Genomic DNA, 72089 nt, shown 5'->3' on the forward strand with positions numbered 1-72089 from the left:
TTCTAAACCAAGAAGTCCAAGCACAACCAAGAGAAAAATCAGCAAGTCTTACTCATAGAGCCCCCAGGGCAAGAGTCACTCAGAGTTATAAGTTACTTCACTCTATTTTGTTTTTACACAGAACATTTCAGGATATGCCTCCAAACAAGGCAGCACAAATTCAATACAGTGTCTCCCATATCATATCTCCAGCAGTCTTAACTCTCATCCTTGAAATCTGACCTAGCCTGTCCTGAGCCTCTTTAGGAGTTAAGAATATGCACAAGTCAAATCCTTAATTTTATCATCTTTCTACAGAGTGGAAAACAATACTAAAAATATACTAAAAAACCCCTCAACCTGACAGTAGGAGCACTGAAATCACCTATACACTTTAAGAACTAGTAACGATACTCTTGTGTTTCTGCAGAAGAATTTCAAAATTGAAATATCTGGAGCCTCAGCACCTGGTAACTCTGCAGCCTGCCTTACTGGATTTTAAATCAACCCAATTTTGCTTTTACAGTTCAGCAGGTATTATACCCAGAGGAACACCACAACAACATGCATCCTTGAACTTTCATTTAATTCACTTCTGAAATGCAACGTGGCACTACTGCAGCCATCAGCAGACAGTCTAACGTTATGTAAACAATTTCAAAAGCCAAATGGATGTAGAATAGATTAAGCATTAGTTTGAAAGAATAAGGAGTTTGCAATTTCACTAAGTAAGGAAAAAACCAACAAAATATACAGGGTTTTAGAAGAAGCTGGCTGCTTTATATTAACACTAGCAAGTTTTTACAAGCAGCCCCTACACCATCAAGATGTCTTACTGCCTTTGTTGAGCACAGGCAACAAGGAGTCAAGAGCAATCAGAAATTTTAAATCACCAAATGATTTCTATCTATAAGCAAGTTGTGAGGTTGTTCATTCCACCATGAAAACTGGTTAGTCCCATGTGCCAGGATAGTTGGAATATAAGCTGTGTATTACCCAGCATTTCTTAACCCTCTTACAAGCATAAAAAAATTAATGTAAAAATAATCAATCACTTCCTCCCTCACACACACACCTTTGCTCCTCACACACCAACTGCAAATGATAAGAGCTAAAAAGACCTTTAATAAATCAGTTTAAAGAGAGACTGCCTATCATATAGAATAACTACATGTTATTTTTCAGTCAAAATAATCAAGCTACATAATTAATTTTTCATCAGTCTACTGTAGAACCCATGAATGGTTTATAAAAATAATTATGTGCAAGTAATTACATTAAACACAATTATCCATCATTAACCATCTCACAACCACAGGACAATGAGTGTTAGTTTGTTATTGAGTGACCAGATATCAAGTTTTACTCTTTCTGCAGAGAGAGGCACTTCAGTGACACATTTGTGTCATGCAAGCTACTCACTTGTGGCTGTCAGTACCAGTGCTGGATCATAGTTCACCTCCAGACACTTATATATTCCTTTGATAAGCAGGTACACTCTTCTCAAAGCCAGAGCTCACTGACACAGAGCGCCTCAGTGGTGGTGTATTCACCAGGAACCCATCCGTGTGCAGTTTCATTGAACTGAAACACCATTTGTTCTTTGACTTTTATTAAGTTCACTTAGGTTGACCAAATGAGCTTCCCTAAAGCAAACAGGGTTATAAAATATCAGGATGATTCTATCTTTAGGTGCTCCATAGAAACAAATACTTAGTTCAACTAGAAAACTTTAAAAATGACTTTAGATACAAAAGTGTAACAATTATACTGCGCGATACATCTTTATATATCACTAAACTCATGAAATTAAAATTTAAAAAGTTTTTGCACCATCAAGAACAGCCACAAGTCCTGAACCTCCATTCTTTACGCATCCTTTATCAGAGTAAACTGAAACTTGGGAATGCTTGGGATTCAAAATACCCTGAGCACATACTAGTGCAACACCACAAAGCATACATAATCCATCGGAAAAGGGGAAGGGGGGAAAGGAAAAAAAAAATAGCAAGAATCAGATGGTGCTTTATTATACAAGCATGAAAGTAAGTTCCTTTGGAAAACAACTTCTTGGGTGGACTTCTGGACCAGTGAGGTAGCCCAATGGGAGAGAAAAAAAAGTGGAAGTGGAACTTGGTCCCCACGCGTGATACCTGTCAGGCGGTCCCACCCCGGGGCGAGGCCGGGGCCCGGCAGGTTGCCCCCCGTGCGGCGGGGGGCCCGGCGCCGCCCGAGCGGCCCATAAAGTGCAGCAGCAGAACACGATCCAGACAAAAGCAATGTAAACAGGTGACTGATACCGGTCTCTTTGTCCGCACCGCGGCCAAGGTGAGGCGCGGGGAGCGGAGCCCCCGCAGGCTCAGGACGGTGCCACGGGGAAGCGGCGCACCCGCACCACGGGGGACAGGTCCACGCCGAGGATCCGCTGCGCCCGCCGCCGCGCCGCCGCCAGGCTCCGCCGGCTCCACATGCTGCCCCGCACACGGATGGTGGGGAACGTGGTGAGGCGAGGGGTGGCCGCCTTCCAGATCTCCTCCAGCGACTTGCCGCCGAACGGCTCCCAGGCGGCCGCCGCCGGGCTGCCCTGCTCGCTGTCCGCCCGCCGGCCCGGCGGCTCAGGCGCCTCCGCCGCCTCCTCCTGGGCGCGGGGGCCGCCGGCCGCGAGCCGCTGCCGGCCCCGCTCCCTCCTGCGGCGCCGCCGCCGCCGCCGCCGCTTGGCGCTGCCGCCCGCCGCCCCGGCCCGGCGCTTGGCGTCGGCGGCCGCGAGGCGCCGCTTGCCGGCGCGGCGGCGGGGCCGCTCCGAGGGCGGCGGCGGGTCGGGGACGACGGCGCGGCAGGAGGAGTATCCGTAGACGTCCTTACTGCGGAGGATGACCGGGGAGAACTCGTGCTTGAGGCTGCAGAGGAAGTTCCACAGCTCCGAGTCGGAGCTCATGAACTCCGTGGACTTGGGCATGAAGAGCCTGAGGGCGTCGCCCAGCGCCTTGGTGCCGGCGAAGGAGACCTGCGAGCGCGAGTACACAACTTTCTCCGCCTCCCCCTCCAGCCCCCAGGCGGCGGCCGCCGGTTCGCCGCCGGCTGCCCCTGCCCCTGCTGCCGTCGCCGCCCGGGCTCCCGCGGCCGCCGCCGCGGCGCTCCCCGCCTCTGTGTTCATCTTCCCGGCTCCTCTCTCCAGCGCCGCCTGCTTCCTACTGCGGGTCATGGAGGCAGCGGGACGGGGTGGCGGGACAGACACCGAGAAGGCAGAGCGGAGGCAGCGCCCAAGGCAGGCTCCGGCCGCCGCCGGGCGCCCGCCGGGTGTGAGCAGCGATCGATGTCCTGCGCCCAGCACAAAATGGCGCTTTAAAGTCCCGGGCGGGGCCTGCGCGCGCCCGCCCCCCCTGCGCCGCCCGTTGGCCCGTTCGAAACGCGTCGGGCGAGCCCAGCCCGGCCCCGCCCCGCCGGGGGCCGTGGCCGTGAGGGCGGGCGGGCCGGAGCCCCCTGCCTCCGGAGCCCCGTGCTCCCAGTGCCCCCCACTCCCGGAACGCCCCGTGCTCGCAGTGCCCCCCGCCCCCGGAGCCCCCCGCCCCCGGAGCGTGGTCCGGCGGGGTCCGGCAGCCCGGCCCCCGGCGCGGCACCGAGCCGCGATGCCCGCGTCTGCAGAGGGTGGCCCCTTCCCTCAGGGCGAGGCCCCCGCATGGCGGGGTGAGCGCGTGTCCGCATCGCGCCTCGCTGAGAGGTGAGGATCCTCACACGGCGGCGCACAAAGGTGGCTTGCAGTATACATCCATCCTGTTGGAGAGGGGTTTTTTAGCACGAACCTGTAGGTTGGTCAGTCAACAACATCGTAAGTTATGGAATCGCAGAACAGTTGGAGTTAGAAGGAACCTCTGTAGGCGTCTGGTCCAACCTCTGTGCTCAATCATAGCCACCTAAGCCAGGTTACCCAGGACTGGATCTGAATGGATTTTGAATATCTCCGAGGATGGAGGCTCCTCTCTCAGCTGATCACTGATAGGACATGACGAATCAGAATGAAGCTGGGTGAGGGGAAGCTCAGATGTGATACTACGAAAAAGTTCTCTGAGAGGGCGGTCAGCCACTGAACAGGATCCCCACTGAAATGGTCACAGCACCAACCCTGTCAGAGTTCAAGGAGCATCTCAACGACTCTTTGTTATATGGTTTAGTTTTAGTTATTCCTGTGAGGAGCACAGTTGGACTTCGTGATCTTTATGGATGCTTCCAACCTCTCTGGGCAGCCTGTGCCAGTGCTCAGTTGCCTTCAGAGTGAAAAGGTGTTTCCTGGTGTTTGGAGGGAGCCTCCTGTGTTTCAGTTTGTGCCCATTGCCTCTGACTCTGTCAGTGGGCACTGCTGAGAAGAGCCCAGCTCCATCTTCTTTGCGCCCTCCCTTCAGGTATCTGTATAACCTGATGAGATCCCCCCTGAGCCTTCTCTTCTCCAGGCTGAAGAATCCCAGCTCGCTCAGCCTTTACTTACAGCAGAGGTGCTCCAGCCTCTTAATCTTTGCAGCCCTTTATTGGACTCTCTCCAGTGTATCCCGAGGAACCCAGACCTGGACAGTGCTCGGGGTGTGGCCTCACCAGCACTGACTAAAGTGGGAGGATCTCTCTCTCAAGCTGCAGGCAACTCTTAGCCTCGTGCAGCCCAGGTTAATATTCACTTTCCTTGTGGCAAGGACATGTTGCTGGCTCTTGTTTAGCCTGGTATCCACCAAGACCCCAGATCCTTTTCTCCCAAGCTGCTTTCTGTCAACACTGAGATATTTACTGCATCACTGGGATTGGTTTGATATTCCAACAAAGCATATCCCAAATGAAGCAGTAAAAACTTGAGTTGGTTGAGCCCGTTGTGAAAGTCACCACCTTGCTGAGCCCACAGCAAGGCATTACCTGCATGGCACTGCTACACCTGCAGCTTTTGCATCACGATTTTGTCAGCTGTTGTGAAGTTCCATGTCCCTCTGGATCATGCTTTCCAATACTTCAGATCTCTGTCACAGGCAGAGTGTCTTGTTATGTTCCTGGATTGCTGCAATTATACCAGAGCTCTTTCCAGCACCCAGAACAGCAAGGTGCCAGCAAGGGCAGAGGTGGTTTAACCTACTGTACAAATCCTATTAGGAGTTTGATTAGACCCCTAACTAATTACTTTCTCTCAGCATGGGTAAAGGGAGAGGAATAACATTTTTCTTCATAGACAGTCTTTGTTCTGTAATTAATCTTTCAGATTGGAATAGGGAAATCTTTTATTCTCAACTCATCAAGAACCTAAATTGGAATGTCTAGAAATCCAGTCAAGTAAGAGACAGAAATTCTGCATAAGAAATTATTCCTTACTGCCAGTGGAAATGAATTAATTTTCTTCACAGGATAATTCAACTTGTGTTCATGGGAAACTCAAGAATATTAATTCAAATAGCCATTTAAAGTGGATATTAACAAAGCTATTTTAAATCTTCATGGGGACAGTCTCGAGGTACAGCTGTATTCTAAACCAGCTTTGTAAATGACCCATTTTTTAAAGAGAAACCTTTCCCAAAATGATGGTGTTAGAGCTGTTTTTAATGGGATCCATTTCACAGTGTACTTTAGCATGCAGTCATGTAGCCAGATTGATTTCACTGAATGAGGTGTCCTATAAAGCAGGGGACAAGACCCTGGAGCTGGCAGCATCAGGGATAGGCATCACCTGATCCAGCTGTACTGCTGTTGGTCCCACTCTGGCTATCAGGTCACCAGGGCTTAGGAGAGGCTCATCACCTGCTGGACCACAGAAGCTGCCCTGGGCTCACATCCTCGGTGGAGGCAGCTATAATTCAGCAGCTCAGCTGACAAATCGACTCTCGTTAATCTGCAGAAACCCAGTTGCCCATTGACCATAATATTTTCCCAAAATTAGAAAAATTTCTGGCATATGACTCAAAAATCATTGAGGCAGGGGGGAGGAAGCTTCTCAAGCAAGCGGTAAATGAGTCACTACAACTGCAAGTGAAAAGAAAGATCAGCACATTTTATCATGTAGTATTTATTCATCATTTTTACTTTGTAGCTTAATGGGTGGACAATACCCTTTTAAGGCATGGGATGTAATCTCACTTTTACAACTTCATTATGAGTTTTCTGCAGTGTAACACTCTTCTTTTAATACCCTCTAAAGTCATCTCAAGAAAATCCATGGTAATTGCCTATCTTTTAGTAATTTCCAATAGCTCAGAACAGTAATAACAATAATAATAAAATTAATAATCCTTTGGAAGTGCATAGCTCTTCATTTCAATCATACTACTTCTTGTAAGCATTAATTATCACTCACAGTACTCCTGAGTTATGTAAGTAAATATTGCCTTTCCTTAATAGAGGAATAAAATGAAGAAGTGGATCAAAATGGCTTGACTAAGATGTATAGACTCAATTTTCTGTAGATCTTCTAACAATCATTATTCTAAAAATACAGGAAACGTCCACAATGGAACAGAGAAGAGTAAAAAAAACCCCTGTAATCTTTGTTTCCAATTATTTTTTAGAATTTCTTTTCTGTATTGAATTCTCAAGAAGGAAGAACAAAGTACCAATTGAGAAAGTGGTACACTAATTGCTGCACAATAGAGACACTTTATTTTCTTTAACTTTGCCTGCCTGGTACCAAAAAACCCCATTGGTAACTGCTAATTATTTTAAACTCTAACAATCTTATGTGTGCAAATGATCACACAGTTTTGAGTCTTGCTGATGAGCCCTTAAATCCTGGATATTAAGTCACATCAATTCTGCTGACAGGACTTTTTCTTCAACATACTCAAGCTCGTCTAGCCAGGTTAGCAAGAGCAGTCTTACTGTCCAATGTCTTCAAAGAGAAATACTCTTTCCTAGTATCTTTACTTTTGCTCTTGAGAGGTTGCATTAACTGGCAGCCTGCTTCAGTTAATTTGGTTCCCAAATGCCTTTAGCATATTTTCAGGAAAGTTTGTGTGGCAATGCAAGCATGACTCCACATTCCATTCAGAACTAAACTTCACATGCTATCCAATAGTCATCAAGTTCCTAGGCCTGAGAAATGCCCAGAAAAGTATTGGTAAAATTTCTGAAAATACTTTCAAAGAGAGACAAAGGCAAATAATTTCCAATAATTATTTCTCAATCAGTTATAAGGGAGAAAAAAAATCGTGGAATCACTGTCTGTAGAAATCACAGCTGCAGTAAAAAAAGGGAAAGGGTGTTAGGAATCACTATGGAAGGGATAGAAAAAACCCAGAAGACAGCATTCTGCTAAGTGCAAGTCCATTGTGCCTCCACAACACTTGAATACTGTGAATTTCTAGTCTTACCATCTCTAAAAGAAAATAGCAATGATACAAAGAAGGGCAACCAGCATGAGCAGAAATATGGAACAGCTTCTCTATGAAAAGAGATTAAATAGGCTAAGACTTCAGGTTGAAAAAACAGATGGCTGAAGAAGAATATCATAAAGGTTTAAAAAAATTGTGATAGCACAAAGAAAGCAGATAAGAAATTATTATGTCTTAGTTTTCATAATCCAAGAATGACAGGGAAGCACGTGAAGCTATAAAGCAGAAAAGACCAAAAAAGCATGTGTTGGTTTGTTGGGTTTGTTTGTTTGTTTCGGTTTGTTTTGGTTTTTGGTTTTTTTGGGGGGGAGTGGTAGTATTTCCCCCCATATAACTCATAATTAGTTTGTGGAGCTCATTTTTCAGCAAAGTTGTGGATCCCAAAATGGAAAAAATATACCCCAGTATATTTGCATTAGAGAGCACACACTATTCAAAAGTATTAGACATGATTGGAAGAAAATACCTATCAATAGCTCTTGTACATGAAAATCGTGGGCTCAGAAAGGCTGTAAGCCAAAGGCTAGGAAAGATATATATAACTGGGGAAGTAACTATCAGTGTTTGCATCATTCTCACACTCTTTCCCTAAGCTTCCTCAGATTCTTGAATATAATTCCAGCATAAAAATATGTTGCTCAAGAGCATGGTTCTCACACATCACAGATCATGCCATTTTGTAGTATTGATTACATTGTTTCCCGAGGCACTCTATTTAAAGTACCATCACTGTTAAAACAAGTGTGAATTTCATTCCCTTGTCTCAAACCAGACATTTTTTAAAAGCCTACTACCAATTATTTTAAAACCTTATTAATTAAATCTTATTTCTTGATGCCATGTGGCTGAGCATGTCAATTCATGAATTCTTTTTGTGATACCCTTCAGCCTGTGCTGCCATTGTCCTTCCTACCAGATTTGTGCATTACCAGATGAGTTGACAGGACAAATTCACTCCAGAACACAGAGAGTCACAATTGATTTTTTTTTTAAACTTTCCACAGGATACAATGCAATGTTTATATTTGATTTATGTTTTATGCTGGCCTAGGGAGGACGCAATACGTGATCCGGCATAAAGTCCATGGAGAAAAGTCACCCTTCCAAATGCTTTGAGTGAATTCGAGTGAGGGAGTTGATATGTATGCTTGTACTTCATATATCCATATGTGGCTTTATTAAATAGTTACAGCAGCTTTACTGTCTCATTGGACTACGTCTTAGTCAGGCTCGTTCTTATTTGTTCTCTTTGTCCAAAGGAATCTTGCAAAGCCTACTGTCCGCTGTGTTTGTTTTAAGGGAAAGACACAGAGCCCGTTTTCTTTATTTTTTCACGTCGTCTTCGGCACTTTCGCAGGGCAGAGGAGAGAGAGCTTTAGACACTTTAGGTGGAAAAGGTCTTGATCTCTCTGTTTCAGTGAAAGTTGCAAGCAGCCAATTATTATGTAGATTTAGCTGTTAGCATTAACACCTCCTTTTGAATCTCTCTTTTGTTCTCCGAGTTAGGCATGGGCTTCAAAAGCCTGGAAGGTTTATCTCCGCCCAGCTCCCTTACTCCTGGCAAGGGCCCTCTGTCCCCGCCGCAGGGGGGTTTGGTGGCCCCTGCGGGGTGGATGCAGCGCTGGGAACCGGCACAGACCTGGCGGAGGGAGCGTGGAGTTTGCCGCCTTACCTCACATCACAGGAGCTGAATATCTTTATTACACTGAGATCCTGCCCCGACTTACACCTGCTAGAAGTCTGCCATATTAATTTTGGCGGTATCATTTTATTTTCCTTGAAAGTATTTTTTTTCTGTTATTCAACGTAGATTCAATTCAAAACAGCTCTAGTGTGATTTATATAAATTTCTCAAATATTCTAATAATTTATAGTTCCATAGCACTTGGTTCACAGTATTCCTTATAATCATTCAAAAACTCTTGTGAATTCACGCCACCACACATAAATATCAAAACTGGATAATATGAACACATTAATTATTTTGACCATTTTCAATAACATTGCTACAAAGAAAGAATAAAAACAGTTTGATAATACCTTGAGAGCTGGGCTTTTAGATTGCAGGTTTTAAAATCAAAGATTTTCTGTAGCTATAGATACCCTTCATTTTAATACAGGCACAACGACAGATACTAGCTGAGGTTCTGACCCTGCACATGATCTGCATTATTATAAAGGCTCTCCACAAAAGAGGCGAGTTCATTCATCCTCGGTGAACCTGCAATGGCTCCAGGTGGATGAGTAGCCTATTTAGCTGAATTTTAAGATTATCTTTCATAAATGCAGTGATGTTTTATGGTGTTTGTTGTCACAGACACATATACAAGCATTATCAACCAGCAATTGAATTAAATATTTTCCAAAATATACAAGTGACCCAAATTTTCACTGTAAAGTCAAAAAGTAGTCGAAGTTAACAAATCACCTCTCTATTTGATCCCCATTCACCTCAGCTATTTTTGGAAGGCTCCTCCAAATAAGAAATGCTAGTGGTTCAATCTTTTACTGACTTAATTAAACCCACGGTAAGCCCTAGTGTGGTCACTTACTCCAGTTTGTTTGGTTTAGTTTATACAGGCTATTATTCAGTTTAAGCTCAGTGAGCCATTGTTGCTCCCATTTAAGAGAATCCACATACGGGTTACTATTGGTTTAATTAAAGCCATATAATTAAGCCAGAATTTTCACTTTTATTAGCATTCTCTTACATCTGCATTTTGAGTCGTAAGCTTTCAACACTGGGAACTCAAAGTTAAAGTCCCAATGCATTGTCTGGAGGGAGCTGCTTAGTGCTCGGCATTTGCAATTCATGGCCTGAGCCATTCATTTTTCCCTTGCAGGCAGTGAGAACTGCAAATGGCCCATCACTTTGGAAAAAGTGATCATTATTTAGAAGTGTAAATGAAGATGCCAGAGGCTAACCTCAGGTTTTGTCTGAAACAAAGACTGGTGTCTCTGGTCTGTAGCAATGGATTGAACGTGTCATAACAGAAAATACCACATTTATCCTCAACATTACACACACTGGAATCATCTTCTTTTTCATATTCTTTATAGTCTCCATTCCTTTGCTAGCTTCTTCCCAATCCAGATTCTTCCTGGTTGTCCCTCCCTGTCTGAAAGCTGAATCACTGAAATTCCTGCCCATTTGCTTCCTGCCAATACGAGATGTTATTTCCAAAAGCACCACTTCCTCCCGCTGACTAATATAGTACAATATCCTACAACACAGGTTTGCTTTGCTTGCTGCCTGTTCTGTTTTATCCCACAATGTTTGTAGAACTAAACAATTTAGTTACAAAGTGGATAAGATGTAGATCTTTTTATATACAGGCCACATACAATAGCAAATGAAAAATAAATTAGAAAATAATAGAGAAAACTGAAAGGCTGAGACTCCAGGGCTGATGTAAGAATTTTTGATAATAAACCGTTGCTGGAAATGGCTGCCAGGCATATCTATTTGCATATAATTTGAACCAACACCAAAACAGAAAGAACAACAACAAAAAAGTCCATCTCACCAAGGTAGAGATTGTAGAATGACTTTCCCTAGCGGCAGGCATTTCCTAGCAGACTGTTCTTATACCAGGAGAGGTTTAATCATGTGTAGATGGAGTTTTCCAGAGAAGTGGAAAGATTAGATAGGGATTAAAATATTAACAGAGGAAGACAAGTGGATTGCAAGAAAATGCTTCACCTGATGACAAAATGAATCACACATATTTTAAATCACTGAAGTCTGATGTAGGCTAGCTGTCAGCATGGATATGGGCATTTCACCCATTTATCTCCACTGATTTCAGAAAAATGTTACGCTTAGTTTAGATGGGAATACTCTTGGAATCCTGATTACATTGAAATTAAATCGAACACGGTTGTAGATATATTTTCAGTCAAAAATTATCATGGCCTTACACCAATCTCTTCTTTAAATTAACCTACGGTTATGTGACATCCAGAGCAGAAGTGAGCAGATGTGACAAAAACAAATTGGTCATTGTTAAGTCAGTTCAAATCCTATGCAGCCTCCTCTCCCTCCTTACTGGCTTTCTTCCAGTACATTAGCTTTCCTGTAAGTTACTCACCATTTCATATTTGGAATCAAATCCCTAGTTACTTCCAGTTCAAACAGCATCTCCAGGTTCTGATCCAAAGATACACCATTTAGTTACTGCTGGTAAAAAGTATTATTTTTAACAGTACTTCATGTGCTGATATTAAAGATGAACAAAGCTAGTGAAACTAGGTTAAAGAGTTTTCACTGGGAAACCATTTGGATACAGAGCTACTGGTTATCTGGCACATCCAGGCTTGACTTCAACTCTCTCAATATCACTCAACCCAGTTGTCTCAAACTATGGCTAATACAGTGTAGGATTCCTTTAGTATAATTCATTAACACTACTGCCTTCTGTAGAGCTGACTAATCAAGCCCTGGTAGAAAAACATGAGCCAAAGTCTCCCAAAGGTGTTGTAAGCCCTGAGCTGTTGCTTGCTTTAAATTTATCACCAAAATAACTGTTCTGAATATTCTGACATCTATGGCAGGATAAAGTGTTTTGGAGTTTTGAAAACATCTTCAGGACAAAACTCCTCTTTCCTGTCCAGGCTTAGCTGACATGGAGATACACTTCAGCAAGCCAAACAGTTTCTGCATTTAAAATGCAGAGCTCTTTAAGGTGACAGGAACAATACTGGCAGCAGTACAGGCAGGCTGCTCCACCAGGGAAGGCACAGACCACGGGAGCTGAGGGTGACAACACAGGCAGGAGTACTGCCTCATCCACGGGTGTCAGGAAGTTGTGTGGGTGAGTCCAGATCAGGAGCAAGTCTGGAGGCGGTGATCAGGGTCAGCCTCAGGCCACTGATCAGATAGGAGGTCTGTCATGATGAATCAGAGGATCAGATCCAAGGCCAAGCCAGGAAGTCAAGTCAAACCAGGATGGCACAGTCCAGGTCAGAAGAAGAAGGTTTGAGAGGAAGTGCAGACTCAGCTGCAAGCAGAAGAGCTTTAACTTAAAAGCAGCTCCCAAGGGAAGGAGAGGCAGACCCAGTCTCTTCCTTTCCTTTGCAATAGCTCTTACCAGCAAAGAAGCTGACCTGGACTCAAACAGACAAATTTTTTTGAGCTGGGAGAAGCACTGAATAAATGGTCTGAATAGACTGAAGGTCCATCTGTGATAGTGGTCAGCTGTAGAATTGGCTTCACACTCTTGGCTTTGCCCTGTAGGCCAGGCACTGTGAATGAACAAGAAGTTGTGCTTCTAGCTGCCTTCTGTATGTTCTTCTCTAACACCCAGGTAAAGAGAGGCAGAAAAAAAGAAGAACCAGTACCACTATGGCTGCAGCACTCAGATTCCATCCCTCTCGCCAACAACAGTGTGAGAATTGACATCACCAACTTCTAAAGTTTCACCTCATTATTTTTGGGAAGGGACACGGACTGTAACTACTGCTGAACGCAACACCTTAATACAACCACGCCCACAAATCATCACCTGAAGAAGTTGCTCCCACTATTCCCAAGGGTTGTTGGGGTCATCCTTATTTCATTATGTGCATCACTACCCTTTTCAGCTACTACTTCTCTCTGTCAAGGTAATGCCTCATTTTTTAACCCAACCAACCCCCAGTCATCTTTCATTTCCTCTGCCTATAATGTTCCTCTTGCATGCAGTTCCTTCTGCTTTCAATCCATTTTCATTTTCTTCTTTGTCCCATTTTTCATTTTTCTTTCGCCTGCCACCAAACCATGCCATTTCTTCCCTCCTACACCTAGAAAAGTTGTAAGTGTGAAATTTAACATGGTAAAGAAACAGTTCTGTACAATGATTGAGTGCTTAGACTTCTAGCCTGTGAAAAACATGCTTATGGGAAGAAAAATGGGGAATAGTTGTCTGCTGTTTCTTGTAATACATAATCTAGAAGGTGAAAAATCAAATTCTAAAGCAAACAAGAGACACTCTTCTATGCAGTGCAGAATCAAGCTGTGGAAGTAATTACAAGATGCCATGGGTTTCAAAAGCTTACATGATCCAAAGAATAATTAGACAAATTTATGGTTAAAAATAATCTAACAAGTACTATTAAAAGAAATCCTACCACAAGATCAGGCCTGGATGTGCTAGTGAGAAGCTTGGTTGTCTCCCCAGGATTAAACCCAGAGGATAGCCTGGAGATGCTAATCCTCCTCCAGGTACATAAGTGGCAGTTGCTGTATTTGGGATGATGAAAATAATAATTAACATTACAGGGCTAGATAAAATTATAGTTCTGAAGGATACTGCAACAAGGTGGCCTAGTTTGAGGGTGGGGAGCATGGTGGAGACAGAGGCTCAGAGTTCCCCTCTGGCATGTGAAAACTAAATCCTACAAAGGAACTTGTGATTTCTGTTTACAAACTTTGCATTTATTAATTTTAAAAGGAATAAATACTTGAAAAAGACACCCGTCATCACTTATGTAACCCAGGAGCAGGCCTCAAAGACTATAATTAGAAAAGGGGAAAAAAGAAGAAAATTAGAATCTTACCATAACCAGATTCAGCTGGGAATATGTTAATATAAGGTGGTACCTGCTGAACAAAGTAGTTTGCCATGAGAAAATAGAAATCTATAAGTCTGAGAAAAATATCCAACTTGTCCTGTCCTATTGCAGCAAGTGAAGGATGTAATCACATACAATCTGAGATCTGAAATGCCTATAGAAAACTCATGAATTTTCAGTTAAAGAGAAAAGGGGCATTCTGGTTTCAGATGCTCTGAATTTGTGTTGAAAATACACTAAAACTGATAGTGTGCATTCTCCAGGATTGCATTCTTGGATTTCTACAGGCACTGACGCACATGTGCTCCTCCTCCATTTTCTAAGCATTGGGTGTACTGAGGTGACACAAAGGAATTCTTCTGTGTCCTCTACAAGCAGAAAAAATATTAAGTGCCAGTAATGAGAGATTCATCACATTTCACCCAAGACAAATGGAAATCACTATCAATGTAAAGCAAAGGGAGAACAAGAGACCTACCATTCTGAAGAGATAGATGTCTGTCACTTCCCTAAAGATTTCTTGACAGAATGTGGGCCAGCCATGGGCTGTACATATGTTCACTCTGGTTACCTGTAAGAAACAGAGGAAGATCCTGGAATCAGGCATCCTATGTGCCAGGACAGGCAGATGTGTTCCAAACATTCATCTGTGCACAGTAAACCTCCCTACACTGAGTGTTGCTCTGAAAATAAGGCCACCCTTAGGGAAACCGTGCTTCAGTTAATGCCAAACAGCTGCAGTGTACATATTTGTAGATAGCTGTTAGCAGCTGGCTGGCTGGCTGCCTGCAAAGGCTCCAGTAATGTCTAGGTTATTGTATTAACACTGAAGAACTTAATAAAAGGATTTGGTTATGTGACACGTGGCTGTAAGAGCACATGCAAGAAAGCCAACCCATTGAATACAAACCATAAACAAGCTCCCTGTCATAAAACAAGCATCAGACAAACAGTAATAACACAACTGACTGAAAAGGAATGGGAATATACATTCGTCATTGCACAGTGCTATATTCCTTCACCATAGTCTAAAAGGTTCTCATCTGATTTCTTATCATTTGTCATCGCAAGGCTGTGAGGACAAGATATTCCCTGTTTGTGTTACATCCCTGCCTAGTTCCTATGAGTCATTGATTTCCTAGATGCCTGTTCTACATAACTGATGCCTTAATCCCAGCTCTGTGCAGACTTCCTCCTTCTCCTGATAGATACTTTGGAGGTCACTGTAAGCAGCAGCAACAGAGAAATCTTCACTAGTGTAGCAGGCAGAGCTCTCCTGCCTTTGGCCCAGCTCTGTGGTCTCCCATCACTGCAGAGTGGCTGAATACGGTAAGACCTGTTCCCCCACATGGGACAGCTCATGTGCTGTCCCCATGTCTAGCAGGAACAGACTGAAGGCAGGAGAATGCTCTTGAGGAAAGTCTTTGGCTGAACATGTCAGCAAGTTACACCCACTCCAACCAAACGGCAGATGTTTTCTCTTTCTAAAGGGAAACAACCAGCTTCTCCATTTTCCTCTTTCTTTTCTCTAGGAGAAAACAAACTTTACAGTAGGCTTTTCTTCACCGTAACTCCACCAAGTGAGTGCTCAAGAAACACATTTCCCAGCAGTTCCTTGCGTTGAGGTTCCCAGTGAGTTCCAGCTCTCCCTGACAGAAATAAGTTATTGGGGCCTCAGTGGTATTTGGGGTTTTTCCTAACCAGGCCAAGAGCATCGGCAACTTAGCAAATACAGTCCAGTGACCATGGCCAGTGACTGAGGATGGGAGGCAGGGAGGGCTGTGCAACCACCAGCTTCAAAAGTGAACAGCTCATCCTTCTACCCACCCACACAAAATTTCTGAAATTCTTTTAATCCAAGGAGACTTTTTGGGGGGTTGTATTATTCTATTTTAAACTTATTAATAGAGGTCAAACATTTTCAAATTTTATCCTTCAACTTAGAGATAGATGTTTCTTAAAAAACTCAATTTGCTCCAGAAAAGCCTAGTATTGAAAGTAACTAGTATTGGTGACTGCATTCCATTTAACTTCATACTGTTCATCAGAAACTGTGACTTCTCCTTTTTGAAATATCATTTCCCATAAGTCAGCATGCAGTTCTACTGGGATGCTTTCCATTCTTTTCTTTGAACACAGTATAACTTGATCATTTTCTTATGTTACTGGAAAAGTATTTATAATGGTTTCACAACCATTTGACTTTTTTTACTGAACTTGATAATATTTTCTGTATTCCTTTTGCTAATATCTTGACTAAGATCTTTACATCTGAATTTAATAATTTGTCCTGGACTGTGCTTGCCTGTGACAATAAATCCGAGGATAATTATTATCTTATGAGCTTGAATAGAAGCCATCTCATCAGCAATCTGCTGGTGCTCTGAGGGTGCTGAGTTTTACCATGCTACATGGTGATATTCTGGCAGACAATATTCTGTCACAGATATCCCATCGTGTCTAATAACTGAAGTGACAGTAGATTTCATTTAAGAGTTTTCAAAGACTTTTACCTGAGATGCTGTGAAGCAAAGGTGGCTGCACAAAAGCAGATGGTTTGAAGAAAAAGGCTAGGCTTCCATCTGATGCTCAGCAACACATATGGCTGGCTCAGTATTCCTGGTATCACTCATGCAGAGCTTTGTGCCTGTGGTGGTGATGTGCTTCACACAGCGGGAGAAATAAAGTTGTTATGCTCCTCAAATGTAGCCATTTGAGCTGAGAGAAGGGATATTGCAGGGCTTACCAAAAGGTTTGACAAAAGCATGGGTAGTGCTGGGTATAAGGAGGGGAAACATTTTGTAGAAAATTAAATCATTAAGATGAAAAAAAATTGAAATTACAAGGGAGTCGTCAAGATTCACATTGCTGGAACATTGCAGAAGTCAGGACATGTGAACCAGCCCCAGCATCAGCAGCCACCCTCTCAAGCAATGCATGTTCCTCAGGGACAATTCCAGGCCACCCTTGTGTGTAGGTGTTAGTGTCCTGAAGATGTCAGAAGCTTCACTGGTCCATGTGGCACCCCTGGATAGGTGAGTTTTTCTGGGCACCCCTAGGTGTTACCCCCAGCAAGGGCAAGTTTGAAAAGTGTTTGGAGACTCCAGCTCCCATGTGAGCTCCTTAATCCAAGCTGTCTGCTCATCTCTGCCAAAGCCTCAGCTCAAAACCTGGTAGGCAGCTGAGAGGCAGCACTGGCACAGCACCTTGAGCTCTCCCATGGAGCCTGTTCTCCCTTTCCCGTCTTACTCCTCTCTGCCAAGATCTGGATGTCCAGGACTGGATTTAGATGCTTACATGACACAATTTACATGGTGAGTTGTCGGGATGTGAAAGCTCTGCTAACGCTCGTTTTGGATGAAACACACGGAGTTGAAGCACAGACAAGTCAAAATCATTGTCACCAACTCTTCCAGAAACACACAAATACTTTGTATTTCCATATCCTAAGGATCTTTATGCTTAGATATTAATGACTGAAACCAGCACTAACAATGGGCTAGGTGAACTATGGGTTAGCGTGGGTGACACTGCTGGCTGACATTTGGGCAGCTCTGGTGAGCACCATCATTCTCCACCACCCACGGGCGAGGCAGGGACAGGTGGAGGCACAATCCAGAGCCTTTCCTTCCCCGCTGTCTCTCGGCCGGGACAAAGCCCCGGTGATGTTCCCGCCGGCCCAGCAGGTGTCACCCCAGCACCAGGGTCCCTCTGTCCCCGCGCATGACGCAATGCCGGCGCTGGCCGGGCGGCAGTGACGTCACACCAGCGGCCGGTGACGTCACACCCGCGGCCGGTGACGCAGCCGTGGCGAGCGGGCAAATGCCGCGGGTGGCTCCGGAGAGCCGGAGCTTGTCGGAGCCGCTCGGCTTTGTGCCCTCTGGCCCGGCCGCCGCTGCCGACATTTGCGGCGGCGCAGCGGGGCAGGGATGGCCGGGGAGGGTCGGGCTCAAGGCACATGGCCAGGAAAGGTCCCCCGCTTATTGCCTCGGCACACAACTGGGGGCAAGGGGCGTGTCCCGGGCTGGGATGGCAGGTCAGAGAGGTTCGGTAAAAAAGCTCAGCTACATTGATGTCACTGAGGGTTTGTGGTCAGCTGAACCCAGGTCTGGTGTACAGATATACCTCCAAAAGCTGGCCTAAATCCTCCTCCATGGGCTGAATCGGGACTTGTGCTCAATTTCCTAACAAGTTTCACCACCAAAAATTGCACATATGCTTGTCCAAGCACATCACATGCAAGACCTTCCCTTCTCCCTGGCTGCAGGACCTGTGATGGATTTGCTTATCTCAAACTCCACAGCATTTCAACGTACATAATTTGGTTAAATGAGATTATCAGACTAACTCAAACTGAAACAGCTGGTTTCTTCCCTAATCACTAGCGAAAAGAATCCTTGCTTTTTGTACTCCTCCTTTCATGGAATTAAGGCTGGAAAACAGGGTAATGCCAAGTTTCTTTGAAATGACTGCCAACACAAACACTGCTACCATTGCACATGCACCCTCTGTGCACAAAATCAGATCCTTTCTGGACCTTCAGTGTTCTTGGCTCCACACTTTTCAACACTTAACTACATGGAACCCTAAAATATATTTATTCTTGTGGCGCCCCTCAATGGATCATGCATCACCTAAATATTTTTTTTTGTTAAGAATGCATTGTATTTTCGTGGGCCTCCATTTATATTATATACCATGAATTTTTAGTGAGGTTAGTTCATGGTACTCACCTCACTGATACCAGAGCATCTCACAAGCTAAATCTGGGAATTCAGATCAATCAGCTTTTGATGTGCCTTCACTCTTAGCAGAAGGACACTGCTCTGAATATCTTGCTGTTTATCCAGGTGAAACTGACTTAGCCAACAGTGTTCTTTCTTGAGTTTTTAACATGCCCAGTCAATTCCTGTACTGAACAGTCAAGCCATGGTCTTCTGGGTTGCTCCCCCTCATTGGCAACTTCCTGGGTGCAAACACTTAACTCCCAAACTCCCAGCAACACCTTTTCAAATGTCCCTTTCATCTGCAATCATTGTGATGCCAATTACTTGAAACAGAGGCAAAAGAAATGAAAAGTAAGAATCCAAGTGTGGTTGCCACCTCCAGCGCTCAGCCTGTCAAGATGACTGAGTCACTGAACTCTCCTGGGCTTCACTTTTTCATAGAAGTCTAAAAAGCCCCATTCACAGGTGTTGGAGCACAAGGGACCATGTGGTCCTGCGCCAGCAGGTCACCCTTCCCCAGAGAAACTCTGTAGCATTGATCCTCACTCATAAGGACCAGCTTCCCACCACATCTGCAGCCACTCCTCAGGGGCAGGCCCTGCAGTGCCTGCTATCCCAATAACAGCAATTTCTGCGCCTAAAACAAGCTCTTCTATGTAGCATTTTGTAGTCACTCTTCTGGAGGGATTTTCAAAATGCACTTATCAAAGTCACTCATTCATCTGAGTTTGTTACGCATCCCTAATATCAATAATTCCTGTATGGTGTGGTCTTGTCCTCTTCCTCTGGGTATGGCAGGACCTTCTACACATTTATTTTATTTTCTTCTCTTTAATGGAATCTAGGAAGAGTCCAAAGCCAATTTGGAGTATTTTAAATCATCTGAGATCAGAAAGAAAATACCATCCTAGGATCCTCCCATGTGTCCCTCATCTCTATATGTGTATTCATGACAACCTACCACACCCTTTTAGGGTACTGTTGTACTTTTGAAAGACTGCAGCATCTGTTCTATCCACGACTAGGTTACTCTCTTCAAGAAGGAAAATCACGCCATCTCAGCTGAAACATTTTGTTGTTGGAGACACAAGGGGAAAATACTGGGAAAGAACATCAGCTTCCCAGAGAAGAACAATTGCTCCCTGCTGGGATGAAACACAAGGCTCCTGAATGTCTGCCTCATTATGGGAATTTAGGAATATTTCCAGTAGCTTCTGAAATGCATCAAAGAAATTCTGAATGTTGTTCAAGAAATTATTATTGTGGGCTACGTCTGTTCAGTCGCTGACAGACAGCCAGATGAACAACTATAAAGAGATCCAGCTCAATGTTTCCAGCCACAGAGGTGCTGCAGGCAAGCTGGCCTAACTTGACCAACATACTTGGGGTCGGTGTTCTACATGCCTTGGAAAACATCATCTGGCCAACTGACATATTTTAACTTCAGAAATAGGAGATAGCAAAGGTTTCTATCACACCTAAGTAGTGTAGCAGGTATCCAGCTGATATGTGAGGTAGTGTGACTCTGAGTCATAATGCAGAGACTGACACTGCTACATTCCCTTTGAGCTTTGGGGTGCGGAGCTGCAACCCAAAGTGTAGATCAAGGGAGAATAAAGCACATCTTACTTAGTGGAGAGTGTGAAGAGCAGGTTCTGGGCAGCACTTTGTAGCAGTTACTGCCTTCCACAAATGACTGGGATGCATCCCACCCAAACTGGCCTTAGTTACCATGTCCTCCCCTGCTGAATGGCTCAGGCTTCAAGCTGTGAAATACTGAAGAGGCTTTGCAGGACTTTGCTGGAGATGCCTTGTTTTCCACTGCTAGCAGGAAAATATGGATTTTATAGATAATGCAATATTTGTGATGGTAACTCAGGCAATACTAAAATACACGGGATGTCTGGCAATACCAGCTGTTTTATCTAGGCTATGTTTCCATGTTTGTCTTTAACCACCTCTGGCTGACATAGAAAATGGACAGCCATCTATACAGACAGACTGACACATGAGGAAGCACTAATATCCACAGCATAATGCTGTCCTTATTTTGTGTGTAAGGGTTGACACTTCCCATATGGAAGTTTGGTTCACAGCTTTTCTCAGCTTTCTTTCTAGGAAGCAAATATACAAAGTTCCAGGACTGAAAGTGGGTTCTACTCATCATGGTTGTGCTGGCTGGCAAGGCTTTGATTTGCCTGTAAAGCCAGAAGCTCTACATTTCAATCTGAGGACAGGTGCTTATCTAGCAAAGCTACCACTATAATCAGGTACCAGCTCCAGTGGATGGAGTGTTGTCACAGATGTGAACCCAGCATCCCAACAGGATTCCCAGATCCCAGAGAGGATCCCAAGCCTCCTCCTGAAACAAACCTGCCCGCAGGCTTCCTGTACAAGGAATTCAGCATTTTGGAATGAAAATGAAATGAATGGAATGAATTGGAATGAAATCCTGTTATTCAGCCCCCAAAATCCCCTCAGATATGGTGATCTGGAAACCCTGCTAAGGCCACCTGTTAAAGTTTAAAGCTGTTGGAGAAGATTAAGGGTAAGTTTCCAGAAAAGACCAGGCTGGGAAGGAGCTTTCTTTGTAGCCAATTTTGTATTCGACAAAACTCTGTGGAACAAACAGATCTCTTTAAATATCTTTTTAGGATTCCTGAGTATTATGACAGCTGATCAATTAGCCTGTGGGGTGCCTGAAACTCTGGTAAGAAACACATTTCTGTCTAAAGGATATGTTGCTTTAATATACAGAGAGAGGCAATGAGGTAATTTAAAGAGAAATAATTTTACACTACTCATTTATGAGAACAAAAATACAGAAATCCTCTGATAAAACTCTAGCCTTACATAACTCCTAAGTAATGCAAATATATTTACCTTCTCCCAGATTGAAGGTTGCACCAACAAATGAATATACAGCTGAGCAAATTTTCAAAGATTAAGAGCAATAAATATCAGGACAGGAGGATAGCACAGCAACACACTTCAGAGAGCTTGTCTAGAGAAACCTCATAATGTATCAGCAAATTAGACTCATTATTTTCTGTGTCAGAAACTTTCAGAGAGGAATTCTTGTCCGTACCTTATACTAAAGAGCACTTAACATAATGCTACCAGACTAGAGCCCTTGTTGGTATTGGGAACTCCATTTCTTTATTTTTCTATTTCTGACCTCTTTCATTTCCTCTGTCATGTCCCACAAGATGATGCAATATTGCATCACCCCCTAATACTGAGACCTCCCTCTGTCAGCAGCCATAAAAACTTGTGGGTTTCTCCACCCCTTAAGAATAACCAGTGATCTTAAAGATCTGTTTACACACACTCTGCTACCACGACTGCATCTCTCTCTGACAAACTCATACACGCGTGAAAAAAAAAAAAGGCATTCAAGCCAGTAAGAGGTATTATCTGAGTTTTACATCTCAGCTGAAGTGTGTATGCATGTGGTACAGAGGAAACAGCTTGCACTCCCACCCCTGTGCTTTAAATACCTATTCTGAAGTACAACAGCCTAGCCTAAATCAGTAAAATGGGAGACAAAGTCTTCAGCAGATGCATCTCAGAAGGCTTCTGAACCTGCTGTTTCCTGTTTGCAAGTTAACGTGTTTGAAGTGAGGGATTTTGGGCAAACTCTCAATCACCAGGAGCACCAATGTATTAGGAGGAAAGGAAGGAGTGGGTATTTCTTGGAGGAGATGGGAAAGAGATAAAAAGACTCGTCTTTTCCTTGTTAGTGATTTTCTGACTCTGCTCTGCCTACAGAGGTTCATGTAATCAATTTCAAAGCAATCATTTCTGGATCAGGCCACAAGGCTTCTTTCATGCCCAGCAGATCTTAAAAGACTCCTCTGGACCAAGCTTCTAGCTGGAGCCAAGCTCACATAGGAGACATCTCAGAGAGGACTTAACTGCCTACAGAGGGATGCAGAGAGAGCCCAGCCTTAATTTGCTCTTCTGGATCCTCTTGTTTCCCCAAAGCATTCTCCTGCTTCCCCAAGCAATGACCCAGAACCAGCATCAATCAGTAGAGCTGCCTTTCCCATGACATGAAGCTGTGAATGGAGGACAGATCTGCAGGCAACACTTATCTGTCAGTTACATCCCTTTCACAAGCAGCTACCACACCTAGAACACAATGCAAAAGCCAAACTAAAATTCAGTTCACTCCTCCTTTGCTTGTTGGCAAGTTATAGCAAGAAGAAAAGCTTATTTTTGATACCAAAGTTACCATGTGATTGTGCATATGGACAAATCAATGACAATGATGTTAATACAACTGATCACATATTTACATGATCAGTTTTCACAGCAGAGCTGTAAAATAAAGGGATTCTGTCAATTTATTTTAAATCTTCCCCTGAATGCATCACAAAGAGTTTACAACATAATTAGAAAATTCCAGCTTATAAATTCTCCAAGAAAGGAGAAGGCTATCTATCATTCCATCAGGATGGACAGTGTATCATAAAATGGGGTTTTTCCATTTTCTTTAGCTAGAGAAGCAATTACAAAACTGAACGTAGTTACTGCTATATTTAGGCAAGAAGGCTTTGACTTTAACCTACAAAGCTTCTGCATTTATTTTTTTTTCTCTGCTGGCAATATAGAAAATAAAAAACAACTTGAAGTATTAGATACTATTTCCTAAATTGCAATGAACCCAGTTTGTCAATGATAACAGAACATTTACATCCAACATATGTCAGTATATAAAGTTGTTGCTGAGCATTTAATGTGGCTGTTATTCTTTATCGCTCTTTCTCCACTAAATGGCATAAAACCTGATGTTTGACTGTGCAGAGGATACAAAAGATACCATCTTACATTTTTTCAACCTCCAAAACTGCCATTTAAAATCATGACAGCAATTTCTTGTCATATTTTTATTGCAGCTGGTAGATAAAGGAAATAATTTCATTTTGACTGCACCCCACAAGATTATATTAGCAAAATGATTGCATCTTTGCATGACTAATTTTGATTAAATCAGCTTCATTTAAATATCAAATCGCGTTCTTCACCTTTCTTCATTAAGCTATGGCATTCCTGACTGTTTTAAAGTTCTGGTTTTGATATGGTAAAATATGCATTTCATTTTATTGTGCAGGCTTGCAGCTCTTGACTAAAAAAAAAACAACCAACAAACCAAATGATAATTTATGGGAAAGGTTTTAAGTCACATTTAGAAATGAACAGGAATAAAATAATGTTAAAATGTTCATTTCTAAAGAATATACAACCTATAAGGAAAGCATCCTCACCTACAGGAAAGTTTGTATTACTTGATTTGCCAGAAAAAGCAATAAAGAAAATAAGCTGTATATAGATGAGCTGAAGATTAACTGCAAAAATGTAATATTTTCTTAACACACTATATCCAGAAGAGAGCAAGACTTTCAGTTTACCAACCTTTCTCAAATATACTAAGTACAATAATTTATTCTTTCATTGCAAATAACACTACATTGACTTATAGCTATTTTAAAAATGTTATACAATTCTGGCTGAAATCAACACGAAACGTGTCATTTGCTCTGGCTGTAAATTATCCCCTCTATAATTGTCTTTTGACAAATGACAGTCTTTTTATTCAGCTGCTCAAATCTCCATATGTTTGTGCATCCCCAAATAAAGTCCACAGATTTTAACAGGATTAGTCGCCAAACTGGCTACACTTGTGTTCCCGGAGTGATCTATCTGGGGATCCAGCCAAAAACACCTAAAAAAGACTTCCTATTTTGATAAGGCTTTTAACTGTCTTTTAAAGCATTCAGTAATACCATGCAGAGCTGAACTGCTTCAACAAGGTACTACCCATTGTACCAGGCAAAACCAAGCACGAAGTGAGCCTTCACTGTGTTTCCCCTATGCTGCACAGACATCACAGGAAAGTTGTTGAAGGTTTTTGCTTTGCTTTCATGTAAAAGGGAACTTGAGGCCAGTACAGTTATTGATTCCTCACAGACACAGCTCATTGTAATGTATATTCATTTTGAAACAGAAGTTTCTCTTTTCTGCTTCAGGCTGGTACGATTCTTAACATCACGCAAATGATATTTTAGCCAAAAAGAATCCATCCATGCTATAACAACAATTATCCGACTTTTTATAATAGCATAAACTTTGTATAACTTTGTATAATAGCATCTGTACATACAACGTACTAGTTACTTCCTTCTGATATTTTCTTTCTATGGAAGTTAAGAATGTGTACCTGGAAAAAATCATAATAATTTTTAAAGTCTTTGTGGAAGCTTATGGTCTTGTTTAGTGTTCCCTGAAGATGTAACCTTATGTCAGCATAGCTTTCAGGGCAAATGTGTGTACTCTGTGCCATACAGAGTTCACCTGTGAATCTCATTGCAAGATCTGGGTCAAAAAGAAAATGTCTCAACATAATCATGGAAAGTTTTGCTGTTCACTCTGAACAAGAGCTGTGGAGACAGAAACACTCAGCTCTATTCAGAGCCAAACAGACAGCAGACTGAATGGGGAAAGAGTGGTGAGGGGGAGTTGTTTGTTTGTTTGTTTGAATTGAATGTGAATGGTTATGCCTGAGCTGCAGTTGGAGTCTGGCACCGTAAGGCTGATGAATTAATCCTCCTGCTGTGGGCAGCCTTGGCAAAGCCTTGGCTGGAATACTACTATGTCCAGTTTGGAGCAGTGCTTTCCAAAAACAAAGTGGCCCAATTGGCAAGAACCCGGAGGCGAGCTACAGGAATCACAGGAGGTCTAAGGAACATGACCTAAAAAGGAAGATCCAGGAGTGCCCGTCTGGAGATGGAAAAATAGTAGAAAAACAGTTAACACAGCAAATTCAAACAAGAAAGTAGCTGGAGGGGAGGGAGGAAGAAAATGCCCTAACTGAATAAGAGGAATAAGACCAGCAAGATGCTCAGTATGTAGGAGAATTTTAGTCAGACGGCATGAAAATCTTTGCTAAGCAGAAGACCACCACGCTGGAGTAGGTTGCCATCTCCAGTGGTTTTTAAGGGCAGTTTAGACAAACTAATTTGTCCCTGCGCTGAGGTGGCTGAAGGAGCTGTGAGGGCTGGCCGGGCAGGCGGGGGTCGCTGCAGGAGTGCCATGGCCAAGCCCTGTGGAGCCCTGGGCAAGGACACCTCAGGCAGCCCTGCCCAGGGAGCTTTTGCTGCCGGAGCTGACACCAGGACACGTCCTGCGTGCCTCGTGCTGGCGGCTGAGCCTCGCCGCGGCTGTAGTGCCTTCACCCCACAGAGGGTCAGTGCGCTCCGGCTGATGCGGCCGGCGCGGGGCCGGGGCCGGGTGCCCGAGGCCGCGGCGGGGCCGGGCGGGGCGGGGAGGCCCCGCTGCCGGTTCCCTTTTTGCCCGGCGTGTGATTGGCGGCGGCTCCGGAGCTGCCTCTGCCGCCGGCTATGGAGCCTCCCCGCCGGCCCCCGGCCCGCGCCGCTTCCTGCTGAGGGAAACACCTGTCCGGAGCCGGAGTCGGGGCCGGAGCCGGGGCCGCCGCTGCGGTGAGTAGCTCCGTGCCGGGGGCAGCGGGGGTCGCGGCGGATCCCGCCCCGGGCCGGCGCTGCCCGAGGCCCGGGCTCGCAGGTGGTGGCGCGGCTCCGCTCCCCGCGCCGGCCGCGGGCGGACCCGTCCCGGCCCCGCGCCCGCCGCAGGGCGCCCCCGGCCCCGGCGGCCCCGGCCCGGCGGCCCCGGCGGGGCGGGCGCTGCGAGGTTCGCCCTCCCGCGGGCGGCGCCGGCCGCCATCTCTGGGCCCGGGCGGTGGGCCGGGGGCGGGAGGGAAGGAGGGAGGGAGGCAGCCCCGGCCCCGGTAAGCTGCTCCCGCGCCTCCCGTCTGCCGTGCGCAGAGCCCCTTCCCGCAGGGCTGTGCGGCTGGCCGGGGTCGCCCCGCGGTCCCCACCGCAGCCGGCACTGCTGAGCCCCCCGTGCTGCCCGGTCTCTCGCGGCCTTGGTCCCGCCTCACGTCATGGCCCGAACAGGAGTTAACGAGTTTGATGCCAAAGCCGCTGAGGAAGCTGTTGGAACGTTGAATGAAACAATGCGAAGGGAAGGATCACAGTAGACAGTTCTCTCGAGTCCTGAGATCAGTGAGTCAGCTCCGCTACAGCACGGCTTTTAAAGAATAAGTAACTGTTTCCTCACCCAACAAATTTCTTACATGTAGACCATGAAACCTTTCCACACCACAATCCCTCTGAAATAATAGCAGAGGGCTTTCGGGAGTTGCTGGTGTAGATTAGATCACGCAGTTAACAATCAGTGTTGGAAAACGGGTCCAAGTTGACAAGCACTGTCTAAATGGTGTGTCCCGGCCGGAGCACTAGCAGCGATCTCTGGGTTTTAAAACTCTGCGAAGTGTTGCTTCCAAGGTGGATTACTTCGAGATCACTACTACATCGCTTGTGTAACCCCAGTTAACTAGAATCTTGCCGAAATTCGTACCTATATTTACAGAACCAGCTAGATGTTATTGTTTGTCCCACGAGCCCCAAATAGATAACTCATCTAGAAACTAAAGGTGGTGAAGGCAAAATGCTACAGCTGTAATTGCAGTCTGATTGACTCCCCAGCCTCCCGACCAAGCTGTATCTGCTGTTCATATACTTTTGATGAGGAATGTGGCTGCATTACCTATGAGGTTTACTTGCTAATGGGAACCTGCACTGATTTATTTCCCGTTAGAGCTTGCAGTTGTTAGAGGACCTGACAAAGAAACTGAGTCATGTGGTATTTTGTTGTTGCGTTCACGCTTGAAATGTTAGAGCTGTATCTTATCTGTGAAGTTCAGCACTGGATCACTGCAGGTGTAGGGAAGATGTACTCCTGTCCAGCAAGTGGAAAGTCATCTCCTGCCACACAACAGTGTGGGCAAGTAGATGTAGTATGCTGCTTGGAAAATGTTGAGTCTTGTCATAGTAATTTTGGTATTTTAAATTTATCTGTCAAGTGAACTTTGTCTAAAACTGTGAATGTAAGCTTTAGTGTTGTACTTACATAATGCATGCACACGGTAATTCTTACTCTGGTAGAGAGTGCTTATTTTCTTGAAAGTTAAGTTGTCTGGGAAGGAGTTCACACTAAAGTGAAAAGAATAATTTTGAAATAAGGTTTTCACATGATGTATTAAAACAGAAGCAGGAGCTAATATAGAATAAGCGTGATAGTAACTGGCAGAATTCTAATACAGTCTTAACCAAGCAGTCAAGATTGACAGCTGTCCTAAATTTTTTGTAGCCAAATAAGTAACACATCGTAATACCACATTGTCTTTTTTAAGCACCTTTCAGGCAGTTTTTCCAAATAATTTAACCACTTTACTCATTAGTGTATCTCCTAATCCTGCTGTGAATCATGTTTCAGTCTCAGTTATGCTCAACTGTGTTGGCTCCATTCCCTTTCCTTCTCTTCCCTCACTGCCCAACCACTCCAGCAAGTGTTGAGTCTGATAAAGGAACTGATCCAGCTGAAAATTAACCATTTTTTTTGCTGGTTTTGTTATGATCATGTTGCTGACCTGAGGAGGAGGAGCAAAACTGGAGACAAAGGCAAGACTGGTTGTGTGTCTTAGTTACCTTTTACAGGCCCATCTTTTCCTTCTCCATTGGACCCCATCAGGATTTTTAGAGTAGTGTAGGACAGTTCTTGTAATACAGGGATATTCAGGGTTGATGAGGCTCATTAGAATTAGAAATAAAACAGTGATTTTTTTTTCCCTTTTTTGGGGTGTTGTTGCAGTAGAGTTTTTGGAGTGTCAATACTGTAAGTAAAGCTTAGGCATGACTAAGGTTTTAGGAACTTAATGTGCAATGATTTTTCATTATAAATATCAAATTTTTATGATTCATGTGCATGAGGAAAGTTTTGCCAGCACATGGATTATCAGGAAATAAGAATGGGTCGTTGCAGAGACAGATGAGAGACAGCTGTCACTCCAAGAACTGCCTTCTGAAGCTGAGGAAAAGCGGTCAGAGCAGAACTGGGGATTGATATTGGGTCGCAGTGGACTAGACATGACAGGTCACAGCCCAAATGAATGCGGGAGAAAAGACAGCCTTGTATGGGCAAGGCAGCTACAGAAGTCCTGTGCATTTTGTGTTGTGTCTGGTGCAATTTGTGGGGGATATCTGAACCCACAGATGTGTTGCTGTACCTGCCTTTATAAGTGGATGAGAGTGTGAAACAATTGCATTCACTGAGAAATGTACAGGTTCGTTCTCTGCTGCATGAGGGAGAGATGCTGCCTTTGCATGGCTTGATTTATAGAGTAGTGGTAGAAGAGCTAGTTGTGTGTATATATGTTTGAAGAATTAATCCTTAAGTGCGTGACTCAAAGAGTAGGCTGAGAACACTTTAAACCAGGAAGATTTCCTAGATCTACAGAACCCAATGAAACTGAAATGACTGTAGGTTTAGTTATTGGGGCAGCACAATGACTTTTAGGGGAAGGACTCTGCAAATAAATCTGTATAGCCTGTTGGCATGAAAAAAACCTTAATGCTGGTTGCTTATGTCTAAATGAAGAGAAATATATGACTACATTGTGTTCTAGAATTGAGATGAGAGAGGATCACAGTCTGTAGTGCTGAGATGCCACAAAGGCTGTGGCTGATGAATGCTGACAGGCTGAATGTGGGTGGAGGATGAGTTTTGGAGGTGTCTTGGCCAAGATGGGTAGATTTCATGTCAGCAAGAAAATGTTCAAGGTAACTTCACCACTGCCTTAAGAAAATTCAAATACTGGCTTTAAAAGATAGAGGGATCTGGGACAGAGTGTGTTTCCCCCAAACTGACTTCTTGAGAAAAATAACCTCTAAAAAGAAAAGATCTTAGCTGGCAAGTAGAGTGATGCTCAGAGAGAGAAGAGCTGTATCAGTGGTGGAGGGTGTTTTCTGCTTTTTAATCTTGACAGAGTGTTAATCAACCTTGGCATGTTGGAGGGAGGTAAGATACTGTCAGATTTTTTTGCCAATACAGAGGGAGGGGTTATTTTTCACATTATTATAAAAAATGTGTCTTATAAATAGGAAACATGCATATGTTAAAAAAAAGGCAGTTCACTGTTGGTAGACAACCTTCCAGTTGTTTCGTATTTTTTTCCTTCTTTTCAAGACTCATCATTTTTGCATGATATCTACCACTGTAGGATTTGTACTGCTTGTTGCTTTTCAAAAGATCAGTATTTCACTGGAAAAAGGATGAAATTAGAGAGTTTTGTGTCTTTTCTTTCTGTTTTGTGTGTGTTTTCTATAATTTATTTTTTTCTGTGGGGATCATTTTTTAGTAGAAGAACAGCACCTCAGGTTGTAGTTAACAATAAGAACTAGGGTTGAAAGTCTCTGGTTTAATTTCTTCCTGAATCTAAAGTCACCATTTTTAGTGGATTTCACTGTGTGTTTGTAATCATAAATGAATGAGTTAAAGATATTTGGGGTAGGGCTGCCCAGTAGTTCTGCTGCTGAGGTTACCATGCAAGATCCTTGGCATATACCTGTGAGATGCCTGTATGCAGACTGGCTTAAAAATCTCTAGTGAATTTAAGTTGGGAGTCCTCAAATGGCTATCACCTTGCAAATAAAAATAATGCAACATTGCATATTTAGTTGTCTTTTATCTACTATTTGTATTTAATTTTTTGAGAGTTAATCTCTTAAAAATATATTTGATGTAAATATCTTATTTGAATTAATTACATTTATTGCCCAGATTATTCTTTGCTATTTTTAAAAGGTTCTAAATATGTCTTCTATACATCTGTGTTAAATTTATGTACTGTTTGTATGTTGTTACTGTTGTAACAGGAAAAGCATTCTGACTTCTTTTAAAATGAGCAATCATATGTATAATCAACTTGGTTAAAACTTCCTTCCTGGTAAGTGCAGCACTTCCTTTGCATCTGGGTATGAGAGCGAGCAAGAAAAGCAGAACAGTTTAAACAAAGAAATCTTTTGTGTGAATGATCTTCCTTTAAAAAATAGGAACTACAAAAATTAAACAAATGAATAATCTTCAGCAATTCAGCCTTGGTTTTATAAGCAGGTAATATTTCCTTGTACTTTGTCAATTATAGAGGTGGTGTGTCCACAGTCGCTGCTTTCTGGAACTCAGAAGAAGAATTTCAGTTAGCGTGCTATGTTGTTTGAATTTAATCTTTTATATTTTTATCTGCTTCTTTTATTATCTGCTAAGGCATCATTACACTGGCTTTACTTTTCTCTAGCAGTTAAGGATTTTATGTGTAGAAAGTGTTGCTTGGTAAAGAAGTTCAGTATGTTGCTGTAACTTGGCATGTGCGAGTGCACTCAATCAGTACTGAACAGTTTCCACTTTAATATTGGTCAATAGAGATTAACTGAGAAACAATATTTTTTGTTTACTGAATGCTGATAAGGTAGGCTACTCATGTTTAATATTGTTTTACTGGTGGTTTAGCTGTGATTTGATGCATAGGGTAGTAAATCAGCATCAGCTTGGGAGATTTTTCTTCTGTAACAAAGTAATAGCTCATATTGGCAGTGTGTACTTTGAAAATGGATGGATATTATCAGTCTGGTGAATTGATTTATTTAAAAGAAGCACATCTCAGGACACTCACCTTGAATTTAGATGCACGTTAAATAGATCTTCAGAAATAGTCTCTGGCTTTTGCATCCTAAGGGCTTTTTTTTTAGGTTGAAGTCCTGATTCTTCATCACTAAAAAGAGAGGCTGAGAAAATGGGGAATAGGCTCATGTCTGTGCAGACTGCGAATAAATTGCTTGTTTTGTTACTTTCTGCCATTCCTGGAGCTCAGTGGGACTGCATTATATTCATATACAGGAGTGTGTCTTTTGATTTCTATGAAAACCCATGTATGTTAACATCAGCAGCATCAAAACAGATGAGGAAGCAAAAGAATCAGTGCTTGATCAAATAGAAGCAACAGCTAATCAATATGGAGAGTGCACCTTCGAATGGCTTATCCTCAGTAAAATCTGGGCAGGATGTTTAAAACCTCTGTTTTAATTGCTTAATCACTGGAAAGTTGGTTGGGGTTTTTTAATTTATATTCGGTATTGAATTGAATCGATTACATCTGAAGTGGTTCATGTAAATCAAGAATTTGTGACCAGAAATTAAGGGGAAGTGGAAATATAAAAAATGTATATGAAAAGTTAAAAAATAAAAGTAAAGATAAATGTAAATGAGAAAGTAATGAATTGTATGTTTTTCTAGATTTCTTCTGGCATGGAGTTGGGGGATCATGAACAGCCCGTTGTTATGAGAGACGAAAACAAACGAAGGAGAAGAAGAATGAAACCTCATTGTACATCGAGTAGTTTTTCATCCATGGAACTGATATCCATTGAGTTCATTTTACCTACAAGCAATAAACATACTAAAGCACCAGAAATTATGTTACTTGAAATAGCTGGTAACTGTACGGTGGAGCAGATGAAGGCACAGATTTGGATGCGTGCAATAGAGACGAGTCAAACCACAGACTTCTACCATGCATTCACCCCAGATCAGTTTATTCTGCAGTATCAGAAGAAAGGGCAATGGTATGAAATTTATGATAAACATCAAATGTTGCAGACATTGGACTGCATACTGTACTGGAAGGTGTTACAGAAAAAGGTAGGCAAGATCTATGTTGTCCAGAAACAAAAACCATCGGAAGAAGTTCAGGAATTTCAGCGGCAACTTAATGATTTGATTGGTTATGATGTCACTGATGTAAGCAATGTGCATGATGATGAACTAGAATTTACCCGGCGCAGATTAGTCACTCCACGAATGATAGAGGTAGCCTGCAGAGACCCTAAATTATATGCAATGCACCCATGGACTACATCTAAGCCACTCCCAGAATATTTATTTAAAAAGATCACTAATAATAATATTTTCATAATCATACATAGAGGAACAACTAGTCAGAAAATTAAAGTGTCAATAGATGACACTCCAGATATGATTCTCCACAGCTTTTTCACAAAAATGGCAAAGAAAAAATCTTTGATGGACATTCCTGAAGATCATAGTGAACTGGATTTTGTTCTCAGGATTTGTGGCAGAGATGAGTACATTACTGGAGAGACACCAATCAAAGATTTTCACTGGATAAGACAGTGCCTTAAGAATGGGGAAGAAATCCACCTTGTCCTTGACAATCCCCCAGACCCAAATGAAGATGAGGTTCAGAAGGAAGAATGGCCCTTGGTGGATGACTGTACAGGAGTTACAGGCTATCATGAACAATTGACAATAGATGGAAAAGATCATGAGAGAGTCTTCACAATCTCTTTGTGGGATTGTAATAGGAAATTTAGAGTGAAAATAATTGGCATTGATATCCCAGTTTTACCAAGAAATACTGATCTTACTGTGTTTGTAGAGGCTAACATTCAACATGGGCAGCAGCTCCTTTCACAGAGAAGAACTTCGTCAAAGCCCTTTACTGAGGAGGTTCTGTGGAATATTTGGTTGGAATTTGATATCAAAATCAAGGATTTGCCTAAAGGAGCACTTCTGAATCTTCAGATATACTGTGGCAAAGCACAGGGGCCATCTGCAAAGACAAACCTTCAGTCACATGAATCGTCCAACTCTGATGCAAAATGCAAAACCCAGCTTCTCTATTATGTAAATCTTTTGTTGATAGATCACCGTTTCTTGCTACGAAGTGGGGAGTATGTGCTCCACATGTGGAAAATTCCAGGTAAGGGGGAAGAGCAAGGAAGTATAAATGCAGACAAACTCACATCAGCAACCAACCCAGATAAAGAAAACTCAATGGCTATCTCTATTGTGCTGGACAAATATTGTCACCCAATTGCCTTGCCCAAGCACAGGATATCATCAGACCCACAGGGGGACAGGACCCGAGCTGAAATGCCCAACCAGCTTCGCAAGCAACTTGAAGAGATCATAGCAACTGACCCACTTAATCCACTTTCTCCTGAGGACAAAGAACTGTTGTGGCACTTCAGATACGAGAGCATAAAGCACCCCAAGGCGTATCCTAAGCTGCTTAGCTCTGTGAAATGGGGACAACAAGAAATAGTGGCCAAAACATACCAGTTGCTAGCTAAAAAAGAGGCTTGGGATCAGAGCATTTTAGATGTTGGACTCACAATGCAACTTCTGGACTGTAACTTTTCAGACGAAAATGTCCGCGCAATGGCAGTTCAAAAACTGGAAAGTTTAGAAGATGATGACGTTCTTCATTATCTTTTACAGCTTGTGCAGGTAAGGTGTATTTGCATTCCTGAACTCTGCCTTCCAGGAATATATTTGCATTACCCCATAGTTTGCATTTCCCATTGTAGTTGGTCTTGTTAGTATTCCTTAGATTTGAAGTCTTCAGTGTTTAGTCAAAGCAGTGATAGTAACCAGATGCACTTTCCTACTTTTTGTCTTTTGCCTTTGTTGATGTTTTTGTGGTACCATTGCCTTGTGTCTTACAATTTGCATCTTGTGTTTACAGTAGTAAGTTTTTCTGGAAATTGTTAATGCCAGCACAGCTATGGTGGGAGTAAATCCTAACTATGCTGTCTGTAATCCTGTTCATATTGGGTTTGAATCACACAGCACTGAAGCGTTGACTGACTTTTCTGATAGTTTAGAAAGAGTGTAGATAGAAAGAAAGTAAATGCAGATGTTGACACGGGCAAGGCCTGAAGCAAAATCTGGGGTTGGGTTTTAGGTCAAGAACACCAGTGTAATTACACAGTACATTGCAGCAGCTTCAGTCTTGTGCTGGTAAGGGGAGCAAATTTATCTAGAAACTCCCCCCCGCAAAAAAATTTTGAAAGTAGCTCAATAGTTGATAGGACAACATACTAAGATTAAGTCTTCTGGGAACTTGGGTACAAAATTGTGGTTCTAATGGCAAGGGATCACTGCTGTATAGATTTGAAGCACTTTGTGTGTGCATCTGCCAGATCAAACACTGAGAAGGTTTATATCAGTTACACAAGAAACATGGTTTGGTTGCTTTTCTCTCAACATGATGCCATCAGTTGGCAGTGGCAAAGTCTCCTCTGGCATCTGATGGAAGGTGTAACCTTGTGTTCTTCCTGGTAAGCACAGCCCCTGGAGCCAGGTGGGGCTGCAGGCCTCCTACACTCAACAGGGCTCTGTTTTGCATGGAAAGGCTGGTATCCCTCAGAGTAGGAAATACTTTTTTCAAAGAATCATAGGACGACATTCAAAATTTAAAAAAAAATAAAATTGAACTACTGCAGCTGGAGAAGCAGCTTTTTATTTCTGCAGGTTCAGAGAGAGCTCAGAATACCAGGAAAATGAAGTTAGTATTTCAGATTTTGCTGCACACTGGTAGTGCTTTAAACAAATCCTTTCTAGCCTTGTCTTTGCTTGTCTGAAGATTAGGCAGAATTTATGCACTTTTGCATTAACCAAAGGAGTCGCTACGGTTACCTCACTGGGCCTCCCACATCACTGCTGCTATATATATATATATGTATGCTTGGCTGTTGAGCTTTTGCTGTCTACATGTGGCTCAGCAATTTTATTCACTTTTTTTTTTAAATCTAAATTAGGAGTTTGGGATGATGATTGGTTGCTATCAAAATGCCTGAGAAAATAGGGGAAATACTGGGGTTGTTTCCATTTTTTTAAAAATTGTTTGTTTTCAGGAAGTACAAATCTGATGAGTTTTAAAAAGAATAAACCCTTGTAACAGTTAAATAAAATATTGTGGCATAAAATCATAGTGCCTTAACTTCACTGTGTCATTTTTAGTAAGAGGTGTTGTAAGAAATAATGAGCTTACCATCCTTAGAAACAAAAAAACATGCTGGATTCCAACTTTTACCTCTCTGCTGCTTTCCTTGTCTTTATTTCTTAACTAACTGTGGAACATAAGCTGTCAGCGTTCTGCAGCAAAGTTTTGGTTTGACTGTGTTTTTAAAATCTGCAATTTTCAGAGAGTGGATGTCAGCCATTCCTCTGCTCCAGTGGACACATCTCTTCTGGAAATGGTTGTCACTTTTCAAATGCACACCTTTATGAAAGCTCTATGACTAATTTCACTCTGCACAGGATATTCCCATTTTACCCTCTGTAGAGTTAGAAATCAAGCACTTTATTTCCCCACATGTTATTTCTAATAGAAGCAGCCACACCATAAATCAACCTATTGAGCTTCTTATAATATCTGTTCTTCTGTGTACAGTTGATAAACCATGGATAGGATAGTTAAAATGCAACGAAATTCTTTGTAAGATAAACACTGATGGCTGTACTGCATGTATATGGCAGTGAGTAAAGGCCTTCTGCTGAATTGACAAGGAAAAAGTACACACAGGTCAGTGCCAGCAGAGATTTTTTAATGGCCAGCTTTCATTGTTGCTGTGCAGAAGTTTGTATCTGACTTTGTGAAGAAAAAAGGGCTGGAGTGTTAAAAATAATTATCTGAAACATCAGCTCAATAAGGATGGTCGTAATGCATTGTTTGGATATCGTTTTATGTTCAAATATATTTGCAAGTTCAATAAGGAGGTTTAGTTTTGAAGTAATGGTCGGTTGTTTGGCTGTATTTCAGTCTTAACTTGTTTTTCAAGGTTATGTGAACATTAGGCATGGTACATACCAGAGTGAGGTTTATAATAGGCTTTCTTGGAACTGTAAGAAAATCCATTTGAATTTATTTGATAATTATTGCTTTTGGGCACCTTACTGCAGTGAAAATTAATTTTTATTAAAAACCCCTCATACCTCATAATCTCATACATAAAATAAAAGGATCTATATATTGTTATATTTGTAAATTCTCATTGTCTTTCCTAAATAAGATGATATTGTTTGGGAATATAAAACAGTACTGCAGACAGTCAAGACAGTTCTTGCAGAATTATGATACAGGAGGAGCGCAAGTCTGGTGCTTGGCTTTTTTGTCTGTCTGGTGCTTAGCTTTCTTGTCTGTCTCTTAGCCAGCAGCTAGAAAGAACATGTTTTTGTGACATTTTTATAAGTTGCTTCATTGGAAAGTTGACTTGATTTTTTTTTTCTTTTGATTAAACCCACAGGATTATTTGCATTTCAGAAATCATGTTGATATTTTAATAATAAAAATGCAACTATGTGCCACAGTATTTGTAAGAGCTTATAAAACTATGATTTGTTTGATGAATTTAGCAGACCTTTGCTGATGGCGTGGTTGCTTCTTTGCGAGCTGCAGACCACAGTGATCTTGAAAGAGCCATTATATTCTGTTGAATAACCTTTGCTAGAGGTTTGCATACTTTGTTGCCTCTGAAAGCTGAGCATACTACATGCACCCAGCTCTCTGCGCATCCCTTTGTCTTCCCCTAATCTCCCTACAGGCTGCTTCCTGGCACTCTGTTTCCAGAACCTGAAGCCATTCACCAACCCCCTCAGTCCATGACAGGGATTTTGTGACTCTGATTCATAGATTGTATGCTTCTTATTTCACTTTTGTCGCCGTGGGATATAAGTGCATACTTTTTTCCACCATTAGTCTGAGTGCAAACCTTCTGTAAGCTCGAATTCCTCAAGCAGCATGAAAGAAGGTGCTGGAAAAATGAGTTGAAGTGGAGAAGTTCCCTGGTACTACCCAGAATCTGGAAGTGTGATGGTTTTCTGGTAGACCAATTCACGTGGTTATTGGGATGGAGAATAACAAAAAATAATTCCAATACTGGCACTTGAAAATACTTGTTGACTTTCGCCTCCCACCCCCTTTTTTGGCAGTAGCTTGGAAATGTCTGTGGGCTTGGGTGGAGGGGAGCAGCTTTTGAAGGAGAAAAAATACATCTGTTTTCACAGTCAGTAAAAAAAAAAGCTCTGGTGAAGTCTTGTTCTTAATTGTAGTTCATTATTGTAGAATGTGTATCAGAGCTTTTATTCTGTCATTCATGTATGGAATAAAGGCCAGGTAAGTGCTCTGAAAAGCTGCTCCTGTATCCTGTTTTTTTTTCTGGGGAACCCACCAGTGAATCCTGGTGCCCTACTCTCAAAGTAATGAATGTTGACCAAAACCATTGAAACATTTTATTTAAGAGCTATTACAAGTACATTATTCCATCTGTCAGTAATCATTTCAAGCATTCTCAGTATCAGTCATACTGCAAACTGGTTCTGATCTTGCTGGTTTTTGCCAAGAATGATGTTGCTTTGTGCATATGCTCAGGTTGGACTCTCTGGTTAGGGAGTTGTCACATTAATAATAAACCTGAAAAGAACCTGTTGCAAACAAAACATGCTTCTTGAATTCAGACAGAGAAGCCTCAGAAAGACCCGCTTTGTTACACATTTTCTGCTCCTGCAGCAGTGTGTTCTCTAGATGTCACTGGTTAAGCGTGAGCAGTGGGATCTTAAATGTGCTAACAACATGTCTTTTATGTTTGTATCACTCAGGCTGTGAAGTTTGAGCCATATCATGACAGCGCATTAGCCAGATTTTTGCTGAAACGTGGTTTGAGAGTAAGTACTTCAAAATACAGCCACTTTATGCAAAAGTTGCTGGCATTATTAAATCCCTTTGTCAGGAAATGAATGCTAATTTGTAATGTTTTTCCTTACCTGTAGAACAAAAGAATTGGTCACTTCTTGTTTTGGTTCTTAAGAAGCGAAATTGCCCAGTCCATGCACTACCAACAGAGGTTTGCAGTCATCCTTGAAGCCTACCTTAGGGGCTGTGGAAAAGCAATGCTGCACGATTTCATGAAGCAGGTTCAAGTAATTGAATTGCTGCATAAAGTCACAATGGAGATTAAATCAGTTTCTGCAGAAAAGTATGATGTTACTTCTCAAGGTATTTGCTAACAGGCATTTCTTTGTTGTTAATATTGGTTTTTTTCTCTTTGAGTATGAAAAACTAGGCAGCAAATTGTACTGTTCATTAAGAAAATTTGGGGATAAATTGCTGTCAAAGGGCATCATTTTTACTTTCTTTAAAATGTGAGTGTAAGTTAATAATGATTGAACCAGTAATAGATTTGTTTGCTCATTTCACCCCAAAAGGGGAAGAATATCAATGTGCTAGTCACCCAGTATTTTCCCAAACTTTGGCTTATCTTCTTGAACCTCAAGCCATGCCAACTGGGAAACAGATAAGTTCTTGTACTTTAGCTGAATGCCAGTGCTGGAAAAAGACACAAATATTAACTGGAAATTAAAAGTTACACTTGCCAAGAAATACAGCCTTCCTCTAAACTCTCACTAGAAGATTTTTGGCAGGAAGATCAGGGAGGAATCCAGTGCAGCCTCTGCTATGCCATGGAAGTAGCTGGTGGATCAGGCGTGAATATACAGGGTGTGGCTTTGAGGAATCCTGTGAGACAGATGTTGTATTGTTATTTCCAGTTCTTGCAAGCACTGCTTTGGAAGCCACAGTAGGGTTATGCAATGCCTCTTTACCTCTGGGGTTTGCCTGCCTTTCCCCCCACGCCAACTTTCTTAAAAGCTTGTTTATCCTCATTCCTGTTACTTGCTTCATGTTGGGAGTAAGTGCGAGAGGACGTATGACAGTATTGGAATTCTGAAAGCTGTAGAGAGACCACCTTTGCCTGCATGTTTAGCCTGGTATGCTCCAGGCCAGGAAGTCTTTGGATGGGAAAGCTTTTCCACTCTGGTTATGCAGAAGTGACTATGGTGGTGTTTCAAAAGAGATTTTAAGAAAATATGCATTTATTCTCCAATATATAGTGTAAAATCTGTTATGTTACCACATAGTGTGAGTTAAGGGGCTTACTGAAAGCCCATATAAAACACTGTTTCTAAACAACTTCCTAAATTTTTCTTAAAATATTCTATAACCAAAATGTATTTAGTCAGAATTGCATATTTTAGAAAGAAGCTATACAACCTTGCAGATGTACATGTCTGTAAGAGCAGTGGATTCCATAATACCTTATCTTTGAAGGATATGTGGGCAAAGAAGAAAAGCTTCAGGAGAAAGCAATCATATTAACACCCACGAGGTTTTGAAGTTAAAGAATCTTTGGATGTAATGTACAGCAGAACACTGAAAGATGACTTATATAATTGACATTTTCACTGGATAAGGCTTCCTGAAACTTTGGAGTGTCCTAATAATGCTATATCTAATGTAACTTTTTCTCTGATTATTGAGGACATAATTTTTTCTACAGGCACCCTCTACTTCTTATATTTTTTAAAATGTATATCCAAAATTTATTCTGTAGGTTATTGCTTCTTTTTTGTCCTGACATTTCTAAGTTCATCATTGCTCATATTTTCAGTCTGAATTTTTTATCTTGTTTCATTTCATTCTGTCATGCAGTCTCATCTTATTCTTGTATATGTATTTCTCCAGTGTTTGTGGATTTTCTGTAAAGAACAAATTCCTTCCTGCTAGGTCCATACTATTCCAGTAGCAAAGATGTTGTCAAACTGTTTCTTTCAGTTTTCACTGTAATCTCTTTGCTTATATTTGAAGATAGCAAGTAATAATAAATAAATAAATTCATAAGATGATAATATTACAACTTGCATGGGATGATCTGCTTTCATCACCCTCTGAGCTAGATGATTTGTTTCCCAAGAATGTGTCTGTGCAGCTGTTTCATGGCTTAAAATGCATAGTACCTTGTTCTTAAGCCAGATCAACTTGAAAGTGGTTTTAGCAAGTACCTTTACTTGTGTCTTAAAATCAGCTATTCCTAATCTTTTGCGGCTTCAGTTGGTTTGTTTACAGTTTTCAAATTACATTACATTACATTACAATGAGGAGACTTACTGAGCTAATGGTAAACTGCAACAATAAACTATAAACAGTAACTTTCCTAGATAGTTTTCTAGGAAATCTATAGTTACATTATAGAAAGCTGTTTCATTATCCAAGTTACTACAACTTAGGTGCTTTTGAGGGGGCAGGGTGGAGTTGTTAGGGTTTTTTTTTGTAAGCTTGGTTTGTTTTTGTGTTATTGTTTGTTTGGGATTCTTTTAAGGTATTTTTTTAAGTGTCTAATTTTAAAGTCCACTTGTTAGCTCCTGTATATGGCTGCTAGATTTATTTTTTACCAGAAGAGATACCGTGTTAGTTACCAGGCACTGCTAGTAGTTCTTTTCTAAAACCCTCTAGGACAGGTGTAATATTTGTGTTCTGTGAGTTCTCAGCCAATTTTTACCTCGACTTTCTTAATTTGATAGCAGTGTTTGAACTGTCCTGATTTTTGTCTAATGTACACTAAGAGCCCAAAAAGTCTGTGTCCTGGGCTGCATCAAAAATAGCATAGGCAGCAGGTCAAGGGAGGTGATTCTGCCCCTCTACAGGGCCCCTGTGACACTCCATGTGGAATACTGCATCCAGCTCTGGGCCACTCAGGACAGGAAAGACATGGATCTGCTGGAATGAGTCCAGAGGAGGGTCACAAAAACCGTGACAGGGCTGCAGCACCTCTCCTGTGAGGAAAGGCTGAGATTGTTGGGATTGTTCAGCCTGGAGAAGGCTCAGGAGACCTAACATCAGCCTTCCAGAGTTTGCAAAAAAGGTGGGGGACCAACTTTTTAGTATGGTCTGTAGTGATAGGACAAGGGTTAATGGTTTGAAACTAAAGGAGGACAGATTCTGACTGCACATAAGGAAGGCTGCTTTTTTTTTTTTTTTTTTTTTTTATGATGAGGGTGTTGGCACACTGGAGTAGATTGCCTAGGGTGGTAGAAATGCCCCATGCCTGGAAGTATTCAAGGCCAGGTTGGATGGGGCTCTGAGCAAGTTGAGTTGAAGATGTCCCTGATCATTGCAGGGGGATGGAACTAGATAGCCTTTAAAGGTCCTGTACAACCCAAACTAATCCATGATTCTATTGTAAGTATCCAGGTCCATGTTCAGCCTTTTCAGTATGATTTTTTTTTTCACTTTAATTTTTATCTCCAGAATTACTTTACATCTATATACATCCTCTGCTGTGTGGCTACAGTTTCTTTTAGGACAGTGTTCAGGTCTTTGCCCTAATGCAGGGTAATCACCAGAGTATTGCTTATGCAATACTGCTGACACTCACTAGCTGAGGTGAAAAAAATACATCATGCATTGTATAATCTGTACTATTCTGAGTTGAAGATTCAGGAGCTTGAAGTTTTATTAATTAAAAGATTGTGTTTAGATATGAACATTAAAATTCTTGTTCATATAAATATACAGCAAATTTTCTTCTTACAGGATTGTGAGATTAAGAAGGCTGCACTGTGAAACCAGTTTTAGGAGGATAGGAAATTCAGTGTCTCTGTAGTTTGTCTCCTTATGGTCACAGAATAATTGATTCCAGGAATTCAAAAGCCACGAGTCTGTCTGCGTTTCTTGTCAGTTATGAGGGAAAATACTTTTTGATGTGTTCCACTGTGTTTTGTTTTTTAAACAAAAGCTGACATTTTAATGTAAACTCTTACTGTGCAGCTTTTCTAATACTGCAGAGAAGGCACAAGACTTCTGAGGTGTTTGAAGAGTTTACATTTAGGTATCTGAAATGACCCTGGCCATTTATAGTGCAAGTTAAAGAGTTTTCCTCCATTGCTTGAATCAGGAGATCCAGGAGGAAAGCAATTTAAAATGGCAGCTAAACTGAGCTTTTTAGCTGAAGTATAATGCTCAACAAGTTTGATTACCTATAACCTTTTTGCCTTCCAGTGTTTGATTTCATTGTGTTTTCTTTCTTGTAATTGCAGTTATTGCACAGCTGAGACAAAAGCTTGAAAAATTACAGGGCAGCAAACTTCCAGAAAGTTTTAGAGTTCCATATGATCCTGGGCTAAGAGCAGGAGCACTAGTGGTAAGTATATTCTGACTTTCTACAAATCATTAAAAAAAAATATTTGCAAGTATGTGTCACATGGTAAACAGTTTGCTGATATGTCAAAAGGTCTTATTTCTGTGTGGACATATTGACATTGCATGGACTCAGTAGGTTTTTGTTCCCAGAGCTATTATTATTTTTCTAAATGTAATAACATGCCACCATGTGCTAAAAAAATTGCAACAACCCATGAAATCCTAATCATTAAATGGCAATTATACTTTTTCTTTTTCCATTGGTTGAATACAAGATTTAACTAGGTAGCTGACTTTTTTTTTTTTTAATTAAATAACTGTATAAAACTTTTATCTGATTCAGGGGCTTTGGGATATTCAGTTTCCTTTCTTCCAGTTACTTTCTCTGTCTTATCCTGATTCATATCTGTCACTAAGGTTTGGGTCCAGATCTTCATCATAGTGACAAAAACATCTGCCTCAGCTTTTTCTGATTTTTCAGTATCTCTGTGTTGGTTTTGTTAGAAAGTACATTATGATTTTGTTAGAAATACATTAAGAAACACTTGGGTTTTTCTGTATTGCTGCCTTCAGTTTTGTGGTGAGATTGCAATTGTGTATGTTGACTCAGAGTTAAAAAAAGATTCATAGATCAGCAGATGTGTAATGAGAGGAAATTGGATCATGCATCTAAAATGCAATGTGAGGTCTGGGTAAAGAAGCACAGTCAAGATCCTTGGACTCATTTCATGTGGAGCAAGGACCCTACAAGGAAAGACCCTTTAATTTTCCCCTATCTAAGGACAGACAAACCATCCAATTTAAGGAAAAATGTTCAGGCATTCTCTAGATATGGCCATGTTTCTGTTAAATAAACCTGTGCCTTGGGAGACAGGCTATGAGCTAGTCTGTCTTCAAGCTGAGAGAATGAAACACCTCTCAGGTGAGCATGGCTGAAGCAGTGTCAGCACACAAGCCAATTCAGACATTTCTTATTCAGAAGTAATTTATGATTTCTTAAATACTATTTTCTTGTTAGTATTTTGTATATTCTCTTTAGTCCTCTTTTATTTTTTTTTTCTTTTGGTACAGGAATCATCAACAGCTTGACAGAAAGTAGGTTTTAAAATAAAAAAGATTTCTCTGGATTTTCTAGTTTTCTTTCACTTAGGAAATATTCAGTCTTACCAGGACTTTCCTAGATGAACAAAACAATAGATTTACAAAGAAAGGTAGCTATGTCCAAAAATCACTGGGTTAGCTTCTCTTTTTCCAAACTATATGAATAAAAAAACTTGGTAAAAAAAAGCTTCATTTAATGTTCATTCTAACTAGTACTGTTTGTCCATAATCTTCAAAACCTGAAATTTTTTAAGTCTAAACGAAATATTAGAAACTCTGATTTTGCTTCTAATAAGGTCAAAGATTTAAAAAGTTCTTTCATTTTTGAAAATAAGGATGGTGAAAACTATTTTGTTTTAAACTGCAGGCTCAGAATTTCAATGGATGAAACATGAGTATACTAAAATACTCCTATACCATGAATTCTGTGTTCTCTCAAACACAGTGACGTGCACTTCCTTTTTTTTTTAATTTTAGATGGCTTTATTGTACATAGTAATGTTCAACAATGAATCAGGAATTCCAGAATAGAAAGTAAGACATACTACAGTTGTCTTAGCACAATAACTGAAAAAAAAAAACCATTTGAAATACTGAAGTTGCAGTTCTGAATTTATCAGTATTGAAAATGTAATAAAACTAAATGGGGAATCTATTATCTTATGAATGATTGCATTAAATTAGTTTCAAAAATGCCATTTTCCCCCATGAATTTGAAGAAATTACTAAGGGAATTGAATCAAGCAATCTGGAGTGTAGTTGCTAGAAGTCAGAAGGGTGGATGATGTGGTAAATTGCGTTGGACAGTGATTGTTCTGGTTTTGCAAAGCACCTGTCAAAGTGCTGTTGTGAAGGTCCGTATTTTCCAGTTTTGTCAGAATCTCTATTCCTGTTTTAAATTTGTCTGAAGCAAGCTAAATCCAGTTTTGGAGAGTTAAGATACACTTTTTCCTTTATAATGGACAGTGGTTAGAAGTTATGCAGGTTCAGGGAGACTTTGTGTGGCAACTGACCTGCATCCTTTACATGTGCTTTCAGTGTGTTGCTTGTGGTACAGCTGAGTGGAAGCTGGTAAACTATTTTGTTAAAAAGGTTTCTTGGGTTGATGTTTGCATCAGGAAGCAGTAAATGTGTCTTTTACAGATAGAAAAATGTAAAGTAATGGCATCCAAGAAGAAGCCCCTCTGGCTTGAATTTAAATGTGCAGATCCAACAGCTCTGTCAAATGAAACCATAGGCATCATCTTCAAACATGGAGATGACCTCCGTCAGGACATGCTAATTTTACAGGTATGAGAGCTAAATCTTATAAAGAATGACATGAATATTTTAAAATATTTTAAAATCATGTTACTTTTCCGAAGTTTGTATACCTTGTCTTCACTGTCCATATGAAATGCAAGGTTGTCTTTTGTATTGAAAACTCTGTATGGCAAGGCTCTGTATGGCAAGGCTCTGTATGGCAAGGCTCTGTATGGCAAGACATCAACTCTGGATCATCTTTGTAGTACTGTGTTATGGATTAACCCTGGTGGGATGGAAAAAGAGGAAGAGTAGGGCAAGAAAACTTCTGAGTTGGGCCAAAGATGGCTTAATAAGCAAGGAAGTGGAGGAACCAAGGAAAAAAACGAAACAAGGTTGGTGCTAAGGCAGTCACTCCGCATCCCATGGGTGGAGCAGTTCCCAGCCAGTCCCTGCACAGAAGATGGTTAACCTACACAACCCCTTGCTCCCTGTTTTATTGCTGAGCATGTCATCGTTCAGCGTGGTATTTCTTTGGTTGGTTCAGATCATCTGCCTGGTTGTGTCCCCTCCCAATCTCTTGTACAGCCCAATCTAGTCACAGAGAGGGGGTGAGAAACTGGCAGCCCTGGCACTCAGCAGGCACTGTTCAGCTGGGATACAGGGACATCAGTGTGTTCCCAGCTCTGCTTTGGTCACTCCCTAAACCACAGCACACTACAAGCTGCTCTGAAGAAAAGGAGCTTCATCCCAACCAGACACAGTGCATACTGTTACCCTGGTATTGCCGTGGGTCTTCTGGGCAGTCTGGACTTGGTGAAGGGAAGGAGAGATCTTGACTCCATTTCAGAAGGCTGGTTTATTGTATTATGATATATATTACATTAAAAAAGACCACACTATAACTATACTACAAAGAACAGAGAGAAAGATTCATCAGAAAGCGAGATAGGAATAGAAAGGAATGAATAATAAAGTTCTGTGACTCCGAGAGAGTCCGAGAGCTGCTGCCTCCTCGATTGGCCACCAAGTAAAAACATCTCACATTGACCAATCGAGGAAGCACCTGCTGCATTCCTAGCAGATAACAAATTGTTTACACTTGAAGCTGAGGCCCTTCAGCTTCTCAGGAGAAGAAAATCCTAGCAAAGGGATTTTCATAAAATATCACAACTACACCCTGGCTTTTCCTGCCATATGCCATACATATTTCACATTTTAGTGTTCTGGAGACAGAATCTTACTTAGTGCAAGATGGCCTGTTTCTCTGATGAAGTGTTTTTATAATTTATTTATGCAACAGGTAAAGTTAACAAATGAAAAATCAGTAGCTAGTGTCACTCTAGTTTCAGACAACTGGTTTGTTAGGGCTTTTGGAGGTATTAATGGGGAAAAGTGGGCATGCTTACTAACACATTCAATCTCACCTTATGTAGAAATCAATCAATATATTTATTAATACTTTATAGAAGAGTTAAGATTTCCTGGTTGCAGAACAGGTGAAAAAATACAAACCCTGGTTCTATAAATGATTATCTTGAATGGCTGCCCACTTTCTGTATTTATCTCTTAATCAAATAGTAAAGTAAGTTTAGCCCCATCTTAGAAGTCTTAGAAGTGTTATTTGTATGTGCAATCTGTAGTGTTCAAATAATTTGAAATATCATGGCATATCTGTTTGTTTTCACTAGATTCTTCGAATTATGGAATCCATTTGGGAAGCAGAATCCTTGGACCTCTGTTTGTTGCCATATGGTTGCATTTCTACAGGGAACAAAATAGGTATGTGATCACACTTACTGTGATTAGAAATTCAAAATACCATATTTACAGAAGATCTGGGAGAACTATTCTAATATCTGCTGTAGTCCTGAGGTAAACAGCACTTTATTACACTTTCTGTGAGCAGCCTTCAGGTGCATCTTGGCAGTGGTTTCTGCCCTTCCTTGAGCTGTAGCACAGCTGTTTACTGGCTGTGATTCCTGTGCAATGGCTTGGCTGGTGCTGCAAGCCCCTCTTTAATAACAATATTTAGTGTGAAACATCAGTGAAGGTGAGTGACTTATTCAAGATGTATTTTAATGTGTCGATGGGAATAAAATAAAGAGCGAAACATTTATATTTTTATCTGACCTAAAGCTTCATACCCTATTCCACATAAAAGCAACAGCATCACTTAACAGGGTACTCAGGTAATATTTCTCACTGGGCAGAGTGCACTCCTGCAGCAGAGATAATCAATTTTTCAGAACTTGTGGTGAAAGAAATCAAGTAAGAAATCCCAATAAAATTAAGACTCTTTATAACTCTTCAATATGCTTATGTAATGTTCTTCCTCTCTAAAATCCATTGCCACATAAAATTTTTTAACGTCCTTTTGATTTTGGGATATCTCAGCAATGCAGAAAACCCAAACTCACTGATAAAATACCTGGTAGTGTGACATAAGAGAGTTTCTTTTCTCCTAATATAAATGTCTTAAAATTGAATATTTATTGATAGAATTTTAATAATAAAGGAAATGGAAAATTGTACATCAAAATGCTAACTAACTATAAATAGAAGGAAAGTTGGTGGGTTTTTCTTCTCTAGAGATGTTAAACCTAATTTTATAGAGAACTTTTTAGGATCTGATTTAATTTTGTTTAAAATTATATCAAGACAATGTAATGTATTGAAAAAATGAAGGAAGGAGAAATTCTGCCAGTGACTCTAGCATTTTCATATTTGAGTTACAGATTTCTGTTATTGTTTCATGAATTCTTAATTGATTCCCCATTCTTTTGTCTCAAGGAAATAATATTTGATTTTCCTATAGGCATGGGAGAGATGTAAGAATTTAGCATCCTTTTAGCACTACAGTAGGGGCATGGTTAATCATATTAACACTGCTGCTTGGTTTGCTGAGAATACCTGCAGCCTAAATTAGTAATGCCCAATGTGGCACACTTTGATGTAGAGCTTATGCTTGTTTGGAACAGAACCAAAGAGTAGTGGCATGCAAATGTTCTGTCACAATATTCACATGTGGTCTTCTTCCAGGCTGCTTCTTCCCTCCCTCTTAATGCTTCCATGGAACTTGGGCAGTTTCTGTGTATTGACACAAGGACAGTGCCCCACTCTACACTGAGCACAGGGAAACAGGTGTCTGACATCTGGGGCTGGCACCTCCTCCTGTGTAGAGCATTCTCATTCTGTTAAAGTCATTGCATCCAGTCTAGTTTGTAATTTTGGATGCATCTGTCCTCTCCACTGCTGCTGCCAAGCAGACCTCTGTAGGATGGACATTCTCTTCTCTGTATCACTGGTAAAAGGTCCCACCCTGCTCTCTTTCCCTTTGACATGTCCATATGTTCCTGGCTCTGTGAGGCAATTACCACTACTTGCTGTGCAGCATCACCGTCAAAATCAAGAAGTTCAAGCTGCCTCTTAGAAGAGTCACCACAGAGCTCCAGAAACACATTGCATGGTGCATTTCCTGCTGCACTCCCTCCCAGCTGAGAACTGCTATCCTTGGCACCTCCTGAGCCAGCTCAGCTCCCCCGCCATCAAGGAGCTGTTGGCCGGTAGAGGGAGATTTGTGAGCACAGGCAGGGAAAGCTTTTTCAACAGCTGGAATGGGAGCTGGAGCTCACGCCCGGGAGAAAAACAACAGCTTGACAAGCAGAGATCAAAATGCAAGGCTTTTTTATTTGGTGGTCTTGGTGGTGGGGTTTGGAGGTCATATTTCCACAATAGTTTTATGGCAAACATATCCAGGCCCCTGTAAAGACAGAAGAAAATACCTCTGGGCGATATTCAGCTGTGAATTCAGCCATGCAGAGAAGGCAGGAAGAGATTACTCTGACCTGTTGTTACTGTGTTGTTACTCTGTTACAGGAAAATTTGTACATAATTCAGTAACTGCAAACGGGTGGGATTATGAATAGAAAGAAATTTATCTGGTTCAGACAGAGTTAAATTGAAACCGACTCAGAAGCTGCTTTGAATTGTTTTGGAGAGAAATGGGTATTTTTGTTTGCCTGCTGATCTCTGAATTGGAGCTGAAGCTAGAAGATACTGTTGAACTTGAACCAGAGGGAAAAAAAAATTCCAATTACCAAATAAATTCAATTAAAATCTGACTTTCCCCCATATAGGCATGCCCAGTCTGGACTGCATTTGCTAGTCTTGGCTACAGTGCAGGGTTACGTTGCAGCCTCTGTTTCTGCATTTCCCTCTAGCTTCCTCTCTGTCACATGCCATGCTGGCACAAGCAGGACAAGGCCCTGTTTCTGCATCATATTGCTGTGATGTGCCAGTGTGCCTTGGCAAGGGTCTGTTCGGTTTAGGTACAGACCCCATGGCCCTGACAACCAGAGCTTTCCACCAGCAATCCCAGTGCTGTACCTCGCTGTGCACTGGTATTTCTGAGCTTTCTGTGTATATGCATACTGAAGCTTAAATTGGATTTACTGCAGGAGGGCCAGGTCTATTCCTTTGTCACAGACCTGGCAATACTTGCATCCCTAAACTGCAGCAAAAAGAAAGCTTTTCTTCAGCTCCTTGTATTTGTTAAATTGGAGAGAAGCTGGGGAAAATGGGAATTGGGATCAGGACAGGAATATTTCCTCTCTTTGGGAAAAGCCTTATGCAGTGAGTCCCCACTCATCATGTGATACATCCATTTTAAAAGAGGAGGAGTTTTGATGTCAGGCTCTTTATGAACTCTGGCTGGTTTCAGCTGGGAATGAACAGGAACCATTGCTCCTTGTCAAATAAATTTCTGCTCACAACTTTTGGAGATCTGCAGTTGGTTTTTAACACAGTTTAAAATTTAATTTTGAATATTTTTAATATGCTTTGATAAAAATGTAATAACTTCTTCTAACCTTTTCCTTATTTTCTAAAGGAATGATCGAAATTGTGAAAGATGCTACAACAATTGCCAAAATTCAACAGAGTACAGTTGGGAACACTGGTGCATTTAAGGATGAAATACTAAACCAGTGGCTCAAGGAGAGATGCATGATTGAAGAGAAGGTGAGTTCTTTGAATTTTTAGGATTTTTAATTGCACCCTACTAATTTAGGAGCATTGAGCCCATATGTTTGTGTTTGTTACTTGTGGGATTTTGAAAAATCCATTCATTTGCCCTGCACTCAGCTGTGGGTGTGTGTGAACGAGCCTTTAGCATCCAGCTGGCAGCCAAGCCCGTGAGAGACAAGATGCTTCTGAAATCACTCCTTTATCAATGGAAGTTAGAAGTGGTACATGAGGAGCAGGTTGAGAGGACATCTAAGAGCACTGAAAGGCAATGTGGTTTTAGAGGATTCAGGTGCAGGCTTGGGTACTCACAACTCCTTTGCTTGTGTACATCCACTGACCTACTACAGCTTTCTGCCACATTTTTTTCTCAGAATGTGTGAGCTGCTCTGTGCTGCTTTTTTGTGCTGAGGGATGGAGCCAGCGCAGGGGGTGCAGTGCAGGGCTGTGATCTTGATCTCTGCTGTGCAGTGGTGTATTTTATAAGACAGTTTGCCTAACTGTTGATACATTTCAACAGAAAGGTACATAACTTTGAGAAGGATTGCATTTAGTGCCTAGCATTGAAGCATTTAACATCTCTAAGATTTATTTTTAGTTTCAGGCAGCTGTGGAAAGATTTGTTTATTCTTGTGCTGGATACTGTGTGGCAACCTTTGTGCTTGGAATAGGAGACAGACACAATGACAACATCATGATTACAGAAACAGGTGGGTTGTTTTTTTGAGAATTTCATAGATGTGCAGACTGTCTATACTTCACTAGATTTATGTTTCATTTTAACAAATAATGCATTTAACAATAAATGAAGAGACACAAACCAGTTCTGTCAGCAGTGCTTACAAGGTCAAGTCCTCCTGTAACATTGAAATGTCTTTTCACCCCTGTTGGCCTTCATACAGGCTGGAGATATCTATCATTAAAAATGCCATTATTTTCCAAGGAACAGTTTGATACAAACTAAGTCATTAGAAATGTAAACCACATTTTTTTTTACTGTCTACATCTGAGGTCTGAACACCAAAAAACTTTATAAAGCATGCGGCTGTTCATCTATCTGATGTGTGGCTGTGATTCTCACAGTGTTCAGTTGAACTGAATTCTGTCAGAATTCAGATGTTGCTGGACTGTTTTCACTTCTGAGGAATGTAATTGCTTTGTGTACTGTTGTAAAAATTTTAGGAAATAAGTGTACATGGAGTGTATTTGTTTACTAAAATCTGTGGGATGGTTATATCCTCCTGAAGAAACTCACAGGTTTTTTGTACTATAAACTTTGGGAGTTACTTCTGTAGCTACACATTGTTTAATCCTTAATTTTACTTACCTATGGAAAGAACCCCTGAACAATCAGTACATATGGAGGAGTTTTATTTAGTCTAAAGAATTCACTTTTAGTTTCACGATCATCTCACTTCATAATTGTGAATTATAATTCTCTCTGGTAAGAGATGGAAGATGGTTAGAAGGCTGGATATTTATTATTGATTATATTAAAGTTTTATCAGTTGAAGGCTGGAGAGAAGAAGTACCCTGAAGGCAGAAATTATCTAATTGAAGACTACAGTAAAAAGTTCAGCAGAAGCCCTTGGGGAAAAAATGACTAAGAAATGTTTTAATTTCAACATTATATATAAGATAATGTGGTGGTGTTCCCACTGGCAGAACATGAGGCACAGGTCAATAGACAGGGAAACTGAGAAAGAAGGGTTGTTCTGTTGTGGTCATGAGCAGGTTTGCCTCAGAGTCTTTAACAGGATCTCTCTTGAGCCTCAGGAGCCAGAAGGATCTCAGTCTGAGAGGTCTGCAGAGAGTCAGATTTGGTAGGCTGGGGGAACTTCAAAGCTGGCTTAAAATCTGGAACGTTTAAGGATATTCCACCTACATATCACTGTTAAGTATCATCTTATATAATTCGATGTTTTATCTTTTTTTTATAAATATGCCACTACTACAAATCTGTGTTTTTAAGTAACCATACTCTTGTATGCCTTTCCTGAGTGCCAGTGAAAGTACTAATATGGAGAGTAGCAGCGCACTCCAGTCCTGTAGGTGTAGTGACCCTTAAAAGGAGAGGTTTTCATTGCTTTTGTGGGAACTGCTGCCCTGCTGCTCTCTCAAACCTGTCCAAAGGGTGACAATGCAGACTTTGAACACACAGAGTGGTTTAGAAATCACTAGTGAAGGTCTGTGAGGAGAAAGCATGCTCTAGTCAATGACATTTGCCAAGGAGATGGGTAGTGCCAGAATCCCATGGGTATTTGAAACGTTATTCTCAAGCCTTTTCCGTGTAGTGATGCTCTGATTTTTACGGATATGAGACACAAGCTTTCCTTGGTTGATTTTTGAAAAGCTGTGAGAGGATGTTTAGATAGTACAGCAGTTCTGCCAGACTTTTAACAACTGCCAAAGATAAACAAAAAGCACTTTTGCTAAGAGGACAGAATTATTTATTTCCCAAAATAAAGGTAAGAAAATAGTCTTTTCTGCTGAATTTAAGAGTGAACATATATACCCAAAAAAAGGGGTTGGAACTCCTGTGAATACACTTAAATGTTCTTAGCAGTTTATTGTATTTGTCTGAATGTGGCTGCTTCTTCTCTTTATGAAGGTAACCTTTTCCATATTGATTTTGGCCATATTCTTGGGAATTATAAAAGCTTCCTTGGAATTAATAAGGAGAGAGTTCCTTTTGTGCTGACTCCAGATTTTCTGTATGTCATGGGAACTTCCGGAAAGAAGACAAGTCTCCATTTCCACAAATTTCAGGTAAAAGAATGAGAATCAAACTGCAAATCAATTAAGCAATGGGTTTTTTACCCTCTAAAATGAACATTAGTGCCTTGATTTTCAAAGATCTAGGCTCCTGGGTATTATCTTAATAAAATGTACTGAATCGTAATACAATTCCGGGATATTTTAGGCCCAGCTAAGAGAAAAAAAATATCTGTACAATTATGGGAACTAGAATTCAAACATTCATAAAGGCACATTGAAAAGCTCATTAGCAGCAGACCAGATAAGCAGTTCTTTCTTTGTTTCTTGTCTTGATTGAAAATACTTCGCAGAGGGCTTCAGTGTTTGTGCAATTAGAAGAAACTCATGGCTCTAAGCAGAGCCTGTGTGGAGTATGAGCAGGTGTGAGGCATTCGTCAGCTGGCTTGGCCAGTGTTATTCCCTCCTGATTCTGCCCTGGGGTTCTGGGGCTTGGACTGCTGCATCTGAGTAAAAATCTGTAGCGACCCTAAGCTGTCTCAGATGGTGGTTTGTGAAGGGGATGGATAGATTTAACTGTGAAAGAAATGGCATTAAAATCTGTTCTATTGCTTCTATTTGAAATTTAGTGCTTTCAAACCAGTTGTGATTATTTGAGCTAGTGTAGAATCTGATAAAAGAGGGAGTTTAGCATGCAGTTCCTATGTTTAATGAAATTAATGGGAGCATGACTGGTCAAAAGTACATGTATGTCTGAGGTCTTTAGCGACTTTGAGTAAAGTGTCTGATTTAGAAAGCAGGTTCCTTATAATATAAAAAGAAAAATTCTTCTGCAGAGTCAGTCAAAGCCAAAGCCTGAATTTCATGTTCTGGATTCCTTGTGGGTGAACTAGTTCCAGTATGGAGTCTGGTTTTCCAAGCAGGAAGAACCTCATTAAGGTTCTTCCTGGTGAATGGTGACTATGTCCCTTTGAACACATATGCAGTTCCTTCAGCCTTTTGTCTCCACATGTGGCTGCATCTCAGTGCTTTTACTCACTCATCCAAAAATGAGTGTTCCCCATTTTTGGGCTGGACACATCTTGCAGGCTTCCCTGCCAGGGATGGGGATCCATTTGGATCCTCTTGCAATTCCCACCTTATGGTATTCTTATGTTAGGACAAATCACATTGTCCACCAGAGACAATCAAAAGGGAGAGGCCTTGTGTGGAGAGGACCCATGTGAAGAAGAACCAAAAATCTTTGGTTGAAGTCACTGCCCAAACTTCTGAAAATAATTAAAGAACCAGCTGCAATCTTTGAATCTTCATTTTTGCCAGGACTGCCTTTATCACAATGGAAGTGTTTTGAAGGAGACTTGTAGATCAGAAGATGTTAGGGTGGGGTTTGCCATGGGTTGGAACTACTGTGGGAAGGGAACTACACGGGAAGGGAATGCTGAGCCCATGCTCTCAGGGAAGCCTGTGAGCTGTGCTGTGTACAGCAATGATGCTGTTGCTGCAGCTGTAAGTCATGTGCAGGTGTGGGACTGAAACACCAGTCCCACTGTGTGTTACTGTGGGGTATGTAATTTCAAAGAAGACCTCTGTTATAGAAGCAGAAAATGGAAGTATGAAAGTGTGCTAATGAAGGATTGAAAGGTGTCTGCAGTGAGGTAAAATTGTTTTCATATATATGGATCATCCAGCTCTTTAGAGAGGATCTGACCTTTACTTCAGCAGCTCAAATACCAAAATCAGTCAGAAGTAAGTACATCATGCCTCCATCATGGAGTCCTGGGTTTGACTAAATAAATTTTTTGTTACTCTGGTACTAATTTCTAAGTACTGCTACCATCCCTCTAATGCACAGTTTAGGAATGCTGTGATAGCAGCAATGTCATTTCCACTAATGTCCTTAGCCAGATAAAAGGTGATTACTGTGCTTTTACTGTTGTGAGCTGTGATGGTGATATGAGACCTGGGCATTTTAAGTGACATGGTTTAGGCACAGACAACAACAAACTGACCAAAAAATGTAAGTTCATGAATAGTTCTGCTGCAATAGCTACTTTTTATATATCACTATTGCAGTAGTACATTAAAAGTCTTTTCTGTCTCAAAGACCAGTAAAAAATAAAATACTTCTGTACAAGGAAAAGAATAACACAGAGCAAGATTTGCATCGCATATTTGGCTATAAAAAAAGGTATGTGATTTAATTACGTGGCCAGAGTTTAAAAAAACCCCAAAATTGTAGTTTCCCTTTTCGGTTGACTTGTTTCATCATATTTCCTAATATTGAAGGATTCATTCAGTCTGCCTGCTGACTCATTCATGTATTAATGGAAAAGTCTCAGCATCTATCCTTCATTAATTTTTAAGAACATCTCTCATTATTTTGTACTTCACTACATTATAACAGTTTGTACTTCAGAAGTCTCCTTTGTTTTTTACAGTCTTTGGTGTTTTTATTAACTTAATAATCTACTTTTATAAAATTTTATTTCTTTGTTATTCATTGGATGTAGTCCATGCAGATGTGTTAGCCAGAACTCATATTGCAGATGATGGAGAAGGTTAAAATGACAAATAACTGACTAAAGTTCACTGCAGAGGAGTGAATTTATTTATTTGACAATCAAATACATGAGATTTTGTAATTAAAGGTGACAGAAATTAGAAGGGTACCCAGTTCATCACTGAGGAATACTTATTTGCAGTATACTGTACAGGGAAGGGATGGCCTATATAACAGAACTTGGACATTTTCTATTATAAAAATGCCTGGATTTTAGGATAATAATAATTAGGACAGTTCCAGGCTTTCAAAATTTTTTTTTCCTATTGGGCAATGAGATTTTGGTTTCTCCTCAGCTCCTCTCATTTTGCCTATGGCTTTAGATGAGTTAGCAGCTTTCTTCTTAATCCCACAGTAAGCACGTACATGCCGTTGACACAAACCTGTCTGGGCTATTTTTGGTTCTGGCCGCCTCTCTCAGAAGTGTAAAAATTCCTTTTCTTGGAAGATACTAATGCAAAATCACATCCAGTTCCTGTCTGAATAAATAACTGTAACAGGCAGATGCAGATTTTTTAAATCTTTTGAATTCCTGGAAGGCCTGCCTTTGAGATGCAGTGATACCAGGTTTTTCTTGACTGCATAATTGTTTTTCTGTCTCAGACACTCAAAGCAGTGAGATACATCATCCATACAGAAATGTAAAACCTTCTTTGATATAACTATAAAGACCTTTCATCTCTTTCAAGGGTAACAAAACACAGACTAACTCTTGTAACAAGATTTCTCTGTTTGAAGTTGAGAATACATAAGTAAAATTTCTTTTAATTTTTTTTTTCTCCTGCTATAATGGAGAGAAACTATTCCCTGTGGTAAGGTGATGGTGTTTTCTATTGTAAACTGTGCTTTGACCATTGCATTTAATCTTCTGCTGTGCTAGAACTAAACTGACACTGGTGTTCATAAGTATGATCATATTTTAGAACAGAATTTATTTGGGAATAGAGTAAAAGATTTAAGTTCCCAGGCAATACTAAAAAAAAAAAAAATGTACAGACAGATATTCAATGTATTACCTTCCTTCCTTAGTATTTTTCTAACCTGTCTAGTTGGGTGTCCTGGCATTGCTGATGTAAACAGTGATAGATGTTAAGATTATTTGTGTACTTTTTCCTGTTTCAGAGAGAGAAAAAAACCATGTATCTTGTAAAAAATGCCATGTTCTAGAGAGTTGTTGGGATTTGTTGGAAGTTTATATTAAAATATTTGGATTTCCCAAGTGTTATTCAAAAGCTTAATATACAGCTGTTGAAAGGTTAAATTGAATATTTAATTGGGTAAAAAATTAGCATTACTTCAGCTTTGGTTTAAATAATAACAACCTTCTTGGAAATATTTTTCATATTTTTACATTACTGCATTGCAGACCTTATTTCTAGTTGATTGATGTCTTCATTGCATTGTTCTTATTTCTGCTAGTAAATGAGTTATTAATTTAATATAAGAAGTAATAATTTCAGTTTATGTAGTGGTTGCTGAGCAGGAATTTAAAGCATTGCATGTTTTTCCAAGCTGCAGAAATGTCATTCTTCTAAAAGTTCTGTTGTTAAGCACGGATTATTTATACATGGAAATGAAAAGCCTATAAAAAATGCCTATGGAATCCAGAATGACAGTGCATAGTGATAGAAATCCTCCAGCAAGGCAGAGTGCCTGAAGACTGGAGCTGTCAGCTAGCAAAAATCCTTAGAACACCAAGCCTGAAAATCTTCCCTGTTAAATAATCCGTCACCACTGCACAGTTAATAGGCATCTATAGAAAATGAAGAGCAATCCCCTGGAGGTGCTGCTTTGTTCAGTATCACTTGCCAGCCACAGCCTTTAAATGGGAGCATCCCAACAGGAAAGGAAGACAGTGAATTATTGCTGTCTCTTTTAACAGCCACAGAAAGAGGTTATATGGTAGCGAAATTCTTCTGAAGTTCTGGTGAGGCTAAGGTTTTATGCTTTGGTAATTAATGTAGTATTAAGAGCTGTTTGTTGTACACCCAAACAGTTCTGGTTGCCCCAAGCTGTGGTGAATGAAGTTATACTGAGCAGCAGGTGCAGAAGTTTGTGTCACATTTCGACTCCGTTGAATGGCTCTGTTGGGTCTGCTGTCACCGACACTCGAGTGATTGAATGGCGTTGGTTAATGAGAGTCCTGTGAAATTCCTGCACCATCCCTCTCAATTCATCTCCTCAATTAACAAAAAACTCTTCTCTCTCACAGGATGTATGTGTGAAGGCTTATTTAGCTCTCCGACACCACACAAACCTGCTGATCATCCTGTTCTCCATGATGCTGATGACTGGAATGCCCCAATTAACCAGCAAAGAAGATATTGAATATATCAGGGATGCACTGACAGTAGGGAAAAGTGAAGAAGATGCCAAAAAGCATTTTCTTGATCAGATAGAGGTTTGCAGAGATAAGGGCTGGACGGTACAGTTTAACTGGTTTTTGCATCTTGTGCTTGGAATCAAACAAGGAGTAGAAAAGCATTCTGCTTAATATTTTATGTAAATTAACTGTGGGTGTGAATAGGAGGTTAGTGAACCTACATATTATTTCTGAATTATGAATAAATGAGCAGTCAAAATTGCCTTTACTCTTCTGGCAGCTTAAATGGATCTTGTGAAAAGGCAAGGACTTTATTCTGCCCCTCCAGAAGATCTTCCTGCAGATAAGATTTTTTTTCCATTTGTAACAACACTTCAAGTTGCTGGATTCTTTTAGGTTTTTTTGCATTTTTGGTTTGGATTTTCTTTTTTCTTTCTTTAGCAATAATTTCAGATAAATATAAGGAGGAGGTTGAGTAAGATGATAACCTACAAACTCCCTATGACCTTAATTGTTCGTGAGGGTCAAGTGCTTCAAAACCAGAAGAATTTATATAAAATCTATGGTTATAGTGAAATCTTTGTAGACAATCCATATGTGTCTCAGGATGGTGTAGACATGAGTGTTCTTCATCTACATCATTCTCTTTTGTCCCTTCCTCAACATTTTGTCTTTTCTGGATTTTTAATACGTTGTCAATAGAAAAGAGCTTTGGCTTTGCCGTTGAAGGAATTGCCTTACTATTACTGTAACCTCCTGACACAGACAACCAGTTTTAACTGCCAGGAGAACTTCATAGTTACTGGGAAGTTCCTCAGATTTGAAGGTTTAATTTTGAAAGTTTTTTTACTGTACTTTTTACTGGGTAACATCCATATTATATTACAGATTATATTCTTGGTGTAAAGTTATTAAAATTCCACCTGTGTAGGAAAAGCTTTGTAGAAAAAGCAATGGTACTTCCTTATCCCTCAGAGAAGGCTCCTTATCTAAGAGTAATTGACCCGATACCAAATATCTGAGAAACCCAAAGTTATTTATTCCTTGGTGATATGTTTTCAGGATATACCTAGAAGGAATTAAATGTAATCTTTGAAGTTGTGTATATTTTGCTATTTATTTTTAAATTCCTGAAGAAACAATACTACTGAAAAGCTATTTATGAAAGAAAAAAAACCCCTTGTCTTTAATTTCAATATTTAAACTTAAAAGAGGAAAAAATGGTCAGTGTTAAGTAGAATTTTAACTCTCTACTGTAGATTGTCTGCAAATCAAGTCTGCCTATGGTAGGAAAGGAAAAAGACATATAGCCTGAATTAGTCTTTGACTTGAATTATTATGGTATACTTCTTGCTAATTGATTTTTACCAAAGAGAGAAGATGGCTTATAGTATTGCTTTTTTGCACTTGTGCCCATGTAATTTCTTCCTTCATTGTAGTGTTACATGGGCTTTACATTGCATATAAATGATTGACTGAATTTTAAAATTCTGTTATCATTTGCTTTGATCATTTCACAGAACTGTTATGATTTCAACTTCTGCTACTACTGAGTGCATTTTTGAAGGATTTTTAATAAATGTACTGTAATTGGTGTCTCAGTTATGAGATGTAGCCAATCTATTCTTGAAATGTAGATGTTTAATTGTTTACTGTGCACAAGTATTTTTGATGTAAATGGTAGACTACAGTTAAGGAAATCTCTAAGGTTAAAATGGTGACTATTTTGTTATTCTGTTACATTATTATTCTGTGCAAGATAGCCTTTAGATCATACTGAAATATAAATGAAATGGTGAATATTGTCTGTAAAATGATATTTTTAGATTTGTATTTTATAGATCTGAAATAAATTGATATGTTCTATTAATTTGATTATTATTAATGAATAAGCAGCTTAGCCCAAAATACATGTAAATAATTTTAATTCAGTTTCTTAAAGAATACCTCATCTCAGTAAGAAATCATATTCAAAGTCCCACTCAGAGGAATTGTTTTAGTTCCATATTAATAACTCTGTATGATGTCAGATATATTGAAATTTAATAGTCTATAGTATTAGAATTGCAATTATTATAATTGTAAAATGGGAATAGAATATTGCCACTTTCTAAGAGCACTTTATTCATTCCTGGTTTGTTCTATGAAGAAAAATCTGAAGATTTTAGTAAGTTCCAAGTTTTAAAAAATAAGTAGATCTAGTGCTAAATTTAACTCTAGCATGGGGAAATAAATGCTAATCACAACTTCAAGGGAAATGGCACTCTTAAAGCAGCCTCTTTGGAGGGAAAGGTCTACAAGAGATCTGCATCCAGAAGAAAGTAGTTTAGTCCTGCACTAAACTTACATTGATGATTTTTATCAGCAGTTTACAATGTGCTATATTGAATTGTGTTTATTGCAGACGCCTGAAACACCTCAGTGCCGAGCAAACTCTTCATTGCCTTCCTTGCCCATGAAGCCTGTGGTTGGGCTGCCTGGGCTCTGCTGGGCTGCCTCGTGTCTTCTGGGCCAGCCTGACTCCTGGGAGATCAAAAGTAGCTGCCAAATCTCCTCTTTACCTATGGAGCAAGCCGTGGGCACCAGGATGTCCTTACAAATGGCTGCAGTCATGCGGCTGATTATCGGCTGCATTCGGTGTCCCTCTGGAAACCACCACCCTCCACTGACCTGGTTTTGTGGCAAGCCCTGACACAGAGATGTGGTTTGAGGCAGTCCAGCCTCAGCAGGGAGAGGAGCTGCTTTTCAGGTGAGGAGGTGCACATCTGCACATCCCAGACAAAGCATGGCTGTCCCGTTCTGCAGTGGCATTCCCAGGGCCTGGAGAGCTGGAGCTTTAGCACAGATGCCACTGCTGGAGCAGGAGGCTGCACCACAATTTCCAGAGTCTCCCAGTGCATAAACTCACTGAGCCTGCAGAATAACTGGTTTTTAAGGGTTATAAACCAGGAATTGTAAATTAGTCATTAACCAATAACCTTTTTCAGAAGCTCTAACACAGCATGCAAAAAAAGAAAATTACTAAATTTTCTGAGTAGGTCTCAATTATCATCACTGTCTCCTGTTAGCCTTAAGATTATTTTTTGAAAATTATTTTAAGGATTACTTTGTCTTTGAGGTCTGTAGTATTTTCTTGGTAGTTTCATTCACATCATGACTGCACCTAACAGTGGAAATTTGAATCTATTCTTAGAGTCAGTGCCTCATACTCAGTTGTGACTTGACATCTGCTTTGACACCAGCAAGGTCATTGAAATGTTGGTTAGCAGTGAGTGTGTCCCCAAGGCTCCATCCTAATTATATTCCAGGACAGGAAGAGAAGTTGAAATGGAGCTCAGGTGTACAGTGTGATTATATTTAGATCTTCATTGAATACACTGGTTGCACTTGTTAGAAGTGCTTAATCTGTCATTAGCAGAGTATTGAGACTTAATATGTTTAGCAGATTTTTTTCTAAAATGTGATCAATGATACAGAAATGGAGATATGAACAAATGACTTTAGAAAAATATCAATGGCAATTATGATTCTTGTATTTTAATTACAAACCTTTCTCCTGACTACCAGCAGCATTCTGCCAATCCACATGAGTCCCAAGGATTATATATATTTCAGACTCTGTGCTAATGACTTTATAATGCAGTTTGTGTAAAGTGGCCTTGAAAAGAAAAAATTACTAAAATTAAAATTTGGGAGGCCTTCTGCAGGGGTCTGGTGGGCTCTTTGAGCATCCCAGCAACACTGAAGTTTCTGCAAAACACTCATGTTTTCATGAATCTTCTCATTGCAACTTCTCTAATATATGTTAAAAACAATATTCCAGAAATAATGAATTCTCCTAGAGAGAGGTCAACAGGGAGAGAGGTTTGAGATTCCTGCTGTGCTCGCCCCACTCTGCATTTGGAAGCCAGAACTGGCCCAAAAAGGTACTGATGTATTTGAAATCTTGTGACACACTGACAGAAAGTAAGATTCATGCTGGAGAAGAGAAAGCAGAAAGACGAACTGTTTGTCTGCAGTTACACAGTTAATAACAAAGACTGACAAAAGATACAAATGCCATGGTTATACCCATGTGAGATGTGCACATCATTATCTCTTTAGAGAAAAGGGGCACTGGTGACCTGTCCTAGTCTGCTGACACAAGGAGACAGGCACGAGGCCATGGCTTCTCCTGGCTTTTTGTGCTTCATTGGGTATCACACCCAGCAGGAGAGGTGCTGATGACCTGCCTGTTGATAATAAACAAGGGGACACTGGACAGGATCAATTCCTTCCTACCCCTGGAATGGGGCTTGTTTCAGAGGGTGCCTGGCAGCACATGACGTGGCAAGGCTGGGGAAGGCAGTGTGTGCCATTGCTCAGATATTCTCCTGGGGATGCAAAAGAAGAGGCTGTCACTTGGAAAACAGCAGCAGCACTGCCAGGAACACGTGCCAGTTAATTTTAGCTAACAAAAGATTCCTGTGCATGGCAGAAGTGCTGTATCTTTTCATTGCAAGCACATCCCACACCTGGGTGCAGTCACTCGGTGTTCAGCATTAGGAGTCACCGTGTGCCACTGCCGGTCACGCTCTCAAAGCTGTCTTTGGTCTAGTGCCTATGGTCAGAGTTAGCCACTCATCCACTTATTAAGTGCATGAAGAAAAAAAGGAAAATAATACACTGTAGATAGCAGCATTTCTTGATAAGATAAACAATGAGTAGATACACAAGAAAAGTCTAATGTAATGAAGAATACCCAGAAAGGATCCCTGAAAGGAGAAATGGAAAGAAAATAAAAATGTTAATGACCCATAGTACAAAACAGTTTTCAGACTACATCTCAGAGTTTGTACCAGATGTTCCTTTGGCTTTGAATATGTATTTCTTTATCAAAACAAATTATCCTGCAAAAGGCTAAGAGGGCTATGACTGTTTAATAACCTAAGAAATATGCTGCCACAATGCCATTCATGATAGTTAATTTAGAAATTTAAGATATAGCCAGAACTGAATTTTGCTCAATGTATTTACTGTTAAACAACCTGAGACTAACAAAGAAAAAAAAATTAGCCTAGTGCTTCTTCCCCAAATCAACCAGCAAGTGTCTGGGACTGGCAGTAAACTCATCACATGAGGAAGTTATTTCCCATCATGATGGAAATGCATTTTTCTCTGAAGTATTTGGAGCTGGTCCCTGTCAGGGACAGGATACTGGCCTGGACAGACTCTGTCTCTGATGTAGGATGGCAAATCCTCTGCTCAGCTGTCAAAAATCTGCATGAAAAAATCTTGGTGAAATAAACAGGTCTCCTCAGGAAATGCTTTCTCTCCAGCCAAAGATATTCTTCATTTTGATGACGTTCATGACAGCATCTGTGTTTTACAAACCTGTTTCCTTCCCACAGAATATGATGTATTTTCCAAATCTTGTAAAACAGTATTCTGCCTACCTGGAGAGAAAAAATACCCAGAGATCTCAGCAACTTTAAAGTAGTCTGAAACCAAAACTCTCCAGGCAGGGACCTTTCGATTCAAGGCGATGGTTCATGCAAAGGCAGGCAGTTATAGGGAGGTGCTAATTAGCTACACATTAATACTTCAGAGGACAGTCTTTGGGATTCTGTCATTGCAATACCCCACCAAAGTGTGGGTAAAGAGTGGCCTCTAACAAGACCAGAGACTTGAAGGTCCTGTGGAGATTGATATCAGCTTTGTGGGGAAGAGGTGGCCACTGGGTGCAGCTGCAGCCCTCCCAGGGGAGCGGGGACTCAGTGGCAGCAGCTCAGGCAAAAATGGGTGTAGAGGCAGGGTTTAAGTGCCAGGATGAACTGAGTGCTCTGCACGGTTTAGAGCAGACAGAGTATGTTACTGAAAGGCCCTTTCATGGGATTCATGGCACACAAGTAGTGGTGTTATCAGGATTATTCCGTGAGAATAAATAGTTTATAAAACATTAAGTTTACTCTTTTCTTTTAATTGGTAGGTAAAACCATAATACGGATGACTATTTTTTTGCTGCTGCTTCTCCTTCTCCTGCTGCTGCTCAGGATCTGCACCCTAATTCCTCATTTCTCTTCTCTGGTTGCTGTTCTTAGACTTCAAAATCTAAAACTAGAATAAACTGTCTGCATCTTACAGACAGGAAATGCACAGCTGAATGTCAGCAAAAGAACCACGCGTCAAAAGTACTGGTAGCTGGACATGCTGTCAACACCTGCACTGGAGAAACTTCCTAAAAGTTTTCCTGACTCTGACAAGGAAACAAACAACAAAAGAAACGAGGAAAAGCTGTGTATATATGCTTCAAGGTGCAAAGCACTGGAAGACAAAACTTTCCCAAGTTTAATGCTCTGTATTGACTCTCTTGACTATTATTATCAATGGGCTCAGGATAAAAAAGGATCTTCATAGTGAATACACATTTGTCTGGAAAGTTAAGTGCAATAAAAAGCAAAATACAGCCAGTTTTCAGAACATTCAAGACCCAAAAATGCAATAATGTAGGGCCACCATCTAGCTGTTCCCCCCCGGTATCATGTATGCATGCTGTCCAACACTGATCAGTTTAGCTAGTGGCATCAGCAGCTGCACTTTCTGAGAAGCAAGTTACTTGCTTTCAGTACTCCCTGTGAAGCAGTGCTTCAGAGAGCACCCTTTGGAATATCATCTTCACAGAGGATAGGCCAATAAAAAAGATATATGGAAAAGTCTTTATCATAATTGAAATATCCCAATTTAAAACAACATCAAATATAAACTACGAGAAATATTTCTTAGTGTTATTTACAAGATCAAGAGATTATAACCTGAAACTGAATAATAGAAAAATGATTAAATGCACTATTTTGTCAAAAAGGCTTAGAAACCAGAGTATAATTCATAACAACTTAACAGGATTTGTTGTAATACAGCAGATGTCACATAGTTTTGAGCAAGACCTCAAAAAAAGGACACCACAACCCTTGAAACACAATTTAAACACCATTGGAAGTGGACAACTTGCTGGCACTCTTACAGGGAGAAGCTCCATGAGTGTAGATGAGGGAACGAATACCCATGTAGCAACATTTCCATTCAAAAAGAGAAAAGAAATATTTGTAGATGTCAGAAATGTCACAAATCCACAAAGGGAATTATTTAAAAGACATAAAAGTATTGCATGAAGAATAGAACACAGAAGCCCATAGAAAAAAAAATATCATAACAAAGAGCTGAAAAAACCCACAACATTTGGAGAAACCATCAATCCCCCCAAACTGTTCAGTGCCTACTAAAATATAAAATGAGATCAAGGAGACATTGAAGCTTTTAGGACAATCTATCCTTGATGAGGATTTAGTAATTCTGGTTAATTTGTGGAACAACAAAGTATTCTTGGCTACCAAAGAACTGTGAAAGGCAGAAACAGAGTTAGCTCTGGAGTTAGCAGTACCTGGTCACTACAATGAACACAGTACCTGGTCATTACAACGAACACACCTCCATGGCACAGAGAAGGATACTCAGGAGACCTCTCAGAAGGTACACGCAGGGAGAGTGGGCTATGCTCATCCCCAGCAAGAAAGGCCAGAAATAGCCAGAGACTGCTTCCTTTGTTCTAAACCACAGAACTGGAACCCAAGGAGCTTGGCAGCAATGCCTGGCCCACCAAACAGAGACAGCAGGGGCTGGCAGCTGCTCTTTCTAAACTCAGAGGAACCACTACCTGTGATAGCTGATTACCATGGTAATTCTTCAGACTTAATCAAACAACCTGGGAGCTGACAACACAGCAAATCAGGCTGTGACAGAGCCCCACAAAGCTTGCAGGCTGCGAGGGGTGTGGTGTACAGTGAAGAAACATCAATCTTCAGTGCATTTTCACATCTATGTATGCCATTTAGACCCTACAAATTCCAGGAGTTATATTTCTTGTTAATTTACCATGTCATTTTTTCCTAAAATCTATGGTTTACAAAGCCACATACCAAGCTAAAAGGAGAAATGTGTATTGCCCTCCAACAACTAGTTTGTGTCTTGCTCTCTTGTCTTAATGCTACTTTATTCATGGAAAAAGGGCTCTACTGGAAGATGCAAACAAATACCTCCCTGGCAGACAAGTAGACTAGAGGGAGTTTGAGACCTGAGGAATGTTCATAGCTGTGAATTACCACATGGCAGTGTTTGCTACCTAAGGGAACTGCAGTGAATTTATTAAAGTAATAGTCAACAACAAACATCAGAGGGATTTAACAGATCAGTACAGGGTGGATGTCCCAGACATGCACAACCTGCTCTCCAGCTTTTTCTTGGCCCAATGGATGGAAAGCTGAGAAACATACAAAAATAGTCAATCGTCTACTAAGCACAACAAATTAGGGTTGTCAAGACCTTCCCCCAGTTTACTGAACTACTGAAAATAAGCAAAAGAGCTGTGATTTGTTTGTAATGCCAAGAATTATTAATCAACATTTGTTCACTGGAAGATAAGCTAGAAATTGTATTATAATAAGAAGTGTCAAATCACTTAAAACTTCCACAAGAAATGTCAGTATTGTGACAAGACTCCTAAGGAGATGATCTGTCCTCACAGTAATTAAATCAGCAGAACAACCTAATCTTTATGTACACAGAAGGGACACACAGGAAAAGAGGATAACACCGTGCTCTTCACTGTGCAATATCCTGCCAGCAATACCAAAACTGCAAATGAAGAGAAGACATGTACAGTATTAGCCAGCCCTGAGAAGTTCCTGCTTACCATATAGAAGAGAAAATTCCAATATAGCCAACCCAAGCCCAGATGATTTTTCATGTTTTGGCTATAGCTACAACAGCCAAAAGCAACACTTACTTCAGATGGAAAAGATGATTTAAATGGCCAAGCAAAGGATTAAGGTACATTTTGTGAATATTTTTAAGAATCACTCCAAAATTCCTTTGCTTATGAGAATTTGTGTCAAGACATAATTAAATAGTCATATGGATTTTTTTAAGGGAGGGTTATGAAATTAGAGAATTAGAGTCCTCCTTAATATTTTTTTCATGTATCTTGAGCTGAGTTGTGAGCGGAGCATGAGTTTGAACTATTTTGTTAATAAAAAGCCTATTTAGTTTAGCTTATCCCCTATGAATTTCCATTCCTTCACAGAGCCTAAATAAAAGCAATAAAATCATATTTACATTGGGATATTTGCCCTTTTTTTTTTTTTCCTTAAGAGGTAATTTCTTTTACCCTCTTTTTAGCACTGCTATGTATGCAAAGCCTAAGTATAAAGTAAATTACCAGTGGAAAATGTAACTTCAACTTAGTAGAAACAGTAGATAACTGAGACCTTCTCATAGGCATGACCTTCCAGGAGAATGATCTTCAGATGCTCTTGTTGAACAGTGAATGTCCCTGTGGCCAGTTTGGGGTGGAAACAAGATAAATAAAATGAATAAGAAATAAGATAACCCCATGCCGTTACTCCATTTCTTTGGGAGGTTCCTGATGTTGCTGTTTCAAGGGAAAGGAACAGAGGAGGTGAAATTCTTGCAGTGAGTGTCAGAGCTCACATTGCTTTCGGTCCCGTGAGCTTTTTGAATCGTGGGTAAGCCACGTGCCCAGTGCAGATGAGCGGCAAAGAGGGTTCCGTTGGGAAAGCTGCCTCTGTTCTCTGGATCTCTGCTCTCAGCACATCTGGACCATTTAGGCAGCCAGGACAGCATGTGTCACCAGGGGAGCCGGAGCAGCAGCAGCTACAGCCAGGATTCAACAGAGCAAGGAGAGCAGAATTTTGGGTACCAAGCTGTATATCTGAATAGCCAGCTTGGTAGGAATTCCACCAATGCCAAGTCAGAATGAATGAGCTCAGTTCAAGCTGCAACACCATGGGCCTGGGTTTGGGAGCAGGATGTACTGTACCCAGAGAAAATAGAAGCAGCAAGATTCAAAGCTGGAAATTCAAAGCTCACTTCAACCAAGTCTTCTTCAGCTCTTGGAAAACAGCCTTGGTAAATCTCTCATCATATCATCATGACAATTTTCCCAGCTTGTTGGCTAAACAGTACCAGTACTAAATATAGCCCTCTTTGGCATGCCAGCAGGAGCTTGCCAAACATGAAGAAGAGTAATTTGTCCTTCCTGAGAAGACACATGCCACCCTCAGGCATATGGTACCGTGCCAGAAACAATTCACCCCAGAATGGCAAACAGCCCACTACTGGCCTTGGCCTGATGTGTTCCCACACTGCCATAGAATCATAATGGATCCTGCAGCATGGAGCAGAGCTGGGACATTCCAGGGCAGTATTTTTCCCAGGTAAGAGTCACTGTTGTAAAACAACTCACTGAAGTGCAAAGTTAAAAAGTAATACCATCCTTAAAAAATCCCACAAAAGCAGAGAGTAATCTGATGAATCTTCACACAATGTTTTAAGGTTCTAAACTCACCTATGAGACTGCTCCACCTTTGGCTACTTTTAACATATAAATTGGTATGTACCAATAGCTCTGTGACAAACAGATTGTCACAGCTGTCAGAGTGAGTCACAAGAAATCACCTGCATTTGAGAGGAAATTGGCTTATTTTTAAAGAACAGGTCTGCAAATAAACAATGGTGGGAGACGTATTTAATGCAATGTAATACTTTGCTCAGAAAATGAGCTAAGCTGGAGAAAAAAGAAAAAACCGAACTTATTTGTGGATCTCTTCTGATGGATTACGTTCTCGTAAAGTCAGACAGACCAGTTCAGTTTTTAGTAGCTTAGATACCAACAAGGTCCGAGAACAGCCTTTAAACTGACACAGAAACATGACATTTCCATTTCTTTAGGACCTCTGATCTTTCCCTCCAGAAAGAAACTAATCAGTTGCAGTCCTACACTGGGAACAGATTATTTATGAAAATGCTTCTGAGCAATAAGATGTAAGACCTTCATCCAACAGTGAAAGGTGGCCAAGCACAAAGGTCCATAGGCACACAACTGCTTACAAGATAACAACCAAGAACAACAGAGGAAACACTGAAATCTGGAGAAGGTAATTGCTCTGTTCTTCCAAATCCAACAATTATGCTCAGACACAACCAAACGTAAGAAAGGAAATTAGCATTAATTAAAAGTTAATAAAAAGACCTGCCCACACACAGAGTGGAAGATTCTCTCCAGAGCTTCCCATGTCAGAAGCTATACTAGATCTGTTCAAAGAATCTTTTTTTTTTTTTTTTTAATTGAAAAGGTGGATAAGAAGGACAATCAAGTGCACTGAAGCAACTCTAATGCCCATTACCTTCTCCAATGGAGAACCACCAAGATGTGCTAAGGGCTTTGCACTGGGTATTTTTCATTTCCAGCCTAAATCTGGGGAGTGTCTGCCACAAACAGCAGAGAAGAAGCAAGTTAGGAAGTTGTTTAATTACTCATGTGATCATTATCTCTCAGAGGGAAAATCAGAAATGTCTTTAAAGGAGCAAAGGGCAGTGGGACCAGCAATTGAAAAGTTTAGGTGCCTGTTTTCAGCCTGAGAACTACTAGCTTAAATTACATTAGTTGAGATGTTTTGAAGAATCGAGAATTATGAACCTTCCACTGTGCCTTTTGCTGCAAATGATTTTGAAACTCCAGGTGTGGCAGAGACCTCATGCAGGGACTGGTCACACCAACTGGACTGTCTCTGAATCCTGGAAGAGGGCTGCTGCCATTTCTGTCAAATTTCAGTTGAAGATCAGCCCATGCTGAGGTGCTCAGAATCAGAGAAGGTGGTGGTCCAGGTAGAAAAGAGTTAGAGAGTAGAAGATTTATAGATTTGGGGAATTTTTTCCCCTGCACTTGTTGCAGTAAAAGAAGAAATAGAGTTCTGTGGCCTATTTAATATTCTTTAACTACTCTTGAGCTGTTTAAAACCTTCTTGACATGTACCCTGGTTCATAACTGAGTGCTCTTTGTTTGGAAAATAGCCATTAGGCACTCACCCTTATCTCAAGAGTCAGATAATCAGTATTGTGGTCTCATGATGTGTTCATTCTCTTTAGGTTTCATATGAACAAGCTGGATTCCTTGGAACAAAAGTGGCTTTTCTGTCCTGCTGTGTCAGGAAATAAAGACATTTCTGACATATAATACTATTTTTTCTAAGGATAAGGTCATCTTACTGTGCCAAGGACACTCTTTTTAAGGCCATAGAACGAAATAACTCCAAAAATGCGCTGGTTTTATTTATGTAAACAAATAGTTTTCAAGCTTTCTGTCTAGCCCACGGCATTATTAATATTGACATGAATACATAGCTGGCTTCCAAATAGGTCTGAAATCCCTGTAGCTCATCTGCGTCCAACACAAAACCCTAAAAAAATCCCAGTTGTTGAAACATCACTGCAGTCTAACAGCTTAGCAGGAGGTTCTCATCTGTTTTCAAAACTGATTTCCAGTGAGTTTCAGCCCTAGTTGGTTCTTTAAAACTCACAGATTTGTACAGTCAGGCTCCTTCTGTTTCATCAGAGAGTGAATAATCTTTTCCTTGTTGGAGTTATTACCATTTTAGTAGCAAAGCTCAGCCTCATTTCGTAATTTCTGCTGGGTGAGTAATTCCTCCTCACCCAAGTTGTGCCATTGAGTTTCCATGTGAGCAAGAACTTGCAGGATCAGGACCTTTCACCCTCAGCACTGCCTCTTTTTTAGAGCATAACTATTTTTATTCTCCAGCTTCCAGGCATAGAAATGTTGACATCTAAACTGAGGAATGCCAATGGTTGAGACACAGAAAGAAAATAAAAGCCATCAATTAAATTATTTAGAATGTTTACAAGACATTGCACTATTAAGCAAGGATCTGTTTACACAATGGATTTATTTTTAAATATCTACATGTTTTAAAAGTCCAAGTCTTAAAATGCTGCACATATTTAAAATGAAATAATGTTTCATGCTTTACTAAGTAGTAGATATTTCAAAATAATGGGCATTTCAAAATAAACTCTAACACTTATTAGTCTGTCTCCAATAAAGTACATCTTTCCATAAACCTTTAGAAGAACTCTTCTTACATCTCCGTATACTGATCAGCAGAAATTAAACCCTTCAAGGCACAAAATCCTTACCTTTTCCCTTAACTTGGCTACTGTCACCAGTGACACACCCCAGGGGTCACCCTGTGTTAATGGCCTGGGGGGTGGGACACAGGGAAGCCTCAGCAGGTTTGCAGAAGATGCAAAACAGGGAGAAGTGGCTGACACAGAGATGTCACTGAGAGCATCTCCATCGCAGAGAGTTCACTGCTCTTTGGCTATTAAACATGAAAAATCTCAGTTACTATAACCCCAAATTTCCTTTGCATCTGGGCTCATTAGAGCCCAGGACAGGAGTTGCTGCAGGTCTCCAGGATGGCCCCTGCTGGGATGTGATGTATTTTTGTCTCAGGAGAGCCAGTGTGCTGCTCTCTGCTTGCCCTCCTCTGCCCTCCTTCCCTGTTCCTGTGAACAGGGAACAGTGCTGCTGACACCAGACATGTGACCCATAGAGGTGCAGGCAAAGAAAAGGTCTGCAAGGAGCCAGCTCTTCTTCCTGGTGTGTTATGGTGCTCCCATCTCTCTGCATCTGTGTTGAAAGAGCAAGAAATGGTGGACATGCACAAAGACCCTGTCTCATTTCTGTAAGCACAGAGCAGATATGCAGATGTATTTGATCTGGACATTCAAAGGACAGGCAAGGAGACCCCAGTGCAAGCCCAGCTGGTGTTCCTTCCCTGCCACCCCAGCTGCAGTGATGACTGGCCTTCTCCATGTATCTTAATCCATGGAAATTGATTCCATGGAGAGGACTATAAAACTAAGCTAGCACTTAATGGATTAAGCAAAAGATCTCAGCCTGGTGAGTGTCACACTGGAAACTGGCCAGGGAAGTGGTGTGGCACTGATCACACACTGAGAATCTCTCTGTGCTCTCCATAATCATTATCCTATTTTAAAATAATGATAAGATCAGATGGACCTTGCTGCCAGCTCCCACAGGACAATCTGGCTCTGTAAAGTAAGTAAAAGAGTCTATCTGCTGTCTGCATCTTCCTCTTCTATTTCTGTTCAGGGTGAAGTATCCATATTGCAGTCTTTCCAGAGAAGGAAAGGATAAGATGCTGAGAACTTACTTTGAAAGATGACTGGTCCTGTCAGAAAAATTATTGGTAAAGGGAAATTTTCTCACCCAAAGATCCCCACACTTCTGTGTCTGCATACCTGTTACATTACTTCATCATCACCTTGAGAAAAAAAAAATCAAAACAAAGACCTAGTTATTACAGATAGACAAAGGGATGCTTCATGAGTGACTCTTACCTTTCAGAGTGATAGTTCTGGGGCAATTACACTTCCCTTTCTTTCCTATGGAAAGGGCAGATCTGCTCTTTTGAAGTTCTGCTAGTGTTTCTGCCCTAGTGGCCTGTTTTAGGAATATTTAGAATGTTTACAGTGGGGCTACCAGAGAAATGTGGATTTTAAACCCACAGGCTCATGAGAAGGGAACTCAGGAAAATGAGAAAATATTATTTTGAGAAGCATGCAGATCCATATTGGCTTTTAAGCTGTCCTCCCACATGAGCCCAGGGGTCTTGGGATGCCTTATCCAATTGCTCATGGCAGTCTATACAAATTGTGAGAAAAAAAAAAGACTTGTCTTTTTCTGATAATCCAAAACTCAGAAATATCTGACAGCCCAGACATGCTACCAGGGACAAGCCTACAGCCCTTGCATTACTGATTATACTGACTACTTTTTCCTTTTGTTTTTGCTTTGGGAGGAAGGATGCATTCTGCAGTTTATGCCTAA

At 40.9% G+C, this 72089-nt stretch overlaps 2 protein-coding genes across 4 annotated transcripts in view; one reads left to right on the forward strand and one right to left on the reverse strand.

Moving 5' to 3' along the window:
• The window catches only part of CCDC71L (coiled-coil domain containing 71 like), a 5409-nt gene extending 1924 nt beyond the window's left edge, over positions 1-3485 (reverse strand). The window contains exon 1 of the mRNA XM_038155403.1: positions 1-3485. This exon is cut by the window's left edge and continues 1924 nt beyond it. Coding sequence (XP_038011331.1) covers positions 2339-3181 — 843 coding nt within the window. The 5' untranslated portion in view covers positions 3182-3485 and the 3' untranslated portion in view covers positions 1-2338.
• Positions 3486-25970: 22485 nt separating this feature from the next.
• Positions 25971-59195, forward strand: PIK3CG (phosphatidylinositol-4,5-bisphosphate 3-kinase catalytic subunit gamma). 3 transcript variants are annotated; one of them, XM_038154426.1, is made up of 11 exons: positions 25971-26109; positions 31817-33832; positions 37985-38050; positions 38156-38381; positions 42257-42360; positions 44604-44750; positions 46394-46484; positions 49594-49724; positions 50326-50437; positions 52339-52496; positions 57215-59195. In XM_038154426.1, the coding sequence occupies exons 2-11, from the start codon at positions 31829-31831 to the stop codon at positions 57494-57496; spliced, it is 3321 nt and encodes a 1106-aa protein (XP_038010354.1). In that variant the 5' UTR covers positions 25971-26109; positions 31817-31828; the 3' UTR covers positions 57497-59195. The 3 variants fall into 3 exon arrangements, with proteins under 3 accessions (XP_038010354.1, XP_038010353.1, XP_038010355.1); XM_038154425.1 differs by lacking the exon at positions 25971-26109 and adding an exon at positions 26383-26691; XM_038154427.1 differs by lacking the exon at positions 25971-26109 and adding an exon at positions 26745-30640.
• Positions 59196-72089: the final 12894 nt, after the last annotated feature.

Source organism: Motacilla alba, chromosome 1A (genome assembly GCF_015832195.1).
Source record: "Motacilla alba alba isolate MOTALB_02 chromosome 1A, Motacilla_alba_V1.0_pri, whole genome shotgun sequence".
Taxonomy (NCBI): Eukaryota; Metazoa; Chordata; class Aves; order Passeriformes; family Motacillidae; genus Motacilla; species Motacilla alba.

What these genes read in the sequence shown, in the direction of transcription:
- PIK3CG (XM_038154425.1), top strand. Translation starts at nt 26,635, where the DNA reads ATGAAACAATGCGAAGGGAAGGATCACAGTAGACAGTTCTCTCGAGTC. An exon ending in TCTCTCGAGTCCTGAGATCA is followed by an intron (nt 26,692 to 31,816) that starts GTGAGTCAGCTC and finishes ATGTTTTTCTAG; the next exon opens with ATTTCTTCTGGCATGGAGTT. An exon ending in TAAGAGCAGGAGCACTAGTG is followed by an intron (nt 42,361 to 44,603) that starts GTAAGTATATTC and finishes TGTCTTTTACAG; the next exon opens with ATAGAAAAATGTAAAGTAAT.